Source organism: Helianthus annuus, chromosome 10, assembly GCF_002127325.2.
Source record: "Helianthus annuus cultivar XRQ/B chromosome 10, HanXRQr2.0-SUNRISE, whole genome shotgun sequence".
In the NCBI taxonomy this organism is placed as follows: Eukaryota; Viridiplantae; Streptophyta; class Magnoliopsida; order Asterales; family Asteraceae; genus Helianthus; species Helianthus annuus.
In genome coordinates this window covers 32,384,606-32,456,694 of record NC_035442.2, presented here as the reverse complement: position 1 = coordinate 32,456,694, position 72,089 = coordinate 32,384,606, and the positions used below count along the sequence as shown (strand labels likewise).

At 37.2% G+C, this 72,089-nt stretch overlaps 3 protein-coding genes across 3 annotated transcripts; 1 reads left to right on the top strand and 2 right to left on the bottom strand.

The window, feature by feature from the left end:
* Nucleotides 1–18,121: 18,121 nt before the first annotated feature.
* On the bottom strand, nucleotides 18,122–19,665 carry LOC110881060 (protein FAR1-RELATED SEQUENCE 8-like). Its single transcript, XM_035978162.1, has 5 exons — nucleotides 19,505–19,665; nucleotides 19,125–19,320; nucleotides 18,648–18,968; nucleotides 18,405–18,521; nucleotides 18,122–18,187 (listed from the first exon to the last, which is right to left on the bottom strand). The coding sequence occupies exons 1-5, from the start codon at nucleotides 19,663–19,665 to the stop codon at nucleotides 18,122–18,124; spliced, it is 861 nt and encodes a 286-aa protein (XP_035834055.1).
* Nucleotides 19,666–25,451: 5,786 nt separating this feature from the next.
* On the bottom strand, nucleotides 25,452–31,044 carry LOC110884517 (endochitinase A). Its single transcript, XM_022132234.2, has 5 exons — nucleotides 30,590–31,044; nucleotides 29,213–29,318; nucleotides 28,391–28,511; nucleotides 26,695–27,639; nucleotides 25,452–26,047 (listed from the first exon to the last, which is right to left on the bottom strand). Exons 1-5 carry the CDS (start codon nucleotides 30,828–30,830, stop codon nucleotides 25,655–25,657), a joined length of 1,806 nt encoding a protein of 601 aa, XP_021987926.1. The 5' UTR covers nucleotides 30,831–31,044; the 3' UTR covers nucleotides 25,452–25,654.
* Nucleotides 31,045–33,401: 2,357 nt separating this feature from the next.
* On the top strand, nucleotides 33,402–34,458 carry LOC110881059. Its single transcript, XM_022129435.1, has 2 exons — nucleotides 33,402–33,447; nucleotides 33,515–34,458. Exons 1-2 carry the CDS (start codon nucleotides 33,402–33,404, stop codon nucleotides 34,456–34,458), a joined length of 990 nt encoding a protein of 329 aa, XP_021985127.1.
* The last annotated feature ends 37,631 nt before the right edge of the window (nucleotides 34,459–72,089 follow it).

Here is a 72,089-nt window from a genome sequence, read left to right as displayed (position 1 = left end):
CATTTGATTTGTATGTTGTTCAATTGATATCAGTTTGGTTGGTTTAAATTCTATGTTTATTTTTTTTCAACGTTGGCATATAAACATTATGGAAAACGACTATTGTGCCGCTATCGTACCAACCCAAACCAAAATCGACTTAACAACATTTGTATCATTACCGGGATTTATATTTATTTTTTTTCCCTTCGATAAACTAAGATCGTATTGCTATCTTACCGTACCGAACTGAACGACATCGGTACCGGTATGTATTAATTATTATGGTTTTTTGTTTGATAACATATATCATGTCGCTATTGTAGTGATCCGAACATAAGTTATTATAAAAAAATCAAACTGAATGCTAAACAAAATGCTACTAATAAAAAGAACAAATACCTTGATAAAATATTACTAAATAAAAATAAATATTTAAAATATTTCAACTATTATTGATCATAACTTTCTGTTAATATATCTAAATTGACTAAAAGCGTATATTATTCAAAGTATATGGTTGAAATTGGAAATTAAAAAAATGAAAAAAATAACTTAAGAAATTCGTTTTACTATTCATCATAACCTTCAATTCTAGTGAAATTTTCCCACGCTTCATGGCAAGATTTTGGTTGATATCTGTTTGGTTCATTATGATATCGGCACACACTATAGTTATTGAAAGAGACCATACATCGATATAAAACAATAAATACGAATATTAATACCGGTAATGTTGTTCAATTGTGTCGCTATAACTATCGTGTCAAAACGAACCGAAACCAACGGTACGACATATGTATCTATACCACTATTAATATTTATTTATTTTTTTTGCTTTCAATAATTTAACATTGTGTCGCCACCATACCGCACCTAACCTAACAACATCGGTATTGATATGCATTCACTTATTTGATTTATTTGATAACGGATATGGTGTCGATACCCTGATGAAACAAACTGAAAAACTTAAAAAATATTTAAACATACATGTGAATTTAGATTTTTTTTAAAGTCAACGAACGCAAGTTATTAAAAAAAATCAAACTGGATGATAACTAAAATACTTCTTATCATAAATAAAAAGAACAAATACTTAAGAGTTATCAAAAAAATAATATTTATTACTAAAAATCAAAATAAATAACAAATAAAAAACTAAAAAACAAGTGCTAAAAAAATATTATTACTGTTCATCATCACTTTTATTTCATATATATAATATAATATAATATAATATAATATAATATAATATAATATAATATAATATAATATAATATAATATAATATAATATAATATAATATAATATAATATAATATAATATAATATAATATAATTTGGTTACTTTCTGCATATGGCATACATGTGGTCATTTTAGTTTATTTCTTTGGTTATGGGTTTTCTGGGTATATTGTGTGCAAATCAAAAACTTGGGTCTAATATTCCGGCAGATAGGTTATCTTCAAGATTCAACAGAAAATGAAAATGAAACACAACATTTGCATATGCAACTCATATATCTTTCTTTTTCTACTTCCTAACCCTTCTCTGGCACCGGAAAATAATAAAAGAAAACAAACCCGATTCGGCTGCAGTCACCAGCCAACAGAGCAACCGGAAAACCGCAAGAACCGGCCGGTTTAAGTAAAAAAACGGCTAGAATATGACGGTACCGATTCCCTCTTACCAATCGATCTTCCCAGTCTCCGTTTGCCGGCCAAATTACGTTTTTTATGGCCAAAAAACCAAATCGAAAAATTGTCGCCTCCAGCGAAAGCGAATGAAACAAAATCAATCGAACTAAAGTCAGAAATCGCAGTCTTAATCTTCGTCTTCAATTGGTGTTAAGCATTACATATTTTTCAACGTACATGATAAAAGTAAATATTTTTTATCTACGCCCATTTGGGAAAAAAAACACTACTTATTTTGATGTTCTTCCGTTCAGGACTATAGATTTCTATATTTTTGCGTAGAACCGACGGAAAACAGGAATTGGATAAAACAATGTTGGACCATTTAAATTGCGCAATAATCAATTGTCTTCTTACATGTAATTGCCTTTGATTGAATCAATTTTAATCCATATAGATTTAAGTGAAAGGATGAAGAAGAATTCTTACATGAAAATGGTGGTGGTGAAAAATCTGGACGTAGTTACAGAACTGTAATTGGGGTATGTGAGATGGTGTCCTTTGATTAATCTGTTGTATGTGTAATATGAATTAAGCTTATTAATATAAATTAAGTTATATACGTGATTCGGTGAAGGGTGGCGTAATCCTTTATTTTGTTGAATCGATGCTTAATGAAAAGAAACGGCCCAACGGCACCGACTCGTATTGCACGGAACTTTTAGTTGGTTTATATATATATATATATATATATATAATAGAATGAAAGGGTGTGATAAAAATAAACTAAAGGTTGTGACTTTTAAACAAATGAGACATAACCCAAGTTGGTAATTGTATAAGGGTATAATGTAGTAGTGTATTAGGATCATGAAAATACACTAAATACTCCCAAGGAGTACCACCAACGAAATACACATAAAAGTACATAACAAATACCCAAGAATACTCACACAAAGTAACCCATGAAAGGGTATATGGACAAATACAAGAAAATATATTTGTATAAATATATTCCTTAACGAATTTCGAACTTGGACAATTTATGGACAATTTTGGACATAAATATATATTTGGACAAATATATATAACTATTACCAAGTAGTAAAAATTATACAAAATCGGGTGAATGACAATATATATATATATATATATATATTTACAAGCATAACAAAACTATATATATATATATTTCACACAAGTCTTAAAAATATATTATTTTTAAGAAGAGTTAAATGCCATTTTAGTCCATGTGGTTTGGGCCATTTTGCCAGTTTAGTCCAAAGGTTTCATTTTTAACCTGTGGGTCCAAAAATGTTTCACAGTTGCCATTTTAGTCCACTTGGTTAACTTCATCCATCTTTTCTGTTAACGAGAAGGCCAATTCGGTCATTTTATATGGCTGAATTGCCCTTTTAGTTAACAGAATTATATACAAAATGACTGAATTGGCCTTCTCGTTAACAGAACAAATGGATGAAGTTAACCAAGTGGACTAAAATGGCAACTGTGAAACCTTTTTGGACCCACAGGTTAAAAATGAAACCTTTGGACTAAACTGGCAAAATGGTCCAAAACACAGGGACTAAAATGGCATTTAACTCTTTTAAGAAATATAATTCCGGAAAGTATTAAAAATCAAAGTATTGATTTTTGGCAAATAATGTAAAATACACAAGTATTTACATAAAAATACAAGTATACTTCCCTAAGTATACTTGCACAAAAATAATATAAAATAATATTGGAAATATTATTTAACAAAATACTTATATTTATTTTCGAAGAATAATACAAGTAACATATTTTGGATAAGTTAAAAATATAGTTTATTTTTTTAACCTTTATTGATCTTCACCGATCATATAAACAAATATATATTTTTGGGAAGTAAAATATATATTTACAAGTAAGAAATACATATTCAAAATACAAGGACACGACGAACGGGCGAGACCCGACAAACAAGGGCACGACCCTCACAAGTGATGAACATAAATAAAACAAATACATAAACTTAAGATGGTGACTTGTACACGGTATGTTACAAGTCTAGTGATTAACACACATAGAATACTTATAGGTTGCAAAGCCTACACGACAAAGCCGGTGAAGTTTACGACGCAAGATACGCAAAATAGTGAGTTCATGTCCCCACTTTTAAACTTTTACTTGTTTTCTAAACTTGGGGAAAGTACATGTACAATGGTATGTAGAACACAAAACTAAGGAATGACACATAGATCATGTGACGAATAGGGTGTCATAAGGACCATTAATCAACTATATACCTAGACCGCGGAACAAAAGGTTAAATCTAATGGGTTTCAGGCAGCTACACTCCGGGCCACGTTCTACCTAGAGTGTTTTTGTGTCTTGAGTCGTAAATCGACAGAAAAATGCCTATGGTTTGGATGCTTCCTATGTCGTGACATATGTTAATGTCCTCGCGAAACATTAGCGATCTCGTATTCCTTACATTTACAGAACTCAGTTTACATATACGTTTTACAAATTACATACCATGTTTTCATACAAGTATACAAACATTCTATACGAAAACTGCATGAATTCACACCAACTTTTGTTGACGATTTTCAAAACTTACATGTATTTCAGGGAACTAAGTGGATGTGCGCGCTGTCTCTTGCTCAAAAATGTTGTTTGTGTTTCAAGTCATTTTGTGTTGATGCTCCGTTGCCTCTTTTGTAGGATTTGTTTGTTATATCTCGCCTCTTTGTGGAGATATAATGAACAAAACCTTGATATTTGTTTTTGAAATGAAGTTGTAGACTTTTCAAAAAATTATCTTATGTGTGATGTAAACTTTAAACTTAACTTTTATTTTGGAATGTTTAAACTATGAATGGGAAGTGGAGTTATTTTTAACCATGTAGAATGTTTACCATTCGTATGCAATGAGAACATTTCAGGATCACACCTCATGCTTCCGCCTTAGAAAGTGGTGTGACAATTTAGTGATAAGGAGGGAAAACTGGGATTTGGTGAGCGAAAAAAGGAAGGGAAAATAAATAAATGAGAAAATGCTAAGAATCTGAGTCGAACCGTAATTGTATGATACATGTTTTTTGTTTCGTTCTAAATCAGACGTACCGCTTTATGTGGTGGTTATACAACACTCTTTAATATATATCACCTTAATGAAAGGAAATGACGCATCCTTTTGGTAAAGAGTATAATGGTTTGAATGGGTGGACCGTAACCTATATATGTCTAGCCCCTCATTTTATAGGAAATTATGTTGTTTTCTGTATATACATGAAAGATTATGACTTTTTGTAAGAGTGTGATATATTTAAAAGTAGTTTAAAAAGTTGTTACTTTTTGAAGGGTGTGATATATTTGAAAGTTTTGACTTTTTGTATGGGGTGTGGTATTGTTAAACTTAGATTGAATGGTTGTGATTTTTTGTATACATATGAAAGGTGACTTTTTCTAAGATCATGTGTAGTGGGAGGGGGAAGACCCTTGGGCGTTTTGCGTCATGTGGCGGTCCAGTCAGCATGTGGGCATTGTGGGGTATTATGTTAAAAGGGGTGTAGTGGGGTTTGAAATCTTGTGGGGCATTATATTCCAAGGTTGGAGAATTCGCTAGTAGCTAGTCGGGCGGTGTGGTGGGGACTAGCGACTACTCGGGATTAATCGGATCGGGTTTTTTATATGTAATTTTCAGTTTTATGTATACATATACACATTTTTATAGGTAAATATTCTAAGTAGCTTGGTTTTAACTTTTGCTCAACTCATTTTTTTAAGTATACAAGATTAATTGTTAGAATTCACATGGTTGGTTGGAATTGACTGGAATTTAGAGGTTTTTGGCCGGAATATACAGGTTTTTTGCTGGAATCTAGCTGGAATCGCCAATTTTTGGCTGGCTGACAAGGCACGACTAGGTCCGACTAGGCCCAACTAGCAATTAATGGACTGATTAACGAAAAATTACTCAGTTACTGCCGACTAGCAATTAATCGCCGACTAGTCGCGATTTTTACAACAATGTTATATTCTAATAGAATTAAATAAAAATAAAAACTATAAAAAATGCTATTGACCAAAGATAAAGTTCCAGGTAAAAAAAGAACGCTTCACCTATTTTTTCAAAAAAAACGCCCCAGGGGTGGTTACCGGGCGTTTTTTGGGAAAAACGCTAAAAAAAAACCCCACTACGAGTGGTCTAAAGAGTGTGGGATATTTAAAAGTAGTTTGAAGGGTTGTGACTTTTGAAAGCTTGTGATGTTAAATTTTTTGTAAGGCCGGAGGGTATGGAGGGCTCTATCGTGTCACATCACCGCCTATAGCGCCCCCTTCGGCGCCACCATTCACACCAAGCAAGTTAAAACGGGGCGCCATTGATGGGGATTTATCATGGTAACGAGGACGAAGGGCTTTATCAGGTGGGGCCCACATCTTTGCAGCCAATAATTTTTTTTAAATTTGTTTATAAGGGGGTTTATCCCACACCGTGCAAGTTAAGGGAAGGCGTTATAAAGCCCCTTGTCTGACGTGGATCCTACGTGTCGTTGATGTGTCTTGATAAAGCTCCTAGGGGCTCCATCCTATACCCTTCAGCCTAAGGGATGATATATTTATAGGTAGCTTGAAGGGTTGTGTTTTTTGGAGTAAAATGAACTAAAGGGTGTAATCTTTAAACAAATGCGACATAACCCAAATTGCTAATTGTATAAGGGTATAATTTCAGATTAATTTATATAAGACAAAATTGTAGAAAACAACCTTTATGTTATACCCAAATTGCACTTCGTACCTTTCACTATGAAATCGGAAAAAACCAACCTTTACGTTCACGTTTTGCTACAGATTCAACCTTTATCACAAACGTCGTTTAATTTCTTGGTTAAGTTACCTCACATGCAAATCATGTGAGAGTATTATGGTCTTTTCAAATCCATATTTGATGCATCAACAAAACCCAGATCATCAATCCCCCCTTTCCTTTTTTTCCAAAACCCAGATCAACACTTCACCAAAAAAACAAGATTTAAAGCTTTCTTCCTACCAACTGTCTTGCATCCGATGCTTCCACTCTCCCTGAAATCTCGCAGTCACTTTCACACCATTTGAATTTCCAACACAAATTCATCTTTCTTCTTCTTCTTCTTCATATCAGATTTTCAACGCCCAAAACTTCATTCAACCTCTCAATTTCTCACACAAGGTACACCTTACCCTTCTTATTTCTTATTATTTCATCATTTCAAACTGATTCTTCATGTGGGTCTAGTGTATTTGATCTTCAATTTTATTGGATCTTTCTATCTTGATGTTTATTTAATCTTTATATGGTTAATTTATAGTATCAATTGAAATTCTGTTTAAAAAAAAATAGTGATTTTTTTTTAATTTCTTGATGCTCTTGGTTTTGTCCAGGAAGTAAAAGACAAAACTGTCGTCTTGATCTTCTTTTTCTGAGTTTCAAATTGTGTTAAAAATCCCTAAAAAATTAAATTTTTTTGAGGGTTTTGTTAAAGTTTGAAAATGATCAAAGTATCAAACATTGTGTAACACATTACAGAAGTGTTTCTTGATCCACATTTGTTGGGATTCTTAATGTTATGATTTGTTAAATTTATGTTTTTCAACGGTTAGGATGGAACCTGGAAATGAGACTGTGTTGGAAGATGAAAGTGGTGTTGTTGTTGATGAAATTAATGTGAAAAAAGAGGAAGGAAACCCGACGGGGTTGAGGGGACCGATTCTTCAAAGGTTGAAATGGTTGAATCTTCTGGGAATGTTGGTGAGATCAGTGAACAAAGTTCCATCAAAATTAATACTAATGGGTACTCGAAGAGCCACTTTAGATTCGGTGCCAAGTGCGAACAAGTCAAGATCGATAGGTGAGGGTGGGGAGGCTGATGGTGGCGTGGTGGCTGATGGTGGTAGCATGTGGAGGCGGTGGTGGCTAAGAGTGGCGATGGAGAATTGATAAGAGAGAGACAGGGGGTAGAGAGTGAGAGAGAAAGAGAACTATTAATATATATATATATATATAGAGAGAGAGAGAGAGAGAGGCTGGTTATCATACAAATAACCTAATCGTACATTATGTAAGCTTCACCCACAACCGTCAGATCATCTCATTTAAACAGCGTGTTTTACTATTAAATTTATTAAATTAAAATTAATAAAAAGAAACCGCCAAGGTTAAAATCGTCAAATGCGAGATCAAAACTCCTGATAATCAGCAAACGAAACCTCAAAAATCATAACGTAAGATTCTAAATCAAAACCGAAATCGAAATTATAAAAAATTAATCAAAAATCGATTGATTCCTATTCACAAAATCCTTTTGTGAAATGAACTTCTGATGAATTTAGAAATTCAGAACTGAAACAAATCGATGGACTGACTGTCGAAGAAAATGATGCAGGGTGTGATATAATGTGCGAATTCATGACAATGCAAATGCGAATTCAATAAAAAGAAGAATTCTTTGAAGTTTCATATAGTGTGCGAATTCATGACAATGCACATGTGATTTCAGTAAAAAGTTAAGTATTCTTTGAAATTTCATATAGTGTGCGAATTCATGACAATGCACATGCGATTTCAGTAAAAAAGTTAAGAATTCTTTGAAATTTCATATAGTGTGCTCATGCTTTTACACATGCGATATCAGAAAAAAAGATAATTATATTTAGGTTTCTTAAAGTTTGCGAATTTGTTTCCGATTCAAATGCGATTTTGAATAAAAACACTGCAAAATACTTTAAAATTACTTTGCCCTAAAAATGCAAAAAAAAAAAAAAACAAATTACGAATACTAAAAATAGTAGTATTTTATATAAAAAAAACTTAATGTATTACCGATGTGACTGTAATTTGACATATAATGATCAATTTTACAATAAATACTACTGAACTTACCACCCTACCTATATAATAAATTTACTATATTAATATAAAAAACCTAGATATAACTACCTTCCATATTAAGACATAGAAGACGAAAAAAACACACACAAAAAATAGACCAACAAAAATGGCATCTGAAGATTCAGAAAAAATCAAAAACATTGCAATCAAAGAGCTATTGTCAACTCGCACGTTGACAGAAATAAGCACTGATGTCACCTCTTCTCATCTGGTTCTTGATGTGCAGGGCAAAATTCTTGAACAAATCAAGAAAAATCAAGATGTATGGGAAAGACTACTTCAAGAACCACCATCAAGCTTCAGAGACAGAGCTTTGGATCACATAAAGGAGCAATCTCGAGCTGATGACTTAACCTTCTCTTTCCTGACAGATGCTCTGAACAATGTGAAGGAGAAGATGGAGTTCAGCTCTTCTGAACGTGACAAAATATTTGCTTCAAGTAACTAAAATCTCTTTTTAATCGTTTTGTGGTTGTGGCTGTGTTAGACAATAACTATTATTATATTTTGGGTACATATTTTGAACACATATTATGCTTGCTTATAATATTAAATCGCATGAATGATATAGCAATCATTGTCACAGAACAAAACAAGATAACTCAAAAATCGCATGTAATAAAAGTGAAATCGCATGTAAGAATGATTATAAACTGAAGCTTATAAAATCGCATGTTTAAATACTATAATCGCATGAAAAACTGATATAAACAGATGAATATAAAATCGCATGTGTTTCGTATAAATTCGCATGTCCATTTAGAAAAAACTACTCATCCTCATCATCTTCCGAAACCTCCTCCCACTGATCTTCTTCTTCAGATCCATCATCACTACTGTAATCTTCAAACTCATCTTCCTCTTCATCGTCTTCGACCTCATTGTCTTTATCTCTGGCAACATTTTCGATCTGGACGCCCTTCTTCTTCTTTTTTTGCTGTTTACCTTGTTGTTTGGCTTTCAGCTCCTCGCAAGTCCGAATGTCATGACCTTTTTCATTACATACGCTACATGTCCTTGATCTTTTCCCTTTGCGGCTGATCATTTGTTACTTCTTAGATTTAATCCTTTTATGCGAGCCGCAACATTTGATTCTTATACCAGCCGGCACACGGACAGTAGGAGGAGCATTAGTTACTTGTCACACCCCAACCAATGGCGGAAACATCGGGATGAGACGAAGTGTGAAGATTGCTAGAGACTTCATAACACTATTTGTGTCAATATTTAATAAACCGATTTCATTTCATAAACTAAATTGTCAACAATACAAGGAATCCAAATAACAACAAGTTCAAAAGGAATACATAACAACATAATCAAAATTGATACAACATTTAAACCTAAACGTCTATATGTGTATCTAGGCATCAACGCTACTTCATTTCATAGCATCATCATCAACCTGTAACATGTTAAAATAAAATTCAATGCAAAAGCAAAGGCGAGTACAGAAGGTTTAAATAGTATAGCATAAGTATAAAGCATTTTACTCGAATCCACATGGCAATTTATATACAAGGTAACTAGCATGCATAACATTACGTCTAAACCCAAAGTGTCCACTAGTATTTAGCATCCCTCGCCACAAAAGTGATGAGACCGTATAGTATATTGACTTAACAAACCCCCGTTGGGTGGTGTGCTACTCCTATAGCGCTATATTTGTTAAGCGAGGGTATAACATAGTAATGGCATAAAGCATGTATTATCTAGCATAACAAGTAGCATGTATAACGGATTGAGTTCATAAAGCATGTTTATGTGTGTGTAAGTGTAATTTTGTATGGTAACATGCTACAATCCAAAAGTGGTTTAAAATGTAAATGGGTCGAGTGTACTCACAAAATTGCTAAGTCTTCCAATTATCCAAGCATTGACGAGTTAATGAGATTTAGTGTATGAATGGGTTTGGGATTTAAGATTATGGGATGTGTAGATTTGGAATTTAACAACATGAAAATAACATATGAAAATAATCACTTAGTACATATGATACTTGTTCTCGACACTAAGAAACTCTAAGGAGTTTAAATGTTTTCATGGAACAAGGTTCCATTAGAATCGTGACAAGTTATCATAGTCTAGGATGATGTAATCTAGTACCTTGACATATGAACACCAGTTCATCCTCAAAGGTTCGATTATTCGGATAATATGGTTATGTATTATATAGGTTATATAGATATATTAATAAGTTCAAAAGATTAATAGTTCAAGCATGAGGTAGAAGATTCATTCTTCATTTAGGTACCTCAAATGTGTCATAGAAATCATGTAGGAGGTAGGAAGATAAATCTTCCATTTAGGTACCTCTTGTGTTTCACCAATGCACGAGTTGTCATAGACAACAAGGATGGTCATGAATACATACATTAAGGAATAGAAATACATACTATCTAACTAGGGAAATCATCAAGTGACGTGTGGATTGAAGGTAGGATAGCCCAAGCTATCCAAATAATCACACAACTTCAAGCTTTAGGCTTGTTCATCACTTGTGGGTTAAACCCTTGAATAAAAATAGAAAATATATGAGGTTTACACCTCTAATTTAACATTTCTCAGCCTTGTCTTTAAGCCCAACTAACCATTCATTTGATTATGAGCATTAGGACATAGGTTGGAGATGAGTTAGACTCAAGTTTGATAAGTTTAAACAAGTTTTGAAACAGTTTAAAACACAACAGAAAGTTTATGGACATTTTTAGGGCAATTCCAGGTCTGATTTCTCCAAGGAGAGATAAAGGAATCAAACCCAAAGATTATCCAAGCAATTAGAAAGAAGAATCAAGTGATTTGGTTGAGTTTTGAGCAAGTTATGCTCACTTTTGTATGAAGGTATGAATTTGTCCGAATTTCAGAATTTTACAAGAACTTGAGAGTGCTTTTGGAGAGATTAGAGAGTTGTGAAAGTGAAAAATGGCTTGGAGGAGGTGTGTATTTATAGGGGAAGGAGTTAGGGTTCATTGGGGGTGTTTTAATGGTGATTAGAAGTGATTGGAGGTGAAGAAGTGTTGGGATTTCATGCAAAATCGCGGAGATTTCAAGCTGCTGTCCCGCCAGACACCCTTACGGACTGTAAGGGGTAGGCTTGCGGTCCGTAAGCCTTAGACAGGAAACACAAAAATTTACTTTTTGTTTTAATGATTTCTAACTTGTCCAAAAGTTGTCAATTACGGGTTTTATGGTTAAATCAAGGTACTTAAGCATATAAAACATGTTCTAAAGGTTACATAAGTGTAAAAATGAATATGATTAAGCATAAGACTCGTATGTATGTATTGTACAAAGTGTGTATGTCACGTATTGGTAGAGTTATCATACGTCTGCAAGTATTACGAATATGTGTCGTTTGTTTCACAAGTTAAGCATATGAATATGTAAGAAGTATGTATAACACAAGTTTTATTTATGATTCAAGTCCCGTATTTTACAATGAGTACGATGAAAGAATGATTACAAGAACACAAGGTTTCCAAAAATAGATTTACAAGCGATGGTTCCTAAATATAGGAAATATGAAAACGCAGGGCGTTACAGTCTCCCCTCCTTTAGGAAATTTCGTCCCGAAATTTATTTAAGAGGTAGACTTGAAGAGTTTTGGCAAAACTTGAGACTTGGAAACTTTGAAACGTTTTGAAAGGTACGAAATCTTGGGAGAATAGTCATAATAGGTTTGTAAAATGATTTGTTTGGCTAAAATGGTTTAGTAGGTAAAACGATTTTGAATAGCTAAATTACAAATGTATTATATTTACGAAGGAGGTCTTTATAAAATGGTTTGTAATCAATAAGAGTGAGGTAGGTCGCATAGGAAGTTTTAAAGGTAGTATAAGACCACCTATTCATAAAAATTACTTTTCGAGTGGAATGAGAAAGTTTGGTAAAATAAAGGATTAACGACCTACTAAATACGTTTACACAAGAATAAAGAATAGAAAGACGGTTCTAAAGGTAATAAGATAAGTTAGGATTCGAAAGTTTAAACAAGCTTGATTGTGAACGAGGTTCGTATGAAAGAAAGGATAATGGAGAATAATACGAGTATAGAACTGAACGATTGACTCTTAAAGAATGCAAGCATAAGAATAACATAAGTGTTGGATAGATGAATGTAGCGTGTTAATAATGAAGTCTCGTCGTGGGTAATCGGATATAATGCGTTTGCGAGTTGTTTAATGTTTGAATTAGGTCAAAAGGTCTGCAAAACACTGAGTTTCTCATGGCACGTTTTATGAAAGTTTGGTAACATGGTGAAAACACTTATATATAGGAAGTACCAGCGGCGTATCCACCATGTTTTGACCATGTTATGTCCGTCTCGTTATTCGGTGTCATGTTACATTCTGTGTCTTACCATACACAGTAGTACACTCTATGGTTCTCATACGCCTATCACTATAATCCCATGTGCCCCCGCGATTATTTTGATCGTCGCATGATCCGCATAGCTTGTACCAGTTATGTATGAATCAGGGTATACAAAAGAAATAAAAAAATGTGTATGTATAAGAATATAGTATATAAGCAAGTCCATGCTTATGTATGTATGGGACCCACGTAAGCAAATCCCTCAGATTACGCTCGCGTATAGGTACAAATGTATGAATCATGAGTATGGATGAAAGTATGAGCATAAGTTTAAGTATGAATATGCATGTATGTATGAGCATAAACATAAAACGTGTAAGTAGTATGTGTACAAGCATAAGCATAAAACGTATAAGTAGTATGTGTATAAGTATAAGCATAAAACGTATGAAGATAAGTATAGGTACGAATAATAAAATTTACGCATATAGTGTATGTTGGAACATCACGGATTTAAGTGTATAAAAGCGTTTAAAAGGTTAAGTATGTAAATACGAACGATATAAATGATGTCATCACGAGATATCGACTAAAATGTGTATGATGAAATGCATGTATAGTTGTTTAAACGAAACGTTGAGTTTATCGAATCAAAATTAGATTGAGAATATAGTTTGTATTTGTAAGAGGGTATAAAGTACTCATTGGTTATGCAGGATGCATTTTTAATGAATGGAAATGCTACTTTTGTGTAAAAGGGTTTATGTAATTCGAAGATGGTCGGTCCCATGAAGTCTTCTTGCCCACGTGTTTTGTAATTTGGTATAGGAAAAGGTTTTTGATAAAAAGTAAGTTCGTTTCATCAAACAAGAAATTATGAATTTTGGAGGTTCTTGTGAAAACGAGGATCTTTAGAAAAGAAATTTAGCAAAAGGACGTAGTGATTGTTAAAAGTTTTATCAAATGATTTGTTGATGTTGAAAAGAGTATTTGGTAAAACGATTATATAACATCTATGAGATCTTATAAGTAATTGGGAAAGGTTAGTTTGATTTCAATTAAGAACGGAAGTCTCTTAGTATGGTGATATCATGTGAACGTGTTTTAATTAATAAGTCGGATATGGAGTTCATGGGCGAGAGATTCATTAGACCGATTAAATTGATAGGTAGCATTTCGTAAGGTTTGGAAATTCGTGTAGTAAAACGTTTAAGACATGATTAAGAATCTCGTGTATATGATTTATGTGAAATATATAATGGAATAAAGAATACGTTTGATAAAATAATAAATTTCGAAAATCGCATAAGTAGGGATTTGATTAATGATAAGCAATTTAGGTATAAAATATTATCGAGTTTGCATAATAAGACATTTTAAAAGAACGTTTTGGTAACGATCACCTAGGTAAGGGAATCACCCCTAACTTGTTGGTGAGGTCACTTTAAGGAAAAGGGGAGTGGAGTTAATCGTCAAGGTAAGGAATTCACTCCTATCTTGATGATATGCCTCCATTTTGGCGTTACAAAGAATGTAAACAAAATTGAGTGACGTTTTGAAATCATGCATATGTATAAATGTATGAAAAAGATTTAATATGTTGTGTGTGTGTGAAGAGTAAATATCGAAAGTAAATTCGAATTCTAAAGATTACATGAATAAAATAAATAGTAGAACACATGTTTGATTAAAATTTAGGATGGTTCCAAAACGGAACTTTAACTAGCCAAAGTGGTCGAAAAGTCTTTCGAGTTTGAGGAGCATGCTTTGGTCTAATAGGTGAAATACTCTCGCCGACAAGTCGGTTAACGGCATTTACCCTTTCGGTTACTACATGTCACGAATCGATCTAAATCTCGAGACTTGGCGGGATTTATGAAAAACAAAAATCGAGGAGTGGAACCAGTCGACAAGGTGCGGGTTTGACCCCTAACTTGACGATTTCGTATCCTAAGTGTGGTTGGTACTCGTCGGGTCAAAATTTAATTTCAACACTATGACGAGGGTCCACTAGAATTTGAAACTTGAATTTCCCCACCAAGGTGAGGATTTCACTCCTAACTTGATGGTGAATTTCGTGTAAGAAGAGAATAGTAGAAGGATTGAGAGTCATTACCCAAATTGTGGGTTTCACGCCTATTTTGGTGAAGTTGTCTCGTTTGTGTATTACGAGTGGTTTGTGAATTTAGAATAATCGAGTAAAATGTATGAGGAAAAGCATATGTTGAATATTACATAAACAAGTATAAACATGTCAAGAATGGCACATAAAGGATGGCATATTAAAACAATTATTAACACATAATAAAACATGTATTAACACATAAGAATAGCATGTCAAGTATGTTACATAAGAATGAATGATATATATGTTTAAAAGGCTCAAGAGAATGTATAAGAAACACATAAAGTGGCATGCATGAAGTTTCAAACAAAACATAAGAATAAGGCTCTAAAACTATAGACTAGGTAAAAGCATTCCTACTTTTCCTAATTCCCTATAGTTATGGCTCTGATACCAATCTGTCACACCCCAAACAATGGCGGAAACATTGGGATGAGACGAAATTGCTAGAGACTTCATAACACTATTTGTGTCAATATTTAATAAACCGATTTCATTTCATAAACTAAATTGTCAACAATACAAGGAATCCAAATAACAACAAGTTCAAAAGGAATACATAACAACATAATCAAAATTGATACAACATTTAAACCTAAACGTCTATATGTGTATCTAGGCATCAACGCTACTTCATTTCATAGCATCATCATCATCAACCTGTAACATGTTAAAATAAAATTCAATGCAAAAGCAAAGGCGAGTACACAAGGTTTAAATAGTATAGCATAAGTATAAAGCATTTTACTCGAATCCACATGGCAATTTGTATACAAGGTAACTAGCATGCATAACATTACGTCTAAACCCAAAGTGTCCACTAGTATTTAGCATCCCTCGCCACAAAAGTGACGAGACCGTATAGTATATTGACTTAACAAACCCCCGTCGGGTGGTGTGCTACTCCTATAGCGCTATATTTGTTAAGCGAGGGTATAACATAGTAATGGCATAAAGCATGTATTATCTAGCATAACAAGTAGCATGTATAACGGATTGAGTTCATAAAGCATGTTTATGTGTGTGTAAGTGTAATTTTTTATGGTAACATGTTACAACCCAAAAGTGGTTTAAAATGTAAATGGGTCGAGTGTACTCACAAAATTGCTAAGTCTTCTGATTATCCAAGCATTGACGAGTTAATGAGATTTTGTGTATGAATGGGTTTGGGATTTAAGATTATGGGATGTGTAGATTTGGAATTTAACAACATGAAAATAACATATGAAAATAATCACTTACTACATATGATACTTGTTCTTGACACTAAGAAACTCTAAGGAGTTTAAATGTTTTCATGGAACAAGGTTCCATTAGAATCGTGATAGGTTATCATAGTCTAGGATGATGTAATCTAGTACCTTGACATATGAACACTAGTTCATCCTCAAAGGTTCGATTATTCGGATAATATGGTTATGTATTATATAGGTTATATAGATATATTAATAAGTTCAAAAGATTAATAGTTCAAGCATGAGGTAGAAGATTCAATCTTCATTTAGGTACCTCAAATGTGTCATAGAAATCATATAGGAGGTAGGAAGATAAATCTTCCATTTAGGTACCTCTTGTGTTTCACCAATGCACGAGTTGTCATAGACAACAAGGATGGTCATGAATACATACATTAAGGAATAGAAATACATACTATCTAACTAGGGAAATTATCAAGTGATGTGTGGATTGAAGGTAGGATAGCCCAAGCTATCCAAATAATCACACAACTTCAAGCTTTAGGCTTGTTCATCACTTGTGGGTTAAACCCTTGAATAAAAACAAAAAATATATGAGGTTTACACCTCTAATTTAACATTTCTCAGCCTTATTTTTAAGCCCAACTAACCATTCATTTAATTATGAGCATTAGGACATAGGTTTGAGATGAGTTAGACTCAAGTTTGATAAGTTTAAACAAGTTTTGAAAGAGTTTAAAACACAACAGAAAGTTTATGGACATTTTTAGGGCAATTCCAGGTCTGATTTCTCCAAGGAGAGATCAAGGAATCAAACCCAAAGATTATCCAAGCAATTAGAAAGAAGAATCAAGTGATTTGGTTGAGTTTTGAGCAAGTTATGCTCACTTTTGTATGAAGGTATGAATCTGTCCGAATTTTGCAAGAACTTGAGAGTGATTTTGGAGAGATTAGAGAGTTATGAAAGTGAAAAATGGCTTGGAGGAGGTGTGTATTTATAGGGGAAGGAGTTAGGGTTGATTGGGGGTGTTTTAATGGTGATTAGAGGTGATTGAAGGTGAAGAAGTGTTGGGATTTCGTGCAAAATCACGGAGATTTCAAGCTGCTGTCCCGCTAGACACCCTTACGGACCGTAAGGGGTAGGCTTGCGGTCCGTAAGCCTTAGACAGGAAACACAAAAATTTACTTATTGTTTTAATGATTTCTAACCTGTCCAAAAGTTGTCAATTACGGGTTTTATGGTTAAATCAAGGTACTTAAGTATATAAAACATGTTCTAAAGGTTACATAAGTGTAAAAATGAATATGATTAAGCATAAGACTCGTATGTATGTATTGTACAAAGTGTGTATGTCACGTACTGGTAAAGTTATCATACGTTTGCAAGTATTACGGATATGTGTCGTTTGTTTCACAAGTTAAGCATATGAATATGTAAGAAGTATGTATAACACAAGTTTTATTTATGATTCAAGTCCCGTATTTTACAATGATTACGATGAAAGAATGATTACAAGAACACAAGGTTTCCAAAATAGATTTACAAGCGATGGTTCCTAAATATAGGAAGTATGAAAACGCAGGGCGTTACATTACTGGTTGTTGATAACCAATCAACTTTGAAAATCGGTCAAATTTTGGATCAAGTTGCTTGGTTATTCGACTCTGATCAACTCTCTCTTTAAGCTGCATCATTTGATCCCTCACTAAAACAAGTTGATCAAGGTCGGAAATCAAATTACTAATCAAATACTCCCCTGTGTGGATGATTTCACGAGCAATCTGTTTAGCCTTGTGTTGCACATCCTTGCCACCCACATTTAGATTGTACTTCACATTTAACTCATTCGGCACCACATCCTTCGTCCATCTCTTCGTAACATATTTGTTTGGTATTTCTTTAACACCAAACATCTTGAAAAGAAAATAAATGTGTTTGCATAGCATCCCCTACTGCTCAAAACGCAAACAGCTACACTGTGCAGTTACATCATCTTCCAGATTCTTGAACCACACCTAGGAAAAACCAAAAAAAATATAATAACAATTAAAATCGCATGTGTAACATAACAATTTCGCATGTCTAAAAAAATCATGCAAATGAATAAATTTTAAAATCGCATGATAAAAACCAAAATCGCATATTGCAAAATGATGATTTGAAAAAAAAAAAAAGAAATTCGCATGTATGTTATCAAAAAATCGCATGTTTGAAATAAATATGCTATAATACCTCCAATAAACCATCTCCATGGGCTTTAAAGTCCTTCAACATTATCCTGATCTGTGGACCCTCTATTCTGGTGTCCATCGGCAGACATTCAGAAATTGTACCATAAATCTCTATTTGCTGATCAAAAAATATAGACCTGGTGAATCTCTTAGCAGCATCTTTTTCCAAAGTAGTTTCGCTCCAATCAGCAGGCTCAGTATATCTTGAAATATGATCGTTCTTTCTATGATTAAAACGTTGGACATCCATTGCACCATTGAAATGATTCATAAACTCTATGAGAGTGAGTTGTGAATTAGCCACCTGGCAGAAAAAATGGTTCTCACTCTCTGATCTTGAAGTTGTTCTCATAAGTCCCGACATTGGCTCGTGTCGGTAAAAAGCCGGAATCCAAATGGATCTCATCACAAACATATCTTCAAAGAATTTGTTTTCTATGAGACCGAACTCAATCATCACCAATTTCCACTGTCTCTCGAATTCTTCGGGCTCAATCGAATCAGTCCATACAATGTCGCACATCCTCCTTTTAAACTCATCGTTATTGCACAACTCGTGTCCAACCTATAACAATAAATGTTTTTTATATCAGCCTATAACAAAAATATATAATATAAAAAAAATAACGCTAACAGAAGACAATATAGCATGCTATACCTTATCTGCCACTTTTTTCATTATGTGCCACATGCACAATCTGTGTCTGCTGATAGGGAAAACCTCCTCAATAGCCTGTTTCATAGCAGGGTCTTGATCCGTCACTACAACCTTTGGCTGCTGACCAAATGACTTTAAGAATGAATTCAGAAGCCATTTATATGATTCAATGCTCTCCGATGCCAACAACCCAGCTCCTAGTGTTACATTTCGACAGTGGTTGTCAATGCCAGTGAACAGAACAAACACCATCTTGTACCTGAACAACACATGCGAAAACACGTTGAAAACATGCAAATTACAAAAAACCACATGCGAAAACAAAAAGTATAACCTGCAATATATTCAACACCACTTCTACACATGCGATATTACAAGCTCATGAAGACATATAACATGCGAAAAATAGTAAAAAAAAAACATGTTTGTCTTGAAACACTAACCTGTTTGTCTTGAAAGTTGCATCGAAGGATATCACATCCCCAAATTCCATATAGTTAAGCTTGCATAAACCATCAGCCCAGAACAAACCAGTTAAACGTTTGTCATCATCAACAGAATATTCAAACGAATAATCAGCTAAATACTTTTTTTTGTCAGTCATCCTATTAATAACCATATCAGCATCATATTCTCCTATATAGCTATTAATTCGCTTCCTAAAATTTTTGCAATCATCAACCGTGGCACCAACGTTCTCGAAACCACCATAACGTTTCCTCATTATATGGAAAGCTTTGACAGGACCAAGGTTTAAAGTGCCTAGTTCCCATACAATCTCCTCCTGGACATCTGACAATTGTCTGTAAGCTGGCAGCATGTGAATATCATCTTGACAAACAAACTTATGATTATGCCCATCAACAAATCTCTATACTGTATATAATCTACCATCCACAGTGCAAATCATAAGTTAAGCTTTGCATCCCGTTCTAATAGTCCCCCTGTTCCTTGTTTTAAATTGCTCCTTTGACTTCGAATAACAATCGTCAATACACAGTGGCTTATGTCCCTCTTTAGAACAAACAAAATACTTAGTTTTGATTATACCACCACTGTGCACTTCACCACCTTTCCGAATAGAAAAACCAGCTAACTTAGCATATGATTGGTAAAACGCATATGCTTGTTCAATAGAGATAAATAGCATTCCAACCACAGGTGTAGCTGATGCTTGAACCTCCGGAGTGTAAACCCTTTCATCTAAATGAATCAAATCAGAAAAACAAAAAACATGCGAATTATCGGACTATTTACATGCGATATATTAATAACAGCATAATTTCATTTTAAAGAACACCAACACATGCGAAATCTATGAAAAAAAACATGCGAAGTTGATGATTTTGATTAATCTGTTTTATATATGCGATTTATTATACCATAACATGCGAAATACTTAAGGAAAATAAACATCAAATGCTAATTGAAAGACTCATAACATGCGAATTTGTACATGTTGCTTTCATGTGAAAAATATACTCAACATTCAAACTTCAAAAACAGTTACAACAATGTAAAATCAGTTGTACGATTAAACAAAAAACAAGTATACGAACAATTTAGAGATCTGAATTAACATAATTACCATTAAAACAATCGTTTAGAGCACTTGAACTTGCAATTGGATTTGGATTTGCAGGTCGCGGATTTAAAACATCCTCAATAGAAACTCTCTGATATGCAGATAACTAAGCATGATCACCGATAGGTCGACTTTCTTCAAAATCAACATTTGCTCGTCCAGTGCTGCTCTGTGGATCTATAGAAAAAAACAATTGAATGAAACCATAACACAAAAGAACAAAAACTGCAAATTGAGAATTATGAAAAATTTGAAACTGATTCGAATGATAATTACCGGGATATTAGTGTAACGAACTTCTCGCTCGCTGATTGAATGAAGAGACGAATTTACCCTCAGATGATTGAATTAATTGCCTCATTTAACCTTATATATGAAAAAACGAATCAGGACACGTATATGGCTATTATCGCCGCGTATGTAATGTACGATTAGGTAATTTGTACCATATATATATATATATATATATATATATATAGGCTAAAGCTAGGTAGAAAACCCTCCATTTTGAGAAAACCCTAGAAAACCCAACCTCCCGACTTTTTTTTTTTTGAAAAAAATAACACATGTAATATACATGTTTTTAAGAGTTTTGGGCCAAAAAAAAAAACAAAACAGCGCCAAAGGAATGTTTAAAAAAAAACAAATTTCAGCAAGTTTCAACCTTTTTTGCCTAACACATGTTAGTCACCCGGAGTTTGCTGAAATTTGTTTATTTTTTTTAAAAACATCCCTTCGGCGCTTTTTTTGTTTTTTTTGGCCCAAAACTCTTAAAAACATGTATATTACATGTGTTATTTTTTTCAAAAAAAAAAAATGTCGGGCGGTTGGGTAAAAATGGGGGGAGTTTTGAGTTTCCAGAGTTTTCTAAAAACATAAGGGTTTTCTATATAGCCCTCCCCTATATATATATAGGGAGGGGCTCATGCGAGAACCACCCTTATTGTGAGAACCTTGAGAACCAATGTGAACACAACCTAAAATAGCTAAAAAAACCTAACCCCCACCCCCCCTCCCCAAAAAACCAAAAAAAAAACCTAACCCCCCCCCAAAGCTAAATGCTAAAAACTAAAACCCCCAAAAAAATCTAAAAAAAACCTAAACCCCCCCCCCCCCCCCCAAAACCTAAACCCCCCTCCCCCACCCCCCAAAAACCTAACCCCCCCCCCCCCACCCAAGCTAAAAGGCTAAAAACTAAACCCCCAAAAAACCTAAAAAAATCTAATTTTTTTTAATATTTTTTATGCTTAAATCGCTACTTTTAGTAGCAAAAAAAAAAAAAAAATTTGGCTTAGAAAAGTAGCGATTTTTATATAAAAAATATTAAAAAAAAATTTGTATGATTTTTAGCTATTTTTAGGCATTTTTGGTGTGTTCACATTGGTTCTCGCGGTTCTCACAATAGGAGGTGGTTCTCGCATGATCTTCTCCCTATATATATATATATATATATATATAGGCTAATGCTAGACAAAAAAACCCTAAAAATTTTAGGAAACTCTGGAAACTCAAAGCTCCCGACTTTTTTTTTTTTTGAAAAAAAATAACACATGTAATATACATGTTTTTAAGAGTTTTGGGCAAAAAAAAAAAAAGCGCCGAGTACTTTTAAAAAAAAAAAATAAACAATTTCCAAAAACTTCGGTGACTAACATGTGTTAGACAAAAAATGCTGAAAGTTGCTGAAATTTGAGTTTTTCAAAAAAGAAAAGTCGGGAGCTTTGAGTTTCCCGGGTTTCTTAAATTTTTAGGGTTTTCTATATAGCCCAACCCTATATATATATATATATATATATATATATATATATATATATATATATATAGGGTAAGGATAGTGTAAAAAGGGCCTAAAGTGTGAGAAGTGTGAGAAATGTATTATAACACTATATATAATACTATATAACACCATATAAACACCGTATAACAATATGTAACACCATATAATACCATATAACACTATGTAACACTATATATCATTATATAACAAATATAACACTATATATCTATCATAGACATGCTATCAGACAACCTATAGTGTTATATTTGTTATATAATGATATATAGTGTTACATAGTGTTATATGGTATTATATGGTGTTACATATTGTTATACGGTGTTTATATGGTGTTATATAGTATTATATATAGTGTTATAATACACTTCTCACACTTTCAGCACTTTTTACAGGATCCTCTACCTATATATATATATATATGTTATTTAAAACAAGGATCTGAAAAGACAATAATACCCTCACGTGTTTTGCATGTGAGGTAACTTAACCAAGAAGTTAAACGACATTTGTGATAAAGGTTGAATCTGTAGCAAAACATGAACGTAAAGGTTGGTTTTTTTCCGATTTCATAGTGAAAGATACGAAGTGTAGTTTGAATATAACATAAAGGTTGTTTTCTGCAATTTTGTCTTTATATAATAGAAAATGATTCAAAGAATAAAAGAAAAATAGGTACAGAAAAGAAAAAGAAAAAGAAAGAAGAAAAAGAACAACTACTTTTTAGAAAGAGTTAACTGCCATTTTCGTCCCTGTGGTTTGGTCCCTTTGGCCATTTCAGTCCATTTTTCAAAAATGCGCCATTTTCCTCCCCGACGTTCCGAAAAGGTGCCATTTCAGTCCAAAAATCATAACCCAGTTAAGTCGGTTAGTAAATAAGGACTGATTGTGTAAATTTGTAACATAAAGGACTGATTGTGTAAATTTGTAACACCACCACCACTAGCCCTGCCACCACCACCACTCCGCTGCTGCCACCACCACCACCACCGCCACCACCACCACTCCGCTGCCACAAATTTACACAATCAGTCCTTTATGTTACAAATTTACACAATCAGTCCTTTATGTTACAAATTTACACAATCAGTCCTTATTTACTAACCGACTTAACTGGGTTAGGATTTTTGGACTGAAATGGCACCTTTCCAGAACGTCGAGGAGGAAAATGGCGCATTTTTGAAAAATGGACTGAAAGGGCCAAAGTGGCCAAACCACAGGGATGAAAATGGCAGTTAACTCTTTTAGAAATGATGAAAAACGTGATAAATATCACTCTAAACGTAGATGATGATTCAAAATTATAAGAAAATGCTTACGGGTATACTCCGAGTAAACATTATGTATGTTTTGGGTACTTAGGTTAGGTGTCAGCAAATGGCTGATACATACCCATCTCATATTGTCCGGTTCCATACGTATACCCATCCATTTACAGGTTTCGAGATCTCTCGTTCGGTTTAGATTGAGATTCATGTACCATCCATAGTTTAGTTTCCTGTACCCACCACTTGTTCCTGTTTCCACCTACCAAATGTTACCACCATTGCCACACATCCTGTACCATCACCCACCAACCGACCAGTGATATCACCAGGGTCAACATAAAAATATCCGAAAGGAACCAAAAGTAAAACAAAAAACAAACTTGTAACATAATAGATTCATGGGGAAAGCCGGTGACAATGAGCTAGAGGTGGTGAAAGCGTGTCGTGGACAAACTAGAAGCTTCATGCAAAATTGACATTGGCGATGATGAATTAGCGGTACTACTTGACATTTGTACCAAGAAAGTGACACTTGTGGAAACATATCATTAGCAAACTAGAGAGACTAGTAGACAATTGATGTAGACTAGAAAACGATATACGAAATCGGACCTGTTGATTCTTACGGAATATCATAAACGATTCTTCCAAAATTCGTTGATTTACGAAGAATATCAAAAATTGGGGTTATCACACACAAAACACTCACTAGTGAATTGGGAGAGAAAAATGACTTTTCATATATTTCAAAACTGATTAGCTTCCTCCCATTACATGCATATAAATAACAACGTAAATTGAAAACTCAAAACACACTTGGGCCAAAAGCTAGAACGAAAAAAAAAGTACACCAAAAGCAATAAAAAACATAAAATGATAAATAACTCATAGAAATAAACGTTTTTGGGCCCGAACAATGACCCAAACCGCCATAGGCGTTTGTAGAAAGATGGGTCTCGTTCTCACGGTCGTTTCGCCTGGTCGCACGCCCAAAACGGACACCCGTAGCCCAAGTTAGAGCCATTTTAGTAAAGCCCCTTTTGTCACACAATCTTGGACCTCTAGAAATAAGATGGCCCGCCCCGCACCAACAATTATATCACCACTCACCGTCACAAGCAATGCTCGATAGACGGCTTGCACACGCGTTGCTGGGCTATGTTAGTCGGTGTCCCCTCCGTCAACAACTCATAAATAAACGTCTAATTCTCTCAGATTAATAAAAGAAAATAAAGGTTTTTTAGTAACTGAAAAATAAGTTAATTTTAGGAAAAGTTGATATATTTTACAATTACATTTAACAGATCATTTTTATGAAAATGAAATTGACAAACATTGACCCAACCGGATTTAATTAATATTTAATACCAATTTGATTTATTTTTTGAAGTTGTCTGTTAGATCTATTAGACAACCTGGTCCACCTTGGTTATTTCTTAACCAAATTTATTTTTATTAAATTTAATTATTTGTGTGACAGAATACCTAGAGAGTCAAACAAGCACCAAATTGGTCAAACTTATAGATACCTATGAATGATGTTAATGATGAAATAAATAGAAATCAAATCCAAATAATTGAATTGGACCCTAAATTAGGCAGCTGGTCATAGTCAGTTAGTCACGGACTCTTTACTAACACTGGGAGGCCCTGATTATTGAACCTAACATAACCAAAGCAGTTGAACCTCATAACTCAAAAGTACACACTTCATAAAGAGTTCAAGACAGGTTCACATCGGCACATCACTAACAAACTATAAAACTTGACATAAATACTTAAAAGTAGAAAAATACACAACAAACACCACTCTCTTTTTAATGTTTTTGTTAACACATTCTCTTTGTTTTTCTTTTCTTATACTAAATGGCCTTTTTAACTAGTAATTAAATGAATATTAAGCACAAATTTAGTAAAACGAGATACGAAACAAACCCTTGTTCAAAGGTCACAGCGGACTAAACGGTTCAGGGAGTGACTCGAACCCGTTATCAAACAATAGACCTTCATCAGTCTTGTCATCTGCACTGTGCAACCAGCTCGTGTTCTTCAAATCTTCTTTTAGTAAAATCGCGTCATACCTTGAACTTTCATAAATGTCGACTTCTGATGATAGTTTAGAAGAATGTGGACTTTGATCTTCTATGGGTTGACCTCTGTTCCATAGATACCCGTTACTGTTGTTTCCGTTTTCAGACCCAAGACCGTTATTGGCCGAACCGTCTATGGACCCTGGTGCACTTGAGGTGCGTCCTGGTTGGGTCCTGGTGCTGCTGGACCTAATGCTTTGAGGAAAGAGTGTTGACCCTGAAAGTGGGCGCGCACCTCCATTTCTTATATCCTGTAGACAAAACAATGAAATTGTGTTCGGGAAAAGAATAAAGAAATAAATAGATTTTAAATTTTATTAACTTCTTCTCTTGAATAATATCCAAAACAGATTTTATTAACCCTTAAATAAACAGATAAATTATATATATAACAATTCTTGAAACAAAATGAATACTAACTTTTTGTCTTTTAGTGGGTGTTCTTTCGTTTTTTTTTTTTTTTTTTTTTTGTATTTTACCCTCTCAAATTTTAGCATTGACATTTACACCCCTCAACTTTTTAAAAAAATTGTAAAATGTCATTTTAACCCACTCGGGTTTCTAAAGTTTCAAGTTTACATGTTAGCATAAACGTTAGTATAACTTAAAGAAAAAAATCTTACATGTTAGTATAAACGTGGGTTTACGTTCGTTAATTTTTTCGGAAATGAGTCAAGTCAAATATTATACTTTTTTCCGTGCTTATTTATTATGTCCGTTTTCACTTGGTTTACGTTTTGACATAAATTTTGTTCGAAAACAAGTTGGGTCAAATATAATTCGTTTTCACTAGACGGTATAAATTCAAATTATTTGTACGTTTCGACGCTGCCGCAACGCGCAGCGGGTAAAGTTACTATTTACATATAAGAAGAAAAGAGTTGTCATAGTTTCATACCATATGTTTGATCGCCATATCTAGTGATTTCTTCGAGATATTCCTTCCGAATCCCGTACCATTCTCGGAAGTTAGCGACTTCACAGGTTTTCTAGTCAGTGATTCAGGCACATGTGAAGTTCTTCTAGGCTCTACATTCTCCGCCACATGCCCGTTACCGTGGGCCCGTCCCCGTCCAGTGGGGTCCACAATCCGACCCCTAGTAACAACAGGTGAAGAATGTCTTCTTGTAATACTACCACCTGTATTAGAACCTTCTACACTCCCCTTCACAGCAGTGGACCCACTCGGGCGTGACCTACCAGCCGACAAAGGTCGGTCGGGCAAAGTCGTTCGAAGATTAGGTGGCGTTTCATGCGAGAAATCAGGTAGATTGATAGGCTGAGGTGGCGCGCGCACGCGTGGACTAGGCGAGCTAGGTCTGGAACCGGAACCGGACCCCACGGTCCGGGCATTTGAAGACAACCCACGTCCACCGGAAACCGATGACGTGGCGGATTGGGAGAGAGAAGGTGTTAACGTTCTACGCGTCGGGGTAGACGGTCGGGAAGATGGTCGAACCATGGGTGAATTCAAGCTTCCAGGTGTTTGTGGTCGGGAACTAGAACTAGGCGTTGAAGGTCTTGTGGTTTGTGAAGGTCTTGTTGTTCGGTCAGTGGTGGTAGAACTAGCGGGAGATGGACGTGTTCTAGAAGGAGTGGACCCACGTGACGGGGTTGTACGGGTCGTGGACGGGGTGGAAGCTCTTGCTGATGTGGACGAGCGGTTAGTTGGGGTGGATGGTCTTATGTAAGATGAAACAGAAGCAGAGCTCGTGTTTAGGATGTTTGTGTTTCTGTTGGAGTAGGATGTATATTGGGTGGTTGAGATTGAAGAACGTGTAACCGAACTACTTCTTGTTGGTCTTGTTGAAGGATAATTGCTTTCAGATTGAGATACAGAAAGCTGCAATTGACATATGGAATTAAGTTCGGTTTGTGCTACCCAAAAAAAATGAACTTTACGCCTTTATATTTTAATAAACAAAATTATATTAGCCGTAAAACAGATATCAATTACAATTTATAACCCAATTTAGCAACCAAATCGCACTTTAACTGTAAATTGCTGATGGGTCACTAGTTTATGTGACACTAGTCATCACATATGAAAAAATGCTTATGAAAAAAATATATTAACAAGTACATTTTAATACCAATTGTAGCCACAAATGATCAGTTGAACCTGTAATGTTTATGTAATATTTCAAAACTATTGATGTGGTACCTTATTTTATCATTTTAGTGTATATGTATATGCCACGTGGCATCGCACATTGAATAAGTTTTTTAGAATTTAAACTTAAAAAAAACTTATTAAATGTCACAGAAGATGCCACAAGGCATATACATATACACTAAAATGAAAAATAAGATACCACATCAACAATTTTAAAAAGTGAAGTAAATATTACAGGTTCAACATATCATTTGTTGCTATAATCGGTAATAAAATGTAACTTGGTTGCTAAAATAGGAAATAAAGTGCAGTTGGTTTTGGTTTTGCGCATAATATAAATTCGGTTGCTAAAGTCAGGAAAGAAGTGTAAAGTTTCTTTCTTTCATGCGGTTTGACCAAGGATCAAATGCAGAACATGTTGTATAAGCAAACAGTGTAACAAGTACGTGCATTAAAAAAAAGGAAAAATAACACGCACCCTTGATGTCTTGTTTATAGAACTTGATCTAACTGAAGACTTGCTTCGTGCAGTTACAGGTTTCGGTTGAGATTCTTTTGCATCCAAAGGAACAAGAGGGGTTCCTGGAGGCGTGAGAAGCCTGTAAACAGTAAAAATCTTTAGCGTGCAAAACTATTCACTTTGATGTTTATCAGCTTGAATCAGTTATTGAAGATCACGGGTGTCAATGTGATTAGACTAAAGGTAAAACTATAAAAGTATAAAAAAACAATAGTAATGGATTTCCTTAAAATTAAGCTATCGAATAATTTATTGGAGATCACTTGAAATAGATGAGTATTGATGTGGTTTGAACTTTGAAGAACATTACACAGCAAAGTTGATTCTTTGCCCAACAACTGAGAGGCTAAAAGCCTAAATACAATCCGATTCCACTTAAAAATACGTCAAAATATATCTACAGTTAAAAGGTAGCAACCTAGAGATGCATTAGTTCTGCCATTCAATAAAATATCAATTTTATCACAAGAGTTTTATCTTTCATACTCTTGCTTCCATCACGTGTCAACCACGCACTAAACTCGAAAAGTTAGACGATATCAGTTAATATTTAACAAACATCTTGGAGCAACAATCAACACAAGACTAAATCAAAACCAGTAGTTAAGTAGTCTAATGTCATCCTGTATAATTTTACTGGCCTATTAACAACATATAAAATTCAATAGATCTGTCATCAGATACAACTATACAAAATAATTCAACTAATGGAAAATGCTGGATCTGAAGTAAAGGTGAGATCAGCGTTCAGATAAGTTACGAGACAATCAGACAACTTACCAATCGTAATCATTCTTTCCCCCTTCGTTAGACGAGAGCAAGTCATCCAATATGCTTTTAGAAGGTTTTGCTGATCCAACTGAAAGCCTCGCTAATCTTGCTTGAACTAAACAGATATGAATTTGTACCTTATTAATTACATATACACATAAACTCAAAGCAAATATAACTATCAACATCAGTAATTAAACAATTTGATAACAATCGAACCCCTAGCATAAATCCAAAGCAGAAGCATATTATTGTACAAATAATAAGTCAACATACTGATACATGTTGGGAAACGAAACTAGTGGAACTAAAACAGTAGCGTAAACGGCATCGTTCCAAGGATTGTTCCTCAAAATACTTTGAAACCGATGCCAGAATAACTATCATTATCAAAAATAACAAATCATCTGTAAATCGTATTGCAGATGCAATGCACATAGATCAAATCTAACAATCTGAGAACCAAAACTTATTAAATTAGTAAAAAGTCAGATGCAGGAAACAGTAATTAGTAGCAATATTTTAAACAATTTGAGAACAATCGAAACCCTAGCAGAAATCCAAAGCAGAAGCATAATAAAACGAAACCAGTGAAGTAAAATAGTAGCATAAATGACGTCGTTCCGGAAATTACTGCCCAAAATACTTTACTTGAAACCGACGCTAGAATAACTATCAGTATCAGAATTTGCCGATTGTCTGAAAATCGTATTGCAGATCAATCAAATATAACAATCTGAGTACTAAAACCTATTAAACTAGTAAATCAGAAAGTAGAAAACAGTAATTGGTAGCAATAATTAAACAATTTGAGAACAATCGAAACCCTAGCATAAGTCCAAAGCAGAAGCATATTATTATAAGAACAATAAGTCAAAATACATGTTGGAAAACGAAACTAGCGAAGTAAATCAGTGTTGCAAACGACGTCGTTCTGAAGATTACTCCTCAAAATACTTGAAACCGACGCCAGAATAACTATCGTTATCAAATTTGCCGATCGTTTTCAAAAAAAAATTCAATCATCTGTAAATCGTACTGTAGATAAATCAAATCTAACAATTTAGACAGCATAAAACAGTAAACGCACACTCAGATTCGTCAAAACAACTATCGTTATAAAAATTTTCCGATCATCCGCAAATCGTATCGCAGATGCGATGCACATCGATCAAATCTAACAATCTCAGCACTAGAACCTACTAAATTAGCAATTTAGATAGCAAAAAACACTAAACGCACACTGAGATTCATCAAAATAACTATCGTTATCAAAATTTACCGATCATCTGTAAATCGTATCGCAGATCAACCAAATCTAACAATCTAAGCACTAAAAACCTACTAAATTAAGGCAAATGAAATAGCATAAAACAGTAAACGTACGGTCAGATTCGTCGGATGATGCAGCCGGAAGACTAGTGCGATTACGAGAGAAGAGATCCGTATTAGTGTTGGCGTTAGAATTCTCAACGGAATTGTTGTTTTTGATCAACGGCATGCCTCGTCGGTGCGGCAAGACTCCGTTGGCCATAGCATTGTGATTGTTGGTGTAATTGTTGTTGTAGTGATTTCGAGCTCCGGCGGCGATGAGTGAGTCTCTGGAGGAGCTCCGGTTCATGATCATAGATGAATTGACAGCAATGGAAGGTAGGAGTTCATGTGATATACTCTGGAAAGCAGGTGTAGAGAGAGAAGGTTAGAGAGAGAGAGAGAGAGAGAGAGAGAGAGAGATCTAGTTGACGGCGTCGACTTGAGGAGTGAAGTTTACGGACGTCTGAATGCAGCCATGTGACTCATCGCTCCACCTCCTCCGTTATTGTTATTGTTTTTTGTTTAATAACCAAAGGCAAATGGATCTACAAAATTTAATGAGATCTATATGTTTATATTTTTTTTTTTTTTTGAACGGTGACTTGTTTTTGAGTTTGTTTTTTAGTGACCCAATGTCACATCGTCTAATCGGCGGCTTTAACCAAGTCTGTCCAGAGTTACGTTGTTTTAATCGGGCTCGTGCTGGGTTGGCCAGACTTAGTTACGGCGTTTCCCCGAAAACCGTACTGTCTACACACGAGAAGCCTCACTGAAGTAACAGCCGGATGAAAAGGGTGCGGCTCAGGATCGAATCCCCCTCGGTGGGTATATCATCATCACTGCCCAATATCCACCTCAATATGACACAAATATGAATTAAACTTGAGTCTCTATTGGAAAACCCAAGTCTCCTACCACTAGGCCACAAGTGGGAGGTTATATGTTTATATATGTATTGTTTGTTACACGTAAAATATCCTTAATTTTTAGTTTTACTCGACTTTACATCGAGTATTCTAAAGTATTTTATTTGTCTAGGTTTGACTATGACACCCAAGGGGTACCCACCTCAAGTCAAGGGTGGGCGGACGCACCCCTTGAAAAATAAAGTTTAGTGTTATTTTTCGTAGGAAATTTCGACAACATCCCTTGAAAATTTTTACCCGTACCCCTTAAAAATTTCAACCGCTTCACTTAGAAAAAAAGCGTTATAAAATTATAAAAAAAAAATCAAACACTGATTATTATTTTATATATAATTATATAACACAATTTATATAATTATTCTTTAACTACTTGTTAACTTAATTACTTAACCTAATCAAAGCTCAATCTACAATCTATTTTTGTTAACCCAAGCCCAAACCCAACCCAAAGAAATTTGAACTAAATAAAATAACCCAAATCCATCCACCCATTCCAATTCCATTTCCAATTGCCGCCCCAAAAAAACTCCTAACGACTTAACGCTACTGCTCACTGCCGGACGGCTTTTTTTGCTAAAAAAGCCAAAATTCTGGCGAGACCGACGCATATTACGCCAGAATTCCGATATAGAACTAGTATGGTTTCATTATTGATTTTTTTTTTGTTTTATGTGATGTTTAGGAGAAAATATAGATGTACAAGGGTTTAATTTTTTTATTTTTATTATTATTTTTTTTTTGATTTTTTTTCGGTTGTTCTAGACTTGTAGTTAAATGATTTTGTTGTTTTGTTTATAGCTTTGTTTGTTTAAATGATTAGTTGCAAGTAATCAACATTTAATACTAGGGACTGGATGTTTGAAAATAAAATTGAAAATTATGGACTATGGTTGATCATGATTGTTTACTTTTTTAAGTGTTAGTGTTATTTTATGAACTTATGGGGGCGATTTATATGTGATAGTAACCATGAGTAAGAATGTAATGAACTTATGGAGTGTTTAATATCTCTAGATGATGTTTTGGATAGATTACAAAAAAAGAAAACCTGTAGGACACAATTTTAACTACATTTGTAATGACGTTGACGTATTTTTTATGATTATATAAATTTTTGTTTAATGTTCTTTTGTCTTACATGACCCGACCCGACCCACTATGAACCGATTTTTTTATATAGCTAGGGGCTTAAAATCTTTAAGAATATTCCGCACCCCTAGCAAAAAAATTATAAGTCCGCCACTGATAACACCTCTCCTTTAACATGGAAATGGCTTTAAAACGTTATATCAGTATCACATAGATAATAGATAACAGGTTTTTAACTAACACTATAAATAAAAAAATATATATATAAATATGTGTGTGTTTGAGTGGGCCCCAACCTTTTCCAAGCCCGTGAAGGGCTTGGTGAAACCACCTTTAACGCCTCCGTGCCTGTGTTGGGGCATCGACAACCCAAGGTGGCATAACGATTAGTCTGAAAGGCATATATTTTTATTAAGTGGGTTAGTCTTTTATTGGCAAGCAAAAAGTTATTAAGGTTAGTTTAAATAACTAATGAAAAAAAATAGAAAAAAAAGAACTTGTATAAACATGTGATTTTTAAGAAGGTTAAAGTTGAAAACAATATTCGAACCGAAAATTTTAGTATTATTTTATTTAAATTATTGTAGCGTTTAATAATTAGGTTATTTTGATAATGACGTTTAATTGATTTTGGGCTGAAAAATATTTATATCTTTAACTATATCAATTAATTGAATGTTAATTGATTTGGGGCTGAAAAAGAAGGTTATAAAAACACTTGATGCAATAAGTAGAGATTTTATATGGGGTAGAAAAGCTGGCAAACATAAGATAAGGTGGATTGCATGGGGAAGGATGGTTAAAGCAAGACAATATGGCGGATTGGGACTAGGAAACTTGAGGATCGCAAATCTTGCATTCATGATAAAATGGTGGTGGAAGTATTAGACAAAACCGGAGGAACTATGGACGAGAGTGATTAAAGCGATTCACGAAAACAAAAGAAGTTATAAATTTCTACCAACTAATAATAATTGTGCAGGGGTTTGGAAAGATATAGCGGCTGCAGGAAAGGAGTTGGAAGACATGGGAGTTTCAGTGACCAACGAATTAATAGTGGAGATGGGGAACAGAAGGACAGTAAAGTTTTGGCTGGACCGATGGTGTGGAGACAGGAATCTCAGAGAAATGTACCCGACAATCTTCAAGATCGCTACAAATAAACATGCTTATGTCGCGGAAAATGCTACAGTATCACAAGATGAAACTCAATGGTTTATAAGATGTAACCGGCCACCGAACATGGAAGAGGAATGGTCTCAATGGTCTAAGTTGCTGCAACAGATTAAAGATATACAAGTTAAGAAGGACGAAGATAGGTGGGCATGGAAATCGGATAGCTATGGAACGTTTTCGGTCACTACAATCAGAAACCATTTAAACAGAATTGATGCCAATTATGATGCTGATGAATGGAAGTTCTGGAATAGATGGGCACCACCAAAGGTAAATTATTTCATTTGGAGAACAGTGTTAGAGAAGATATCGGTGAAGCGAGAATTGGCTAGGAGAGGCATTCCTTTGAGCAGCTCACTGTGTTCAAGATGTGGACTTCAAGAGGAGACTGTAAACCACTTCATATGTGAATGCACGAGATCACAAAGAATCTGGGAGAATATATTTATTTGGTTGAAAATCCCTACTGTACATGGAAGTCGGTCTTGCAAAGATGTTCTGGAATTTGGAAATAACTTAAAAGGATCAAGCGAGTGGAAGAAAATCATTAATGTAATATTTCAAGCGACTATTTGGAACATTTGGAAATCACGCAACGATAAAGAATTTGAAGGCTATCTACGGAACGACAAGGAGATAACAGAGATAATAAAGGAAGACAGTTTTATTTGGTTAAAAACAAGGTCGAAAATGCAAAACATTGTGTGGGAGAGATGGGTGGATTTTAATATAAGAGACGTAGTAAGATAGATGTAATGTAAAGGGCGTGTTAGTTTCTTTTCTTGTATTGTACTGTTATTGGGTTTTTACAGCATATGCTGACCCTGTTATATCTATCATAGAATCTTACCGTTCAAAAAAAAAATGTTCACCCTTTTAGTTAGATTACTTCGTTTTCATTACCCCGATTTTTCTAAATTCTTTTATATAATATGCATCATAATTATGAATTACTACCTCCGTCCCACTAAATGTGTCTTATTTTGAATTTTCAAAGTCTTTTATTTATGAACTTTGACTTTAATTATATATTTTTTGTGTTATATAAAACTTGATGAAAATTAACCCGATAAAAGCACTTGTAAAATACACTCAAATCATATAACTTTCATCAAGTATTATCTAACACAAACAAAATTATTTAAGGTCAAAGTTTACAAATAAAGAATTTGAAAATTCAAAATAGGACACTTTTAATGTGACGGAGGGAGTATGAAATATAGTAGATATTAACTTTGATTGAAAACCTCATTAAAAATATATTTAACAGTTTTAACATTATTTATAAATATAATTTATTTCAGAAGGCATTGAAATTGTCAATTGCAATATTTTATTTAATCTTTATACCTTTTAAACCAATTAATTTTTGAAAAGGAAGTTAACAAAAGTTTTAAGATTTATATTGTTTTTTAATCTATTGTTATGTATATTGTATATTTAATGATTATAATCCAAATTAAGGTGAACAAATCTATACTATATAATAAAAGAAACCATTTTAAAGACACTTGTCATCATATTAGGTCATGTTTTACAGATAAGTATTATTTTAGTTTAATCTTTTCTAATTAATTATAGATAATCCTCCTACTAAATATTATTTAGTATAATTTCTTATGGATAATTATTATTTAATTTAATCTCCTTCTCATTTATAATATTATTTATTTAACTAATAGAGTAAACTACGATTTTGGCCCCTATGGTTATATCACTTTTACTCTTTTAGCCCAAAAAGAATTTTTAACATCTGAGCCACAGTCTTTTTTTTCTAATTTTTTTGGTCCCTAACGTCTTTTTTTAACCCTTTTGGCCCCTAACATTTAATGGATGAGGTTAGTATTAAATTTTATCCTACTTTAAATTTCGAATACCATTCTTCTATTTTTCTAATAAAATATTATCCAAAATTGTAAATTGTTAATTTAAAACATTTTAAATAAAACAAACTATTTATCACGAAAACCAAACTTTGTATTAATATATTAAATATTTTTATTTTCGCTATACAAAATTACATTTACTAACTTTTTTATTATTTGGTATATAAAATTACATTTATTTAACTCGTGTAATAAATGAGGTTTTTTAAAGATGTATTATTTTATTATTTTGTAAACAATATTACATTTATTCAACCCGTGTAATACACGTGGTTTTAAAGATATAATTTTTTTATTTGGTATATAAAATTACATTAATTCAACCCGTACAATATGGTTCTTATATATATAACTTTTTATTATTTAACATATAAAATTATATTTATTCAACCCGTACAATAAAGGAAGTTTTTAAAGATATAATGCTTTATTATTTAGTATATAAATTTATTTATGCAACCCGTGTAATACACAGGGTTATAACCTAGTTCTTAATAAAGCTCATTTGTACATCTTTTGTTAAGTTTAGTTATTTTTATGTTTCTTTATTTTTTTTACCGTGATGTAAATCATGTTTAAAATGTTGTTTTTTCTTAACAACAAGAATAACGTGACAACCACCGTTACACTGGACACTGTGGCCAAGGTCTACTACTCGACCGCCGTCAGCCCCTTGGCTCTCTCAGATGCGCGGAAACCCGACCTCCACCCACCCGAAGGCACGAGAGTGGAATAATCGGTAAAACCTCGCCTCTCATCTAAGACGAACCAGCAACACTCGTATTCGCCCTTCACCTGGATGTCGCAGAAAATAATAGGGAGAGTGAGAGTCAAATCTGGGTTACAAAGAATACCAAGTATTTCTTCAGCTACTCCACCAATACCTCATTGGTATGTTAAAATGTTGTTAACTTTGTATGTATATTTATGATCTAGATGAATTTTTTATATACGCTTAGTTGAACTTTTTGTAATGTCGGATTGTTTGGAGACAAAATTTAATTTATTTGTATAATGGGCAAACATGCACGGTAACTTTATGTCTTTACATTAAATGTAATACGTATAGATGTTTTTTTTAATTGCAAATTTAAATCACAAATTCAGAGGAAATTCAATAAATTTGAGAAAACTCTTTTGTGGAAATCGAATCCATGATCTAATGGTCATAAGCCTTATCTCATCACTAAGATTATGGGGTATGGTGGGGCTTGGGTTGGGCATTGATTGACAAGTGGAATTTGAAAACTCAAGGCTTCAACCCACTTTTAAGGGGTTCATCCCTCACCCCCTAGGTCCATCCCCTTCAAACCGAGCCTACGTGGCGCTGACGTGGCGGCTCATCCCCTTGGGAATGGGGCTCTCCATACCCACTAGTCTAACAAATTGTATGCTCAGAGTTTAGCTAAAGTGAGTACAAGGGATTTGATGTTGACATAATTCATAGTAACATTTAAATTATAATAGGGGTAAATGGGTAATTTCATAATAATAGGGGAATATGTAATTGACTTTAAAGGTTAGGTAAATATGTAATAAAGGCTCTTAATATGGAGATATATGTAAAAAACCTTTTTTTTTACAACAAAAATTACACTCCTAAATTACTTCACCCCAATATTTGAACTTGGGTCACTTCACAAGAGGAAAACCCTCTTGACCACTAGGCCACATGTCTAAATATGTTATTATTTTGCTAATAGCATTTTTGTACTTCTAATGTCACCTAATCAACCTTTTAATAGGCCATGATTAAGTTGATGTTTTAAAAGTAATGTCAAATCTAATATACAGTATAATGTTAGAACTCGTTAAGATATTGCAGAAAGACTAAAATAAAATAGAAAGATGAGAAGGTACCAATAACCTGAAAAGTGTCTAAGAGCATTCACATTCTATCCACCAAATCTTGAGAGATGAGTTTTTAAATTATAAAAAGTGGTTTAAGTGGTTGTGAGTGGAGGAGAGAGAAAATGTTACTGTTCATCTGTATATTTAGGGGGACACTGTTCACCCTGTATAATTTTTTAATATATTTTGAAAGTGGTTGTGAGTAGAGGAGAGAGAAAATGTAATATATATTGAAAAGGAGAGAGAAAAAGTATTTGTTTTTAGTGGAAATATATTGATATAGGAGTTGTTTTTTAGTGGAATGTATGTATATTTTTAGTGGATTGGATGTGAATGCTCTAAGGAGTGATCTAGTAAAAAAATGTAGTTTCATCTCAGAGAAAAAAAAAAATATGCAGATACAAGTCACATATTATTTCCTTTTATTTTTAAACGTCGGTAACTTTTATATACATCTTTTATTTTATTTTTTAAAATTATATCATAAAATCGAGCATATTAATTATCTTTAATACGAGTACCCTATTGTTATACTTTGAAAAAAAATCGATAATTCAGCTGCGTAAAACACAATGGATATAATGTAAAAGACAATGAGTATCAAACTAAAAACGCAATGGAAAGTAGACTAAAACACAGTTGATAGCAGATAAAAAAACACAACGGACAATAGACTAAAACACAATGGACAACAAACAAAAACACAATAGACGACAGACTAAAACATGGACGAAAGAATAAAAACACAATAGACAACAGACTAAAACAATGGATAACAGACCATAATGCATACATTACAACAACCATTGTATCAATATGATGCAAATTATATTTATACAAGATTTTGGCTAAACTAATTAGATTATTATAAATAATAATAATTTACAAATAAAACAACACAACTTTGAATGGATCAAACGATTGAATATGGTAAGATAATGAAACCATTATTTGATTAGGGTATAACCACTTAAGCACAATTTACAACCATACATGCATACAAAACAGATTGAATTTGGTAAGGTAATGAAACCATTATTTGATTAAGGTACAACAACTTAAGCACAACTTACAACAAATATTTGATTAAGGTACAACTATTTAAACTCAACTTACAACCAAACATGCATATAAATGTTTCAAATTAATAGTATATAAATTTATTAAAAGATATAGGCAAATTGGAAAATAATAATCTCATATTTCTGAAATTGACCGATAATAATCCCAAGTCAGTTATTAGCCAATAATAATCCGACCTCATTCAATTTTTTTGTAAAATAGTCTGCCGTTAAATAACTTAACGGAGTTAAGCGTTTTTCCGAATTACAAACCGATGTTTTAGGGTTTTTGATAAGAACGAGGATACGAGTCGATTGATGTAAAACTTATCTCGAAATACTGCCCCCAACCCACGAAAACGGTGCTTCAATTCGGGTGTTTAACGTCCAATTAATAAAATTCAAGCCATTTCGAACACAATTTCGAGGTAAGTTTTACATCAATCGACTCGTATCCTCGTTCTGATCAAAAGCCCTAAAATATCGGTTTGTAATTCGGAAAAACACTTAACCCCGTTAAGCTTATTTTAACGGCAGACTATTTTACAAAAAAAATGGACGAGGTCGAATTATTATTGGCTAATAACTGACTTGGAATTATTATCGGACAATTTAAGAAAGATGGGATTATTATTTTGCAATTTGCCAAAGATATATTGCGTTTTTTCAGAACATTTAATCAAATATAATTCAATTTTAATTCATTTTTGAGTAAATTGCCAAAATCGTCCATGAGGTTTGAGTGTGTGTTAGTTTCATCCAAAACAATTTTTTTTGTACCATACTATCCCTCGCTTTTGTGATATTTTGTCATTTTCATTCAAACGTCTAACTTTTTGCCAAAATCGTCTATGGGATTTGGGATTTTTTTTGTCATTTTCATCCAAATATTTGACAGAAAATATAAAGCAAATAGACATTTGAATGAAAATGGCAAAAAATCTCAAAAGTGAAGGGCAATATTGTACAAAAAAAGTTGTTTTAGATGAATCTGTCAAACACGCCCAAATCTCAGAGACGGTTTTGACAATATACTTTTTCGCTATACGATATTAGATTTGTTAGAGCATCCGTAATAGCCAGTTTTAGAGGAGATTGTGGGATCATGGGGCCACCCCTTTTTTTATATATATCAACTTTTTATTCTTATGGTTTATCCACGGGTGGGCGGGAAGGACCACCGGCCAGGGCTCAAGATTTCGAAGAGCACATTTTTAAGAAAAAATCTTATATATGTTATAATTCTTTTTTAAGAGTATACCACTATAATTAGTTGAATGACTTAGTGGTTAGATTGCGTGCTTCCAAACTTCAAAGCCTGGGTTCGAGTCATGCTTGCTGTTATATTTTTTGAAGAGTTCCATTTTATTTTTTGAAGGGTTTTTTTTTTTTTTTTAAATCTAAAATAGAAGATATTGGGTTTGATCTGGGAATTGATTTTGGTGTGGATTGTGCTAACAAAAGTAAACCACATTTAGAGAAATAGGAAATGTGTTTGCTACTTTCATTTTTTCTTATTGTATAGTGTTTTTTATTATGTGATAAACCTTATTTGGCCCGAATCGTTGAACCAACCCCGAAACCCATGGCCGTAGTATCTCTGTTTGGTCTGAGCGAATACTATGATTTCGTGAACAGTTATATAAAAAACTAATTTACATTTATATATTCGTTAAAGTCGAAGGACATATTTTTTCGAGCTTGAACAAGCCATACGAAGGGTTTATCCTCTTAGGCATTTGTAAGTCTAGTCCAGTAAGACTGACTTAAAGAATTCACCGGTTGATTTAAATAGAATTTAAACATGATCCATATACATACAAGATGGTAGGTCTCATAAATGAGAACATTTATGGTTGACCTATACTGTACTTAACATGGACCCCAACTTTTTAATATGTCAATTCTTTTCTTTCATTTTTCCAATGATGAACATGTTCCTTCAAGAATACACCACTTCTAGAAAGAGTTCCAATACAATGTTTTTAAATTGCCACATTTTTTAAGAGTTACACATGCAAGTCATTCTCATCGATGTCTTTTGGTTCAAGTCAATTTGTTTGGGACACCAGTTTTTCGATTAAAGCATATAGAAATATAAATAAGAAGTTCTAGTCTATTTGGTATGGGAAATGGAATGAACGAGAGAATGCAATGTATTATTACCATTCCATGTCTCGTTTAGTAAACATGTGTGAATGAAATGAATTATTATCGTGTATTGTTTGGTAGGCAAGAAAAACAAAGGAATAAAATCAACGGTGAGTAGTGGTGGGCGGTGGTGGTGATTGTGGGTGGTGATCGGCGGCGGTGGCGGTGACGGTGACGACGATAGGTGGCGGTTACGAGGGTGGTGGTGGCAGCCGTCGGTGGTGGTTTGTGGTAGAGGAGGTGGCGGCAGTGGTTGGTGGTGGCGGTGGTGACGGTGGTAGTGGTTGGTGGCGGCGAGCGACGGCGGCGGTTGATGGAGGCGGTGGTGGTTGTTGGCGGCGGTGGCTGTCTGGGTAGCGGGTGGCGGCAGCGATAGGCGTCAGTTGTGGGTGGTGGTGGTAGTGGGTGGGGGCGAAGGTGGTGGGTTGTGGTGTTGGTAATGAATGGTGCAAGAGGTGATGGAATGAAGAAAAACATGGGGTGGATGAAATGATTTTGAGGGAATAAAATGCCTATGAGTGATTTCATTCCATTGACCAACCAAACACTTTTTTTTTCATTCCCTCGTAATTATTCATTCCATTACGCCTCTCATTCATGTATACAAAACACTATCTAATAGTGTTTCAAGCAGATTTGATTTGATTCCACTGTTAAGTTTTATATTCTAACTATATATTTTCCTCATCTTGTCCAACCGTAAATGATTAAATTTATCAATTTTTATCAACATATGTCAACTACGATGTATAACAACGTGTATATAGTTGGTGACTAAAATCGCTACGGGTGGATTTTGATTATGATTATTAATAATAGGCTCATACTTAAAGGGTAAGGCCAGGGTGTGGGGCAACGTCTCCAACCACCTTAGTTGGATGGCGCCCCCACACCAACCCTTCGCCAAAAGGGGCTCTATCAATGGCTACCACCAACCACTTAATGTGTGTTAAAGCCTGAAACAAACAAGGGGTCCCACTTTTTCAACAATCATACTTTTGTTTTTTTTAGTTTTTAACTTTTTTTAATTAAAGGGGTTTTATTCCACAACAGCTTAGCTAAAGGTGGAGACTTTAAAGCCCTTTATGTCTACGTGGCACTGGTGTAATACGTTGCGCTTTAAAGCCTCAGGAAGCTTTATTCTACACCCAAGTATGAGATTGTTTATCGGGGTGTTTAAAATAGATTGTTCAAATTGTGATTCTGAAGGGGTATGGTCCTAGATCCTGCGTCAGCACGACCGCGAGTAACTATTACCCTTATCAAAAACCCCCACCAGCAAGAACTTATCTGTGTCCGTGCGAGCACGCGCGAACACAGCTGTCGAATCCAATATGTCAAGTGATTGGAAAATAAAGATAGGCATAAGCGATGCGGCCTGACACCGCATCCTATGAATATCTCCTTACCTTGTGTATGAAAATGGGTGTACGCATAGCGATGCGGCCTAGCACCGCATCCTATGAACACTTTCGTCATGACAAGGAATCTGGACAACAACAACAGTCACCATAAGTGGCGATGCGACCTAGCACCGCATCTCGCAGTCTTCGCCAAAGTGGGAACACGGAAATAACGGCGATAACCACATGCAGCGATGCGGCGCTGCATCCTGCCCACAAGGCAAGTGGGACTGACACTACAGTGCAAGTGGCACTAATGACAGTCGCCTGTCAGCCCATGCGTAAGCAACAGACTGACACCGCAGTAGGACGTGGCTTCACCTCCACAGCCGACAAGCCTGACACACCTGCATAAGGGTGGCGCGTCGTCAGTCTGTCAACTCAACCACCCTCCTTCACTCCTCGGCTATAAATACCCATCCCAAACCAGGTTTGAGGTATCGCTTTCCAACTCTCTCACTACTATTACAATCACACACTTTGCTACTCAAGCAAATTACCGATTCTCACGCCGGAGAGTGGTAACAAGGAGCACCCCCACCCCTTTCTCCTTGTTATGAGTCACGGTGTGTTTTCCTTGTGCAGGAGACAACCCAGCTGATGGTCTAGCCACCGATCCTCGGAAAGAAGGGATTAACCCTACTTGACGAGACCAGTGAATTAACCACCCTGTGGTTAACCACTGTTTCATCATTGGCGCCCACCGCTACTCTTAGCACTTTTTTCGCATCTCTTTCTTTCTTGAGATCATGTCTGATCGTCTCAACAACACTTCCGGGGATAACCTAAACCTCGTGAACCCAGGGCCTGCGGGGATCATTCCCCCAGCTCCAAATATTGGCCATATCGGCACATCCACCCAAGGGGGCCCTCCCCCCACATTCGCAACAGACTTTTCACAGTATGCTTCTGTGATACCCTCAGGCATGGACCACCCCCGCACCACATACACCTGCAGGTCGTATCTTGCAATACGATGGCAAGGCTCCCACACATCCAGCCTCTCGCAGTAGGCACGAAGACCGCGTTTCCTCTTACTGTGACGTCCGCACAATCAATGAGAACGATTCCTCATACGGGTCCCGCCGTAGGGGCCCGATACAAAGCCGCCTAGGCCCCTACGGCGAAAACAGGCGGCAGTCTACAGCCCACCGCGGCTCCGGCATTTAAAGTCGTCTGGGACCACAATCCCACAATGAATGATATGGCCGCACCAACCCGGACGACCATACATATTGCGGGGAGTCCCACACAACCAACAGCAGACCAGGAGGACGCAATTATGTTCCTCCCACTGAACCCCGCACTACATTCCTCAGCGCTGCAAAGCGCCACCAAAGCCAACCCTACAGACCAAAATCTGCGGCCAAAAACTTCAAGTTCGTCCGGGAGATTGCCACGCCGATGTCACCACGACTAAATTCCCACTAACGATCGGGAAATACAATGGTTCGTCCGACCCGGACGACCACATGAATATTTTTACCGGCGCCGGGTGCAACGGCAAGTGGGACGAGGCCACTTGGTGTCATTTTTCCCCCAGACCCTCACTTGTTTGGCGAGGGCTTGGTTCGATTATTTGCCAGTGGGATCACTGGCTTCATTTGAGGACTTGTAAGCAAAGTTCCTCGCACATTTCAGCCAGCAGCGACGTCAGGAACGTGATTCTATGGACGTCATAAACATCTGGCGCGGAGACAATGAATCTCTCGAGTCGTTTGTCATCCGTTACAACAAAGAGTGCCTGGAGATAGGAGGTGTTGCAGACCAAATGGCACGCAACCATTTCATTCGAATCGCCAAGGACGAAGAAATGGTTATGACCATCTCAGACAAGGAAGGCTTGCCAAATAAATGGAACGACGTCATGGCCGCGGTCAAGACGTACGCCCTATGCAGTTAATGCGGAAAAATATCGGTTATCGGTCAAGTACCGATATTTGAGATATCGTTTATCACAGTGAGATATCGGTAATTTATAATATCATGCATATATATATATATATATATATATATATATATATATCCAGACCCTATATTTGATCACATCTAGAGCATATATTTATATACTAGAAGTCTAGATGTCACACCCCGATTTCCACGTGTATCACCGGTGGGCCCGGTGGGGGATTACCGCGACGTAGTTGGCAACAATATAGTCAAACCACACAATATATAAATGCACAACGGAAGCATAAAGATAAATATATTTCAACTATCGAATGTAATATCCAATTATCACAATCGTCGAAATATAATCCACAGGGGATCAAAATAAGATAGAAAATAATTGTTCAACAGATATTGGCATCCCAAGCTTGCGAGACTCTAACGATGCTAAGGAGTGGCCAGCCTATTATGCGTAGAACCTGCATTAATCTTTTTGGAGAAAATATGTCAGTTTACACTGGTAAATACATTCAACCGACACTTTTTGTAAAATGTTTAATAAAATTGATTTGAATGCACATGGCACAAACTCTTTATAACTTGGGATAATTTATAATTAAATCTTGTAAAAGAATCACATGTTCACTATGCGTTCGGTCGCCCGGGTGGTGCCGGGTTTAAGGTTAATAGACACGCCACAAAGCATAAAGCCGTGGCGGGAAAACCAACGGTTATACCTTTAATAATATAGACACATTACGGGTGTACGCCTACACCCGTGTGTCGGGGTCGTGGCCATTTCGTAAAATGATGCCAAGGATATCCGGGACATGGTCATTAAGCTCCCAAAGGCGTAAAGCCAACAAAACCAATTTTTAAACGGGTCACATTGAAATCACCCGACTACTAATGAGTTGGGGTCAATTGCCCGACCAAGCGGTATTTTAAATACCGTAACCCAAGCCCGTATAACGGAAATAAGTTAAAAGTATTTACCTGAGCAAGTAATATCCTTAATAAACAAATGCAAGTTTCTTTTACTGGTCTCCTATTCTGGAACGAAGGTTTAAACAACCTATTAGAATCCTAACGGGTCTTTCAATTTAGCCTTAGCTTAGACCGGCCAGTTTCAAAGGATAATTACGGTTTAATCGCGTGAAAGGCGAAAACCGGGAATGGAATGTGATTCAGACCCAACAAGTTTGAAGAATTGTTTTATATGGGTAATATAACCACACTCTGGATTTTGAGGTCAAAACAATAAGGTTTGACCCGTTTCGGCTAGTTTATGTAAACTAGTTACATAAACCGAACCGTGCGCGCAAAAGGCGTAACGGGTAACCATGAGAGTCCTACACAGGTTTCCTAAGTCAATATGCTTTAAAGAGGTTGTGGTATCAGTAGGATACCTTCCATAATGCCCGTAACGAGTTTAAATCCATTATATGCCCCGTAGGGGTATTTCGGTAATTTTAAAGATTATAAAAGAGGTTTCTGAGTTCTACAGGAAATCTGAGTTTTCCGAATAGTTTATAAAGTCCAAAATACTCTATTTATTATTTAAAATCAGTAGCAACTGGAATCGGGTCAAAATACCTTGTAGAACTCAAGTTATGCTCGAAAAGGGTATATTCGGTATTTACCGAACCGATGCCATAACCGCAGGTTATGAGCAGGTTAAAAATAATTAAAAATCTTTAAAAATCCCAAAATATTATTTTACATCAGTGTGTAAAAGTTTTGGTGTCGAAATTTGGGTTTAGATAGGCTTTATGTTAAATGTGCCGTTTAATTACTAAAGTTTCCGTAATTGCGCTATTTAGCATAACTCCTATTCTAGACCTCGGATTGACATGAAATTTTAGGGACATGTTTAGAAATCAGTAACTAAGGTTGTTGTCCTTTCACATGTCCAAAATTCTCATCTTAAAGTAAAAAGGGCGTTACGGTCAACTTTTAAGCTTTTAACGGAAATGTGCTAAAGACTCGGACAAACCACGAACCGGTCACAGAGGGTTATACCATCATGTAACCTGGTCCTAAGAGAGTCCTAAGGCATATCTAACTCATACCTTAATGGGTCAGAACTGAAGTCAAATCAAAAGTCAAAGTTTTGCGACTTTCGGTTCCGAACCGGGTCTAAACAGTAAATGGTCGGATCAAACAAGCTTAGACTAGTTAATATACTTATTATCATGTTATATGAGTGTTAAAATAGATTACGCGCCATCTACATTACTGATTATGCATAAAATCGCAAAATAGCATTCTGTTGACTTTTTCTAAGCAAGTTTGACTCGACATTCGGACAAGTTAGAGTGGGAATCAGAGGGTGCCCTTTTAGGGGTTTAAAGCCCACATGATTACCAACATATAACTACCTTCGATTCGACAAACCATTGGACCACTTGTGATTTATCGTAAAGTTAATTGTTAATTACGACGGATTGACTTTTAAGCTAAAACTATGTAAAAACTAAACCACAAAGGGTTAGGCATACTTACAGAAGCTTGGTATACGACCAGAGATGATAGAAGAGTGTTCTTGAGCTCCAGAAGTGATCAAGAAAGCAGGTTTGAGGCGTGGTTACAATGTGCACAACTTATGGCCTTTTATAGTGAAAATTGGTGCATTAGATCATGACAACAAGGTCTATAATTGATCATGGATGTTCAACAACTGTCCCTGAGTGTTAGGGGACGTGTAGGGGGCGCCCATGCTGCCATAATTGCATCCAAGGTCGGTTAAAACAGCAAACATTGAACCTGTGCATGTTTTCTGCATCTGGCGGTCTAACGCGGCCCACGTTAAGGATCAGGTTACCTTTACGCGGGTCGCCTGGATCCTATTGTCAGTAAACGAATCTGCACTGCCCGCGCGGCCCACGTAAGCTTCTTGCTTTGTTCGACGCGGCCCGCCTGAGGACTGTATTTCAAGATTTTCCAATCTTTTGCCATTATTACCCTGGCCTTTCGGTTTCGAAGGGGTAACTTTGCGTTTTGGGCCTCATTTATTTATGAATAAGGGCCTCGTGACTTTTACCCGCGCTGTTAAGTCCCCGGTTAGTTTAATTACTGTCCGAAAAGCCCTAACTTTCATTGTTGACGCTTCTAACCCCTCGCATACGAAATTGATCATAACTTTCTCGTTTTAAAACGGAACTTCGCGAAATTTATATCGTATATTCTAGTGAGCGTAATTTACTATTACAAAGCCTCGGGTATGTTAAAGGGTCACTCAGAGGTATAACTTAAACATGTTGACACAATTAACCCCTGTAGTTTGTAATCTCTCACTTTCTTCCGTATTTTGTTCCGTACGATCCATGATTTATTCGTTTGAAGGTACGAGCATCATTTAAGGTTACTGTACAGTATATTTATCTCTCGTTGACATTTATAACCCTCGAATTTACATACATTCAATGTTTGTCAACTTTAGTCCTTTATTCAGTATTTAACACCACGTGTAAACTCAAGACACGTGTCAATACATTATTGGACGCAAAATTTCGAGGTGTTACATCCTCACCCCCTTAAAAGAAATCTCGACCTCGAGATTTATTGGAATAGATGAGGGTACTTCTCCTTCATCGTGGACTCTACTTCCCACGTGTACTCGGGACCTCTACGAGCATCCCATTTCACCTTCACAATCGTTATATACTTCCTGCGAAGTTTCTTAACCTGTCGATCCTCGATCGACACAGGTTTCTCAACGAATTTTAAGCTCTCGTCGATGTGTACATCTGTATGCGGTATAACCAGTGATTCGTCAGCGAAACACTTCTTCAGGTTACTGATGTGGAACACATTGTGGATTCCACTGAGCTCTTCCGGTAAGTTTAATTTGTAGGCAACCGATCCGACACGTTCGATTACCTCGAAAGGTCCAATATATCTCGGGCTTAACTTGCCTTTCTTACCGAATCGCATCACCCCTTCCAGGGTGATACCTTAAGCAAAACCTTGTCGCCTACTTCGAAATTGAAAGGCTTACGCTTCAAATCCACGTAGCTCTTCTGCCTGTCCCGGGCAGCTTTCAATCGATCGCGAATTTGGACAATCTTGTCCGTCGTTTCAAAGATAATATCAGGTCCTGTCATTGGACATCTCCAACTTCTGCCCAAAAAACGGGCGTTCTACATTTTCTACCATATAGGGCTTCAAAATGTGCAGCCTTAATGCTTGTGTGGTAGCTATTGTTATAGGAGAATTCGACCAATGGTAGGTGGTTATCCCAACTGCCACCTAAGTCGATTGCACATGCACGAAGCATGTCTTCTAACGTTTGGATTGTACGCTCACTCGGTCCATCTGTCTGAGGGTGGTAAGCCGTACTGAAATTCAAACGTGAACCCAAAGATTGTTGGAAGCTTCTCCAAAAGTGTGATGTGTATCTGGTATCTCTATCAGAGATGATAGACACAGGCACTCCATGAAGGGCTACAATCTTGTGTACAAACAACTGGGCTAATATATCGGAGCTATGAGTCTCCTTTATGGGTAGGAAATGTGCTGACTTGGTCAGTCTATCAACTATTACCCATATTGTATCGTTTCCCTTCTTTGTCTTTGGCAACTTGGTGATGAAATCCATCGTCACCATTTCCCACTTCCACTCGGGAAGTTCAGGCTGTTGTAGCAAGCCTGACGGTTTTTGGTGTTCAGCTTTCACTTGCGCACAAGTCAAACACTTTGCTACGTAGGTGGCTATAGACTTCTTCAAGCCTATCCACCAAAAATTTGCCTTCAAGTCCTGGTACATTTTATCAGCACCAGGAGGAACGGAATATCGGGAACTGTTGGCTTCCTGGAGGATAACGTCACGAAGACCTCCATAAACAGGAACCCATATCCTTCCATTCAATCTCAGAATTCCGTCTTTGCCATAAGATAACTGTTCTTCGGTTACCCCTAGCTTTTCGTTTGGATAGTTAGCTTCCAACACAGCTTCTTTCTGTGCAGCTAACAATCGTTCATTCAGGCTGTTCTTTATTTCAATGCTCTTGGCATTGATCCTTATTGGTTTCACTCTTTCTTTTCTGCTCAAGGCATCTGCTACTACGTTGGCCTTGCCTGGATGGTATCTTATTTCACAGTCATAGTCGTTCAGAGTTTCTATCCAACGTCGCTGCCTCATATTCAGATCTTTCTGATTGAACAAATGCTGAAGGCTTTATTGATCAGAATAGATCACAAATTTAATGCCATACAAGTAATGCCTCCAAAGCTTTAGTGCAAATACAACGACACCCAACTCCAAGTCATGGGTGGTGTAGTTCTTTTCATGCACTTTCAATTGTCGGGAAGCATAAGCAATCACCTTGCCTCTCTGCATAAGCACACAACCCATACCGGTGTGCGATGCATCACAATATACGACAAATTATTCCATTCCTTCCGGCAATGTCAACACTGGAGCATTGCTCAGCTTTTGTTTGAGGATATCAAAAGCTTCTTGCTGCTTAGGGCCCCAATTGAACTTTATACTCTTCCTAGTTAAGGAAGTTAGAGGTGCAGCAATTCTTGAAAAGTTTTTGATGAAGCGTCTGTAGTATCCTGCTAGACCTAGGAAACTGCGAATCTCCGTAGGTGTCTTCGGCTCCTGCCAATTCATGACGGCTTCAACTTTAGCGGGATCCACCTGGATACCACGCTCGCTGACTACATGTCCAAGGAACTGGACTTCTCGTAGCCAAAATTCACATTTAGAGAATTTGGCATAAAGCTTTTCTTGATGAAGCAGTTTGAGAATACATCGAAGATGTTTCTCGTGGTCAGCTTGACTTTTTGAATAGATGAGGATGTCATCGATGAAGACAATGACAAATTTATCCAAATAGGGCTTACAAACGCGATTCATGAGATCCACGAATGCGACAGGTGCATTTGTGAGCCCGAAAGGCACCACTAGGAACTCGAAATGACCATATCGAGTCCTAAACGCAGTTTTGTGCACGTCTTCGTCCTTGACCTTCAATTGATGGTACCCTGACCTTAGGTCAATCTTGGAAAAGTAGCTCGCTCCTTGCAACTGATCGAACAGGTCGTCGATCCTGGGCAAAGGATACCTATTCTTGATTGTAACTTTATTCAGCTCACGGTAGTCGATGCATAGACGCATCGAACCATCTTTCTTCTTGACGAACAGGATTGGCGCTCCCCAGGGAGATGAACTTGGTCTAACAAAACCCTTGGCTAGCAGATCGTCTAGCTGCGTCCTCAATTCTTTCATTTCCGTGGGTGCCAATATATAAGGTGCTCTCGCAATAGGTGCGGCTCCTGGAATGATGTCGATACTGAATTTCACTTGTCTGTCTGGTGGCAGACCAGGCAGTTCTTCTGGAAAAACTTCAGGATAGTCAGAGATGACTGGAATGTCTTCAATTCTGGGTTTTTCCTCACCGATAGTCACCTGTGCCATATAGATGACACATCCTTTCTTCAAACATCTGGATGCCTTTAGCATAGACACTTGCGCAGGCAACCCATGTCGAGTATCTCCCTGGATGGTAAGTGGTTCTCCAGACGGAGTTTTAATCACCACTTGTTTCTGGTTGCACACGCTTTGGGCTTGGTTATGCGATAACCAATCCATACCCAATACTACGTCGAAACTAGCGAGTTTAAAGGGTAACAGGGATAAAGGAAATGAGTGATTCCCAATGGATATAACACATCCATCTAAAACAGTTGAAACTGTCCCCATAGTCCCATCAGCTAGTTCTACTTCATATTTTACATTCAAGGTTTTAACAGGCAGTTTTAATAACTCGCAAAACTTATCATCCACAAAGGATTTATCTGCTCCAGAATCAAATAATACTCTTGCGAATACATCGTTGATAAGAAACGTACCGGTTATAACGTTGTCGTTCTGGATAGCCTCTTTAACATCCGTCTGAAAGACCCTCGCATTGGTCTTTTTACCTTCTTCAGCCTTCTTTGCTATCTTCGGGCAGTTAGTCTTGATATGCCCCTTCTCATTGCAACTGTAACAAGTTGCATCCTTGAGTTTCTTGCACTCAAGAGTCCTATGCTCAGAGGACTTGCATATCCCACACGCCTTCGGTTGGGATTTCTTTTCGAACCTACACCTTCCGAAATGGTGCTTCTGGCAGACCTTGCACATGGGCTTATCGCCCGACTGTCGATCATTCCTCTAGTTCTCTGACCCCCTCTTGTGGTCACGATTTCCCCGGTGCTTCTTGTTGGATCTTCATGAATCATCATCCTCACGCTTCCTCTTTTCGCTATCAGCATTCCTCAACGATCGATGCCTCACTGCATCCAGCGTGAGAGACAGAGATATATCTGCCACGGATCTGAAGGTAGCAGGCCTAGAAGCCTTCACGCTAGCCTTTATTTCTGGGGCCAAACCCCCAATGAAGCGCGCGATCCTTTTGGGTTCCGGTGTTACAAGATACGGAACAGTGTCCATTTCGTCTAACCAGGTCATGCAATCTACAGCGCCCTTTTCCCCAGTGAAATCTCGGGGTTTGCAAGATACAAAATACTTATACGTGCAACCCCTGGCGCGAGGTGCATCATCGACCACTTTCTTCTTAGGGTGGACGCTATTCTCATTGGATGAGTGCCTATCGTCGTCCTTCTTAGGCTTAGACGGAGTCGAGGGTGGTTTGCTGTGAGATTTAGAGTGGGTTTTTGGCTTTGAGTGTGGTGTAGATAGGGTTCTGCTTCGGGACTCGGTGTATTCTTCGTACTGCCGATCCAAGGCTGCCTTAACAGCGCCGTCTACTAGAGCTTTCAATTCCGCGCCCGTTATATGAATCTGAGCGTTATCATTGTCATCCTCCTTCGAATGACTATTAACTCCACTTGGTTCAGCCATTTTAACTCGAATCTGCTACAGAAGATAATGACAAAGTTTTATTTAGGAGTTTATTATGGAATTGTCTTTTATGGCAATTCATTAACCATGGTAAACATAGACCATATCTGGTTAATTTGTTACTCACTGTTATTTAGGATTTGAATATAACTTATCCTAATTACAAATAATATTGTTAGTGGCACAAAAGCCTAGTCACAAGGACGTTTTTATAATATAAGCCGGGATTACAGAGAATCAAGGCATGAAGGTTTGAACCGTAGTCCTTTTACCTTTTCTGACAGGGAGTCATAGACTACAACTGTCTTTTGTCTTATATGACAATAAGTATGGCCCGTAGGCACTACATCACTAATGGATGTTTAATAATGATCATCTCTATTGACGATTTAACCCATGATTTACCAACCATTAATTTGGGCTTTGAAATCCTTAGGAGGATTCATATATAAGAATGACGCGTGTGATTTTAACGAATCACATCTGCCAAGGATGTTAACATGTTTACAGAGGTTAACAGAAATCTGAATCTTTTAATCAGGTCTTACCATCTTGGCCGGGTCTTATAATGACACCTGGCTAGGTTTCACCATGAAGATTCTTTGGTAGGCAGATTAATTTAAAAAGGAATGATTTTTGATTTATTTCATATAATAATATATATAATAACAAAATGAAATTTATAACATATATTCCATTAATCATAATAATGGTTACACACTGCCCTAAACAGGACTTTTAAATAAATAAATACCTACGCAGAGGTTTACAGAAAACAAGTCCACGCAGGGACCAAATACATAGATAGATGTCCGCACAGGGACTAAAAGATAAGTCCATGCAGGGACTGAAATGCAAGTGTCCACGCAGGGACTAAACAAGATAAATGTCCACGTAGGGACTAAAATACTCAAAACAAATGTCCTCGCATGGACTTGATCGTAATAGTAAATACTATAGTACCTAAAGAGACTAATGATCTCGTTTCTTCCTCCCTTTTAGTAGGTTTGCTAGGCCTTTAAGGAATCCACGATTACTTTTACGTTCTTGCTCAAAGTCTCGTTCCACTCGGTTTAGACGGTGGAGGATTTCTTCCTGCTCCAGTGGAGAAAAACGTGGCAGCTGCGACGGTTGTTGAATCGGAGGTCTAGGAGGTGCTGGATACCCATGAGCTGAGTAATCTACTCCCCAAAGGTTTCCATAAGGTCTGTCGGGATGGAGGGCATCGTAATTAGCCGCTACCACGTACGGGTCGGCATCATAATTATAGTTGTAGTGCGTGTAAGTCGGCTGCTCAAACGGGTTGTACGCGGTGGAACCGGCGTACGCTGGTATCGGATTATCATAGTCGAATGGTGGCGGAGGTGGTTCAACTGGTGCAGAATTCACCTCTGCAGGGTGACCAGAAGGTTCCCCTAACTGTGGTTCTTCAGGTACTGGCGGAAAGTGACTTGCACTCGAGTGGCGAGGGGTGCTAAAGTGGAATTCCCCTCATCGGGTGGACATCCGCGCGCCTGATCTCCTACGCCTTGGCGCATCAGGAGGTGCTTGCTGAACTGGTGGCGGTGGAGGCGGTTGCGTAACTGCCACGAAACGCGAATCCTCGGAAGGATCCTGTTGTTGCTGCTGCTCATGAGGTGAGAAGTGGTGAGAAGGTGTGAAGTACCAATCACACTGGTTAAACCTCGCCTGGTAACTGTCTGGACCTTGATAGGGTGTTCCTGTCACACTCCGACCGCGTATAACATGCAACCGCAGCGAAAAACGTCGGGGAGTGTTGTGGACAGAATTAATTGTTATACAACCATGGAAATTAAAGTCATATTTTATTTATCAAACACGGGTGTTACATTGTCCTAAAAGGAAGTACAGAATTCAAAACATAGTTATACTAGTTCTATCTTCATTTTTAGGCTCTAAGGCACAGGTCCGCCCTAGTATCGTGATCAACATCTTATGGAACAGCTCCTGAAAACACATGTGAAAGTAGGTACGTCAGCATAAAAATGCCTGTGAGATACATAGGTTTTATGAAAATGGGATTCATGACTTGAGTTTAAAGAAATGTTTTAATAACAGTCAGTCATGAACCTTGTAAATTGTCTTCCTTTGTAAACCATTTGAAAAACGATAACATAAGATGATGTGTATAGATAAGTGTAAGGTTAAACGAGTAACCAAGTAAAGTGAGTTGAATAAGATAAGTTGTTCGTGAAAATAATGTCTTGTGAAGAATATGTTATTTGTGTAAAATGTAATGTGTCTAAACTGAAATGACTTAGATAACGCCACGATATGTAATATTATACAAACATTTATATATAGGAAGTACCAGCGGCGTATCCACCATGTTTGTATCATATTACATACGCCACGTTACTCAAATCATTTACCCAAACCATCCACCATGTAAGATTGTTCTTGTATAACTCAATTGTCAAGCGTTATTGTGTAAATCATGTCAAATGTCTATGTTCAATGTAAATCATGTAATGTGTATCCCAAAATGTATCATGTACGGTAAGCGAAATGTATCAACTTAAACCATATGTAAAATGCACAAAACAAGTCGTTGAAGTAAAACGTGGTTTAAATCAACGTTATGTTCTGTGGAAAAATGCATGCTCTATTGATGTTAACATTTATGCGGTATTGTGAAATATGCATACATCAAAGCCTTGAGACTGTGGCGATAAACCCTTAAACAAATTAAAGGTTTATCTAAGTTATGTATATCGAATTCGGTCATTCCTTACAATCCTATCAAACCCAGGATTTCAGGAACGGGAGTTGTCAATTCCTATGGTACCACTACCTACTAACGAACGGCGTAGCTAATGTTAATGAATGTATTGTCCCATGTTAAACAAACCAAATGTCATAACAAAATGAAGGCATGTGATGTAAACAATTGTACTAAGTATGCTAAGTAAACATACGAAGCAGAAATGTTCATGTAAATCAATGTGCCCATATGCTGAGTAAACATATGCAGCAGAAATGTGCATGTAAATCAATGTGTCCATATGCTAAGTAAACATATGCAACAGAAATGTTCATGTAAATCAATGTGCCCATATGCTGAGTAAACATATGCAGCAGAAATGTTCATGTAAATCAATGTGTCCATATGCTGAGTAAACATATGCAACAGAAATGTTCATGTAAATCAATGTGTCCATATGCTGAGTAAACATATGCAACAGGAATGTAATGTAAATCAATGTACTAATAACATAGCAGGCATATGATGTGAAAACATGGAAAGCATGAAAGTAACAGATAGGCACATGTGTTTCACCCCAAAACAGTTTGGAAAAACAGTAAAAGATGGGGTTCTATGTACTCACCTGAGATTGCTTTGGAGTTCTTGTATAATAACCAGATAATGCTAAAGATCACGGGATATCAAACGGCACCTAATAGGTAGCTATGTTAATATACCGGACCAAATCGGAAGGATCGGATAGTATGCGGGTTCGTAAACCAAACAAGCATGGAGAGTCGTGTAACATGGTTTAACAAAGCCTACATACTAAAATGAAACCTAACCTAAGTGCTTGCGACCCACTACGACCCGTTTAGGTAGCTTATGCCACCTTAACGCGTCGTTCGCGTAGAACGCGTCTGGAATGCCTAACAACGTAACCACAAGGCATAACCTCGGGAGGTTATAGCTATGGTCACCTAATGTGTTTGGTCGGATCCTAATGATCGACCAAATGGGTCGGGTTCGAAAGTATAAGCGATGGTTTAGATCGCTTACCTTACGACCCTATATAAGCACTAAACTAAAAGTGACGAGCTAAGCATGTTAGAACATGCTTAACTAAGTTTAGAAAACAGGTTTGGCATCAAAACAAACAGCTTTGATGCTCACGAGTAGTTTAGTTACAAAACACGTAAGAATGCGCATTTTGGCCGAAACTACGACTCGTCACTGAGCCTAGATAACGTGGTAATCAGTAGGTATAGTCACTACGGACTATAACCATCGTGATCACGCTCACGTTATGAAGTTCCATGAACTTCGTGTTGACCATAGGCTGGTCAATGCAGAAAGTCAACAAAACGTTGACTTTCGGACTCGAAAAGCGAATAAAAGAGCGAAAGAATACTTACGGAGGGTCCCCGAACGCTAATCTAGATCAAAATGGCTCAGGTATGAAACAAAGGTTCCAACTTAGAGCTCTTGATCAGATTGTGTGGGTTTTTGCAAGAATGGGGGTGGGGTATTTATAGTATTTCCCGAACCGTTAGGATCGTTTCTTGAAAAACGTGATTGAATCTTGCGCGTACACTTGTCGTAAACTTGTGGTTACTGAAAATACCCCTTAGTGAGCTGAAAGGGCAAGTTTAAAACATGTGGTTGTGGTTAAACCAGCTGAAATTTGCTGACTAGCTGATCTTATCTGTTCTGGGAGTCTGACGCGCCCCGCGTAAGGATTTGGGCAATCCTTACGTGCCCCGCCTGAGGGTCACAGATCAGAATTTTCAGTTTTAGTCCCTGCACTTCAGAAACATGCAATTTGGCCCATTTTTGGCACTTTTAAGCCCCGTTAACCTCATTTCAAAGCTCTAAAATGATGTTAAAGTATAGGGAACTTAAAATGTGCTCAAAAATATCCCGGATGTCGGTTCGTTTGGCCGTACGGTCGCGATGTTCGGTTAATTACGACGGAATGCGCATAAGCGCGAAAGACGATCCAAATTGCGCGACGAATGGATTTTTCTCATGCCATACACTAAGGCATAATATAAGGATGCTTACATAAATTTTTGGATGTCCGGATGTATTCAGAACGTAAGTTATGCGCAAAAGTGCAAACTTGTGCACTTTTTGACACTTTTAGTCCCTGAATGATCCAAAAGTTTATTTTAGCATACCAAACCCCTCAAAGCCTATTTCTAAGCTATGTAAAGGATATTTATGGTATGTTTAACTTATGGACATGTTCCGGAATGTTCGTTACAGTTCAAATTGGCATACTTTCGCAGTTTGTCAAGTTTAGTCCCTGTAAGCGAATTAACTTGTTTTTGCCATACCAAAGCCTTCAAAACTTATTTCTAAGTTATGTAAAGGTTATTTAAGGTATGTTGAGTATATGTTGATGTTCCGGAGTATTTGTCGCATTAAACTGAGTACGTTTAAGCACCAGTTAGCGTATAACTCTCCAGAAAGCAATGTAGAGTTTAAAATCGAACAAAAGTCAAAACATGAAAAATGTAAAACACAACCAAACAAACATTGGGATAAAATAACATTGTTTATTGATAATTGAACTATTCATAATGATTACAAGCACAAATGTTACAGTCTCCCCTACTTGTGGAAATTTCGTCCCAAAATTTATTTAGAGGAAACTCGTGGAAAAAGATGTGGATATTTTGCCTTCATTTGATCTTCGCGTTCCCAAGTAAACTTGGGTCCACGTTTAGATTCCCAGCGAACCTTGACCAAAGGAATGCGCTTGCGCTTCAGCCACTTGACTTCACGTTCCATGATTTCCACCGGTTTCTCAACAAATTTCAGTGTTTTATCAACACGAATTTCGTCAAGCGGTATGTGGAGGTTTTCATCAGCTAAACACCTCTTGAGATTGGACACGTGAAAGGTTGGATGAACATTTCCAAGTTCAGGAGGTAACTCAAGTCTGTAGGCTACCTTACCGATTCTTTCGACGATCTTGAATGGTCCAACGTATCTAGGTGCAAGTTTTCCTTTCTTTCCGAATCTGATCACTCCTTTCCAAGGAGAGACCTTAAGTAATACTCGATCACCGACTTGAAAATCCAAGGGCTTGCGTTTTAGGTCCGCATAACTCTTTTGACGGCTTCTAGCTGTCTGAAGGTTATCACGTACTTTCTTAACCTTATCAGTTGTCTCTAAAATGAGGGTAGGTCCAGTAAGTTGAGCCTCGCCAATCTCATTCCAGCAGACTGGTGAACGACATTTTCGACCATAGAGAGCCTCGAAAGGAGCCATGTTGATGCTAGAGTGATAACTGTTGTTGTAGGAGAATTCAATCAATGGAAGATGTGAATCCCAACTACCACCAAAATCTATCACACAAGCTCTAAGCATATCCTCCAGTGTCTGGATTGTTCTTTCAGATTGACCATCCGTTTGCGGATGATAAGCTGTGCTCAGATTAAGTTGGGACCCCATAGCAGATTGCATGGTTCTCCAAAAATGAGAAGTGAAACGAGCATCTCTGTCAGAAATGATGTTCAAAGGAACACCACGTCGAGCTACAATTTCATCCACGTAGATTTGAGCAAGTTTGTCAGCCGAAAAATCCTCACGGATTGGCAAGAAATGCGCTGATTTGGTAAGACGATCAACAACTACCCAGATGGCATCATGACCTTTCTTTGTGCGTGGGAGTTTAGTAATGAGATCCATAGTAATGTTTTCCCATTTCCAAACTGGGATCTCCGGTTGTTCCAATAAACCGGCAGGACGCTGATGTTCAGCCTTAACCTTAAGACAAGTAAGGCATTTGGATACGTATAAGGCAATGTCTTTCTTCATACCAGGCCACCAATACTGAATACGAAGATCCTTATACATCTTATCTGAGCCAGGATGAATAGAATAACGAGACTTATGGGCTTCATCCATAAGCAAGGTACGAAGATTATCTTGGCTCGGGACCCACAAACGGTCCATGAAGTAATACGATCCATTGTCCTTCAGCTCTAGAGCAGGAGTTATGTGATAAGGAAATTCCTTATCCATTAAACCTTGTGAAACACAAGCTTGTTGAGCCTGAGATATACGGGCTTGGATATCGGTTTGAATAACAGATTGGACACGTACACAATGAAGCTTAGTACGTTCCTTGCGACTTAAAGCATCGGCTACGACATTTGCCTTACCGGGATGGTAGCGAATCTCGCAGTCGTAGTCGTTTAGAAGTTCAACCCAACGTCTTTGCCTCATGTTGAGTTCCTTTTGATTAAAGATATGTTGAAGACTTTTGTGGTCCGTGAAAATCACATATTTTGTGCTGTACAAATAGTGTCTCCAGATTTTGAGAGCGAAGACAACTGCACCCAACTCAAGATCATGAGTGGTGTAGTTTTTCTCATGTATCTTCAACTGCCTTGATGCGTATGCTATGACTTTGTTTCTTTGCATCAGGACGCAGCCAAGACCTAATTTAGATGCGTCGCAATAAACGACGAAATCATCATTGCCCTCAGGCAATGTTAGGACAGGCGCGTCGCAAAGCTTTTGTTTCAAAGTCAGAAACGCTTCTTCTTGTTTGAATCCCCAATCAAAGGGCTTGTTCTTCTGAGTTAGAGCAGTTAGAGGAACTGCAATCTTTGAGAAATTCTCTATGAAGCGGCGGTAATAACCCGCCAGACCAAGAAAAGAACGAACTTCAGTAGGAGTAGTAGGCGTATCCCAATCCTTGATCGCACTGATCTTGGAGGGATCTACATGAATACCTTGTTCGTTGACAATATGTCCCAAGAATTGAACCTCTTTAAGCCAGAATTCACACTTGGAGAATTTGGCGAAAAGTTGATCTTTCTTTAGGAGTTCTAACGTAAGACGTAGATGTTGCTCATGATCAGCTTGCGTCTTAGAATATATCAAAATGTCATCATTGAAAACGATGATGAACTTATCTAAATAAGGTTTGCAGACCCTATTCATCAAGTCCATGAAAACAGCTGGAGCATTAGTCAAACCGAATGGCATGACTGTGAACTCATAATGTCCATAACGAGTACGGAACGCTGTCTTTGGAATATCTTCTTCATGCACCCGGAGTTGATGATATCCAGATCGCAGATCAATCTTTGAAAAGTAAGAAGCGCCTTGCAATTGATCAAAGAGATCATCAATGCGAGGTAGGGGATATCGATTCTTGATGGTGAGCTTGTTAAGCTCACGATAATCGATACACATCCTAAAAGATCCATCCTTCTTCTTTACAAAAAGAACGGGAGCACCCCAAGGTGAAAAGCTAGGACGGATAAAACCTTTGTCGGAGAGCTCCTGAAGCTGTTTAGATAATTCTTGCATCTCAGACGGTGCAAGACGGTATGGAGCTCTGGCAATGGGATTTGCACCAGGTACGAGATCAATACGGAACTCGACTTGGCGTGCTGGAGGTAGACCAGGTAACTCTTCAGGGAAAACTTCAGAATAATCCCGAACGGCAGGAATATCTGAAATAGGCTTACCTTTGCCTTTATGTGCTGTAACATGTGCTAAGAAAGCCACATATTTCTTCCGTAGATACTTCCGTGCTTTAAAACAAGACATGAGTTTGAGACCACCGGCAGGCTTCTCACCACGAACCTGTAGGATCTCGCCTGTCGACAGCGGTACACGAGCAATCTTCTCAGAACAAACTATCTCTGCGCGATGCTTGGATAACCAATCCATACCTACTATAACGTCGAAGCTTCCAAGTTGCATTGGCGTGAGGTCAATAGGAAAAATATGGTCGTTAAGGTTCAACTGGCAGTTGCGTAGAACAGAATTAAGAACAATGGGTTCACCACTGGCAACCTCTACTGTCAAAGGTTTACTTAGTTTTGTTCTAGACACGCGAAGCATTGTCTCAAAAGACAATGGCACAAAACTCTTGTCGGCACCCGAATCAAAAAGAACAGATGATGGCTGATTATTAATAAAGAACGTACCGTTCACCACTTCGTTGTCTGCTTGTGCTTCTTGTGCATTCATGTTGAAGACTCGACCTCGAGCCTGTGCCTGATTCTGGTTTGCATTCTGGTTTTGGTTGGCTAGTCTTGGACACCGATTTCTGTAATGGGTCAGATCCCCACAGTTATAACAAGCACCTGGTGGGTAGTTTGGTCGTGCAGCCTGACTCTGTTGCTGAGCAACTTGTTGAGCAGGGTTCTGAACTGCGCGATTCTGAGCAAACCGACAAACATCGGCAAGATGACCCGACTTCCCACAGTTAGTACAGAAACAACACTGATATTGCGGCTGATGGTGACTGTTGCATTGATTGCACAAAGGTGCACTTCCTGAATAGGGCTTCTTTGCTGGAGGCTGGTTGGGAGCTGCCTGGTTCGCTTGGGCAGTGACAGCATAGTTTTGGGAAGCCTTACGCTTCTTTGCCCTTTTTGATGAACCAGAATCCTTTCCATTCTTGTTTTGACCTTTCTTGCTATCTTCTTTGTCAGCCGACTGCTTCTTGCCCTTGTCACCCTTCCTGTGTAATTTATTCTTTCGAATCTGCGACTCAGTCAACGTCGCTGATAACTCGATCGCCTGACGGAGTGTGGTAGGGTTGCTACCAGTAAGGATGTCTTGTACCGAGTCAGGCAGGCCGTCGATGTACCTTTCGATAGCCTTATCGAGTGGGGTAACCATAGTCGGGCAAAGCAGACTCAACTCCTCAAACCTATCAGTATAAGCCCTGTGCTCGCCACTATCTTGCTTCAAAACATCAAACTCTTTCTCCAACGCTCGTTGTTCATGACGAGGACAAAACTCCCTCATCATAAGAGCTCTCAGTTCAGCCCATGTCTGAGCTAGAGCAACTTCTGCACCTTGATCTCTCATAACCCCGTTCCACCACGTAAGAGCCCTCTTCTGAAACACACTTGAAGAAAACTCGACCTTGCGATTGTCAGGACACTGCACATGACGGAAAGTGTTCTCGATGCTCTCGAACCACTGAAGAAGCCCAGTTGCTCCCTCAGAACCACTAAACTTGAGTGGCTTAGCCGAGTTAAAATCCTTGTATTTGCATGTACCATTGTTGTTGTTGTTGGCCTGGTTCCATTGGGCAAAGAGATTTGGGAATTGTGCAGCCATCTGTTGCGCAATAATTTCTGCCAGCTCGGCAGTAGCTATCTGATTGTCGCGTCGAGGAGGCATTCTAGAAGAGAAAAACATGAAATGAAACGAGTGAGATGATTGGATAGAGAGAATGAGATGAAGCAAAATCAACAAAAGCAAAGATGGCGGTTATGCATCGCAAAGCAAACAAGCGACATGAAATGTCTAGTCAAAGTAAATGGGTCAGAATTAGTGTATCGCGAAGACATGCTCACCTATAAGTGAACACTCACCCCAAGAGTTCCCAGGTAAGAGTGACTGGTCCGATTATGTGGATTTGTACGAACACTCTAGCCTTAGACAGAAAACCCAGGGTACAGGCATTCACTCTTCCAGTTATCACGTTTTCACACTATTAACCCAAAACTTTGACGGGATTTTTGAAATCCAAAGAGGTTCAAAACCATATAACAGAGGGTTCAAAACCTAGTAATCAATCATCCTCGAACAGATGATTAATTTTCAAAGCGGATTCGGAACCGAAGTTCTCGTTGTGGTTATTACCTAAGGATAGGTGATGTGCATGTTTTAAACTCTAAACACAAGATAACTTGTGTTAGGGTCCTAGAAAGTTATAGTCTAGGTCAAAGCATTACTAATAACCTAATTCCCTATAACCAATGGCTCTGATACCAACTCTTCTGTCACACCCCGACCGCGTATAACATGCAACCGTGGCGGAAAACGTCGGGGAGTGTTGTGGACGGAATTAATTGTTATACAACCATGGAAATTAAAGTCATATTTTATTTATCAAACACGGGTGTTACATTGTCTTAAAAGGAAGTACAGAATTCAAAACATAGTTATACTAGTTCTATCTTCATTTTTAGGCTCTAAGGCACAGGTCCGCCCTTGTATCGTGATCAACATCTTATGGAACAGCTCCTGAAAACACATGTGAAAGTAGGTACGTCAGCATAAAAATGCCTGTGAGATACATAGGTTTTATGAAAATGGGATTCATGACTTGCGCGTACACTTGTCGTAAACTTGTGGTTACTGAAAATACCCCTTAGTGAGCTGAAAGGGCAAGTTTAAAACATGTGGTTGTGGTTAAACCAGCTGAAATTTGCTGACTAGCTGATCTTATCTGTTCTGGGAGTCTGACGCGCCCCGCGTAAGGATTTGGGCAATCCTTACGCGCCCCGCCTGAGGGTCACAGATCAGAATTTTCAGTTTTAGTCCCTGCACTTCAGAAACATGCAATTTGGCCCATTTTTGGCACTTTTAAGCCCCGTTAACCTCATTTCAAAGCTCTAAAATGATGTTAAAGTATAGGGAACTTAAAATGTGCTCAAAAATATCCCGGATGTCGGTTCGTTTGGCCGTACGGTCGCGATGTTCGGTTAATTACGACGGAATGCGCATAAGCGCGAAAGACGATCCAAATTGCGCGACGAATGGATTTTTCTCATGCCATACACTAAGGCATAATATAAGGATGCTTACATAAATTTTTGGATGTCCGGATGTATTCAGAACGTAAGTTATGCGCAAAAGTGCAAACTTGTGCACTTTTTGACACTTTTAGTCACTGAATGATCCAAAAGTTTATTTTAGCATACCAAACCCCTCAAAGCCTATTTCTAAGCTACGTAAAGGATATTTAAGGTATGTTTAACTTATGGACATGTTCCGGAATGTTCGTTACAGTTCAAATTGGCATACTTTTGCAGTTTGTCAAGTTTAGTCCCTGTAAGTGAATTAACTTGTTTTTGCCATACCAAAGCCTTCAAAACTTATTTCTAAGTTATGTAAAGGTTATTTAAGGTATGTTGAGTATATGTTGATGTTCCGGAGTATTTGTCGCATTAAACTGAGTACGTTTAAGCACCAGTTAGCGTATAACTCTCCAGAAAGCAATGTAGAGTTTAAAATCGAACAAAAGTCAAAACATGAAAAATGTAAAACACAACCAAACAAACATTGGGATAAAATAACATTGTTTTATTGATAATTGAACTGTTCATAATGATTACAAGCACAAATGTTACAGTTCCATGAAAGGATGACCCATCAGAGATTTCGATAGGGTGGTTGGGAGTACCCCTTGCAGGTTCTATGGGATCCGTGTCTTCATCCATATCTACCGCATTATCTTCGGAGAAATGGTCTTCAGGTCGTAAAGGGTTATAACCTATTGGTTCCTGGACATAATCAGCCGGGTTGAACTGGCCCTGAAAGAAAGGAGTAGGATCTCCATAGGAACGGTGCGAAGCAGATCGCTGGAGAGGTATAAACGAAGGTTGAGGGTTACTGGGATTGTTTTCCGAATCTGGCCCAAAAGAGTGACGATATGAAGGTGTCGAACTGTGTGAGGTAGACCGTCTTGCGTGCTCAAAGAGGTTTCTTCTACGTCTCCGAGGTTCTTCGCTCCTCGTGCTGGAAGGAGCTCGCATGTTTGAAGGTCCGGCCTCGTGATCATTATGAGTAGTGATCGGCCCTTTGCCTCTTCCTCCTCTTCTAATTGCTGGTGGCATATTTCCTGCTTAACAGATCTTTAAATCACAATAAACAATAAAAGACAAACTGGAATAACAATTCGAATTTGTCCTATGTTCTTGTCTAGACTCAAGTGTGTGCAATTGTGTCATTGAGATTAAACACAAAATACTAGTGTTTAATTCACTCAACGTTGGCTCTGATACCAACCTGTCACACCCCGATTTCCATGTGTATCACCGGTGGGCCCGGTGGGGGATTACCGCGACGTAGTTGGCATCAATATAGTCAAACCACACAATATATAAATGCACAGCGGAAGCATAAAGATAAATATATTTCAACTATCGAATGTAATATCCAAGAATCACAATCGTCGAAATATAATCCACAGGGGATCAAAATAAGATAGAAAATAATTGTTCAACAGATATTGGCATCCCAAGCTTGCGAGACTCTAACGATGCTAAGGAGTGGCCAACCTATTACGCGTAGAACCTGCATTAATCTTTTTGGGGAAAATACGTCAGTTTACACTGGTAAATACATTCAACCGACACTTTTTGTAAAATGTTTAATAAAATTGATTTGAATGCACATGGCACAAACTCTTTATAACTTGGGATAATTTATAATTAAATCTTGTAAAAGAATTACATGTTCACTATGCGTTCGGTCGCCCGGGTCGTGCTGGGTTTAAGGTTAATAGACACGCCACAAAGCATAAAGCCGTGGTGGGAAAACCAACAGTTATACCTTTAATAATATAGACACATTACGGGTGTACGCCTACACCCGTGTGTCGGGGTCGTGGCAATTTCGTAAAATGATGCCAAGGATATCCGGGACATGGTCATTAAGCTCCCAAAGGCGTAAAGCCAACAAAACCAATTTTTAAACGGGTCACATTGAAATCACCCAACTACTAATGAGTTGGGGTCAATTGCCCGACCAAGCGGTATTTTAAATACCGTAACCCAAGCCCGTATAACGGAAATAAGTTAAAAGTATTTACCTGAGCAAGTAATATCCTTAATAAACAAATGCAAGTTTCTTTTACTGGTCTCCTATTCTGGAACGAAGGTTTAAACAACCTATTAGAATCCTAACGGGTCTTTCAATTTAGCCTTAGCTTAGACCGGCCAGTTTCAAAGGATAATTACGGTTTAATCGCGTGAAAGGCGAAAACCGGGAATGGAATGTGATTCAGACCCAACAAGTTTGAAGAATTGTTTTATATGGGTAATATAACCACACTCTGGATTTTGAGGTCAAAACAATAAGGTTTGACCCGTTTCGGCTAGTTTATGTAAACTAGTTACATAAACCGAACCGTGCGCGCAAAAGGCGTAACGGGTAACCATGAGAGTCCTACACAGGTTTCCTAAGTCAATATGCTTTAAAGAGGTTGTGGTATCAGTAGGATACCTTCCATAATGCCCGTAACGAGTTTAAATCCATTATATGCCCCGTAGGGGTATTTCGGTAATTTTAAAGATTATAAAAGAGGTTTCTGAGTTCTACAGGAAATCTGAGTTTTCCGAATAGTTTATAAAGTCCAAAATACTCTATTTATTATTTAAAATCAGTAGCAACTGGAATCGGGTCAAAATACCTTGTAGAACTCAAGTTATGCTCGAAAAGGGTATATTCGGTATTTACCGAACCGATGCCATAACCGCAGGTTATGAGCAGGTTAAAAATAATTAAAAATCTTTAAAAATCCCAAAATATTATTTTACATCAGTGTGTAAAAGTTTTGGTGTCGAAATTTGGGTTTAGATAGGCTTTATGTTAAATGTGCCGTTTAATTACTAAAGTTTCCGTAATTGCGCTATTTAGCATAACTCCTATTCTAGACCTCGGATTGACATGAAATTTTAGGGACATGTTTAGAAATCAGTAACTAAGGTTGTTGTCCTTTCACATGTCCAAAATTCTCATCTTAAAGTAAAAAGGGCGTTACGGTCAACTTTTAAGCTTTTAACGGAAATGTGCTAAAGACTCGGACAAACCACGAACCGGTCACAGAGGGTTATACCATCATGTAACCTGGTCCTAAGAGAGTCCTAAGGCATATCTAACTCATACCTTAATGGGTCAGAACTGAAGTCAAATCAAAAGTCAAAGTTTTGCGACTTTCGGTTCCGAACCGGGTCTAAACAGTAAATGGTCGGATCAAACAAGCTTAGACTAGTTAATATACTTATTATCATGTTATATGAGTGTTAAAATAGATTACGCGCCATCTACATTACTGATTATGCATAAAATCGCAAAATAGCATTCTGTTGACTTTTTCTAAGCAAGTTTGACTCGACATTCGGACAAGTTAGAGTGGGAATCAGAGGGTGCCCTTTTAGGGGTTTAAAGCCCACATGATTACCAACATATAACTACCTTCGATTCGACAAACCATTGGACCACTTGTGATTTATCGTAAAGTTAATTGTTAATTACGACGGATTGACTTTTAAGCTAAAACTATGTAAAAACTAAACCACAAAGGGTTAGGCATACTTACAGAAGCTTGGTATACGACCAGAGATGATAGAAGAGTGTTCTTGAGCTCCAGAAGTGATCAAGAAAGCAGGTTTGAGGCGTGGTTACAATGTGCACAACTTATGGCCTTTTATAGTGAAAATTGGTGCATTAGATCATGACAACAAGGTCTATAATTGATCATGGATGTTCAACAACTGTCCCTGAGTGTTAGGGGACGTGTAGGGGGCGCCCATGCTGCCATAATTGCATCCAAGGTCGGTTAAAACAGCAAACATTGAACCTGTGCATGTTTTCTGCATCTGGCGGTCTAACGCGGCCCACGTTAAGGATCAGGTTACCTTTACGCGGGTCGCCTGGATCCTATTGTCAGTAAACGAATCTGCACTGCCCGCGCGGCCCACGTAAGCTTCTTGCTTTGTTCGACGCGGCCCGCCTGAGGACTGTATTTCAAGATTTTCCAATCTTTTGCCATTATTACCCTGGCCTTTCGGTTTCGAAGGGGTAACTTTGCGTTTTGGGCCTCATTTATTTATGAATAAGGGCCTCGTGACTTTTACCCGTGCTGTTAAGTCCCCGGTTAGTTTAATTACTGTCCGAAAAGCCCTAACTTTCATTGTTGACGCTTCTAACCCCTCGCATACGAAATTGATCATCACTTTATTTATGAATAAGGGCCTCGTGACTTTATATCGTATATTCTAGTGAGCGTAATTTACTGTTACAAAGCCTCGGGTATGTTAAAGGGTCACTCAGAGGTATAACTTAAACATGTTGACACAATTAACCCCTGTAGTTTGTAATCTCTCACTTTCTTCCGTATTTTGTTCCGTACGATCCATGATTTATTCGTTTGAAGGTACGAGCATCATTTAAGGTTACTGTATAGTATATTTATCTCTCGTTGACATTTATAACCCTCGAATTTACATACATTCAATGTTTGTCAACTTTAGTCCTTTATTCAGTATTTAACACCACGTGTAAACTCAAGACACGTGTCAATACATTATTGGACGCAAAATTTTGAGGTGTTACATCAGAACTTATCTAATATTAATAGCAAAATAAGGAAGTGTTCATCAAGATCAACCAAGGCATCCGATTGTTCATTTGTTCATCATAATTCATAACCTAAAACACTAAAACCTAATCATAAGCCATAAAATCTTCCTCCGGGTCCACATCAACCATCTCATTCAATTGTACATTAAGATCATCTTCCACATTGATTGGAACATCATCACCATCTCTATAGCGCGATCTTTTGGTCCTAGTACTTGGCCCAACTTCTTCGTTTCCTCCCATTGCCTCTCGTACATCCGACCAACGAAGACCATCGGTACCCTGAACAAAGTCTTGAAGCTCATCTTGTGTTGGTGTAACCCAATCATCATTTTCCTCTACATCCCTCAACAAAATAGGATCCAAAGATCTGTTGGCTTTTAATGAGTTGAAGCGCCTTTGTAACCTTGTGTTGTATTGAATGAATACAAGATCATTGAGTTTTTGTTGCAAAAGACAATTTCTTTTCTTTGAGTGTAACTGGACATAAAGAAAAAAAGAATTACTTAACGAAGTAAATAAGTTAAATTAAATGTAATTTAATAGAAATAACTTACATTGTCAAATGTACTCTAATTGCGTTCACAAGGTGAAGCGCTACAAGTTTGACTGAGGACACTAATAGCAAATGATTGGAGCAAAGGTGTGTCAATCCCATATGTACGCCACCATATATCTACGTTTAATCATTTACATATTTGTTATAAATAATTGGAGTGATTTAATAAAATAAAATAAACTATATATATATATATACTTACATGGTGCAACTTTCGTTCTACCCCTTATAGCAGCCGCGGATCCAAATTGCCCAACTGAATCAATGTATAGATTCAAGTCCTGCCTCACTTTATCATTCTCCTCTATAATGGGCACTAGACAGTCAATAGCCTCGTAAAGTCCCGTCAAAACATCCGCGTTCTTCTTTTTATCTTTCGAATTTTCCCCATGTAAAATAGCGGGGTTCAAGTAATATCCAGCTTCAACACATTAAATAACGAGTTAATATTAAAAGTAAACGATCTATATTAATTTAATTTTATACAAATAAATTTTAAGTTCAATAATCAATACCTGCATGTAACGGGTGATGAAGTTGGTCGGTCCATCTTGCTTGAATCATACTTTTAATTTTATGGACAAGTCTTTCATCAGTTACATTTTTCTGGATTTGCTCCTTTGCTCTAACCATTGGATCATAGATATAACCCATACTTGGCTTCTCTTCCGTATCAACCAATCTAATCACATCAACCAAAGGAGCTAGCACTTGACAAGCTAGTTGTATGTTGTCCCAGAATTCCGTTTTCCCGCTATTCGCTCGACTCTCTTTCCAGCCACTGTGTTTGAAAAACTACTTTTCCTCCATTCTTTAGAGACAAACAATACTTGAATATGATGTTGATTCTCGTGGACACTCTGAATGGTATAAAACTGAGTTGCAAACCTAGTTACACAAGACCTGTGCAACTCTTTGTTTCTCGTCAACTTCCTCATTAGATTAAGAATCCTTCCGTGGTTATAAATGAAAACCACAATTGCTTTTGCATCAGCCAGGGTAGTCTTTATCTTTGGTATTTTCTCACCAATATCTTGAATCATGAGGTTCACACAATGTGCTGCACAAGGAGTCCAAAACATCCTAGGATGTTGTTCTTGTAAAATCTTTCCAGCGGATTTAAAGTTTGACCCGTTATCTGTAATGAACTATAAGAAACAAAGTATAAGTCAAAAGTCAAAACATAACAAATAATATTTTATGGCATTTTTAACAAATATGTAAAAGTACCTGCACAATGTTCGCCTCTCCAACTTCTATTATCACCTCATTTATCATCTTCACAATTAAATCAGCACTCTTCACATGCTCCGATGCATCAATTGATTTCAAAAATACCGTTCCCAAAGGACAATTGACTAGGAAGTTTATCAAACACCTTCCTTTCCCGTCTGTCCAAAAATCGGACATGATGCTACACTTATATTCTTCCCATTGTGGTCGAAACGAATCCACAAATTCTTTCGTTTCTTCCAACTTTCGTTTCATCAATGACACACGAATATTATGATAAGATGGAGCTGGCATACCTATAATAATGTAATAGCTTATAAACTTTAAGTAATAAACAAATTAATAAATAATAAACTATCATTAAATCTTTATCACATTTAAATACCTCTTCCATAATCTCTAATGACATTGATCATATCTTGGAAACCTTCATCACGTACGGCATTGAAGGGTAAACCAACCGAATAAGCCCAAGTTGCAAATTTATCCCAAGCTTCCATCTTTAATTTCTCTTTTATTGGATTATTTCTATCCATTGTAGTTTGCTTTGTTTTTCCATGATTGGTCTTAAACATGCTATCAATAGAACCTCGCACATTGCTAGAACCCACAAATTTCTTTTTCTTTGAAACATTTTTTTATAACAACTTCTTGTACATCATATTGATCGTCCTCGTCTTCATCAACATCAATTGAATGTGATCTAAGAATCTCCATATTTCTTTCCTTTTCTAGTTGTACCTTTTCCTTTTCTTTAATTGACGCTAAGACTCTTTGCTGGATATCCACACTCACTTTCGAACAACCTTTGACTTGTCCTCCGGTATGAGTAAGATGTTGTTTTAGTCGTGTAATTCCTCCGCTCATCTTATGACCACAAAGTTTGCACCATACACATTGTTTTCTAGCGGGATCTCTACACTCTCCCCATTCCCAAGCCATATCTCTATTTGAACTTTTTGGGACAGTGTTTGCATCAGATGAAATTGTATTTGTGTTGGGGTTTACGGATGCTGATGCATGTGAAGATGGATTTGTACCATCCATCATAAAATCTGTGAAGTGTTAACACTTAACATGATAAAAAAATTCATTAATAAACACTACAAGTCTACAAACTGCAACCATGTGCAAAAAAGCTACAATTAATGCAAATAATAAACAATTACTGCAGGATTTAATGTTTCTGAATTCTAACTTTCTGTAACAATTAATGTGTCTGGAACAATTAGTGTAACTGAAGTTAATGTTTAATGGATTTGTAACCATACCTAGTACTTCAATTAATGTGTCTAACCAACTTACAAAGATAATAAACTATGCAGAAAACTGAAGTTAATTGACAGAAGGGGGATCGACCAATTAAGAAAAATAATTGACACAAAAAATGCAGAAAACTAAAGTTAAAAAGTTACCTATTGGCTGGTGCAATCTGGACTGGAAGTGCTTCTACAGGACGGAGGGAGCAGGAGCAGGAGCTTCGATGGGAGCATCCATGGTCGATTTAGGGTTCATGATCGTAGATGAATATGTGCGACTGGAATGGACTGGTAGTTTATTTAACTTAATTGGGCCAAAAGTGTTGAAGATGGAATGGGCTTTGAAGATTAGGCAGATTAAAAAGAAAAAATAAGTAAAATTGGGCCCAATCGATATTCTCGGCGAGATGACCGAGATGAAACTTACAAAATATCGGCGATTTCTCGGTACTTATCGCCGATATTATCGGAACCGAGATAAAAACCGATATTTTAAACCGATAAGTTGCTGGAGGACCGATAACCGAGATCTCGCCGAGATATCACCGAGATCTCGCCGATATTGATTGCATAGCGTATGCCCATACTCAGCGGTTTCTCAAACCGCACGTTACAAAGCCACAGCCCCAAGCGGAAGGCCAACCCTCCCGCCAAGACCCCAGGCGCAACAACAAGCGCAATCGGGACACGTGGAATCGCGGCAGCGATTCCAAACCTTACGTCCCGCTTAGTCACCAGCCCGACGCAAGGCCAACAATCAATGCCTAACGCGAAAACCGGGCATCAAAGAAGGAATCTCGGGACCGTAACTGGACCGAGATTAACCAGTCGCCAAGCGACGTCCTCATCACAGATGCGCAATTCTTGCGACCAGCCCAACCGATGAAGTCCAAAAAGAATCAGGATCTCACACTTTACTATGAGTATTACAAGGACTCGGGCCACACAACAAACAACTGCATCAGTCTCCGACTGGAGATTGAGCGAGCCCTGAAAGAGGGGAAGCTGCAACATTTGTTGCCAGCCGCGCAAAGGCAAACCAAGCGCATCACCCCCCACAACGAGGGCACCTCCGTGGGTAAAAGGACCATGCATATGGCTTCAACCCACATGATCAACGGAGGATGTGGAAAGCCGCGCAAGACGACAAGTAGACCGGACAGTGACTGGAAAGACGAACAAGTCGTTTTTCCAAAATTCCGAGGCGGACCGCGCGACAGGCGCGCCATCGTCATTACAGGCTACTTGGCTCATTACTGTACAGAGCGATTATTCATCAACCAGGGCAGTACATCTGACATCATATACGAGCAGTGCTTCAACCAGTTCGATCAAGAAGACAAAGATCGGTTGCAGCTGGTAGACTACCCCTTGGCCGGGTTC

Bases quoted from the DNA above. Each gene is read 5' to 3' on its own strand.
- LOC110881060 (XM_035978162.1), bottom strand. From the start codon at position 19,665: ATGACTGACAAAAAAAAGTATTTAGCTGATTATTCGTTTGAATATTCT. The intron at 18,969-19,124 runs GTTTTCCCTATC...TTATTGTTATAG, and splicing joins TGAAACAGGCTATTGAGGAG to GTTGGACACGAGTTGTGCAA. The intron at 18,188-18,404 runs GTATTATAGCAT...GGTTTTTCCTAG, and splicing joins ATGGAGATGGTTTATTGGAG to GTGTGGTTCAAGAATCTGGA.
- LOC110884517 (XM_022132234.2), bottom strand. From the start codon at position 30,830: ATGATCATGAACCGGAGCTCCTCCAGAGACTCACTCATCGCCGCCGGA. The intron at 29,319-30,589 runs GTACGTTTACTG...ATATCTGTTTAG, and splicing joins ATCATCCGACGAATCTGACC to TTCAAGCAAGATTAGCGAGG. The intron at 27,640-28,390 runs GTGCGTGTTATT...TGTCAATTGCAG, and splicing joins CTATAAACAAGACATCAAGG to CTTTCTGTATCTCAATCTGA.
- LOC110881059 (XM_022129435.1), top strand. From the start codon at position 33,402: ATGGTGGTGGAAGTATTAGACAAAACCGGAGGAACTATGGACGAGA. The intron at 33,448-33,514 runs GTGATTAAAGCG...ATAATTGTGCAG, and splicing joins CGGAGGAACTATGGACGAGA to GGGTTTGGAAAGATATAGCG.